Here is a 67,742-nt window from a genome sequence, read left to right as displayed (position 1 = left end):
AGGAGAAGATGAGATTGACACATACAGTACTAGGATATATGTAGAAGTAGAGTGGGAGACTTTCTACTATTATTGACATTTCTGAAAGATTAATATAGAAAGGTAACTTCTAGGTCTGCTTTGTCAACTCAGATTGCTATAACAAAATACCATAGACTGGTTGGCTTAAACAACACAAATCAATTTCTTACACTTCTGGAAACTGAGAAGTCCAAGATCAAGATACAGGCAGATCTAGTTCTTGGTGAAGTCCCTCTTCCTGACTTGCAGACGGTTATCTTTTTGATGTATCCTCACATGGTAGAGAGGAAGCTCTGGTCTCTTTCTCTTCTTATAAGGATACTAATCCCACCTTGGAGGGCCCATCTCATGTCTTCATCTAAATAGAATTACATCCCGAAGGCCCTAAACACCATCACAGTGGAGGTTAGAGCTTCAACACATGAATTTTAGAAAGACACAAACATTCAGTTCATACCCAGGTCTCTGAGATATCTCAGAATTTGGGTCAGGAAAGATACTTGACATACTGTATTAGCATCCTACTGCTGCTGTGACAAATTGTTATAATCTTAGTGACTTAAAAAAAAACAGAATTTTTTTAGCTTATAGATCTAGAAATCAGAAGTCCATATACCAAAGTGTCAGCAGAGTTGCTTTCCTTCTAGAAGTTCCAAGAGGTAATCTATTTCCTTTCCTTTTGCAGCATCCAGAGGTCCTCTGCCTTCCTTGGCTCATGGCCTCTTCCTGGCATCATTGTGACCTCAGCTTCCATCATCACACCTGCTTCTCTCACTTTGTCACTCCTGACTCTCCCTTATAAGAACTGTTGTAATTAAATTGGGCCCACTCAGAATCAGGATAATCTTTGCATATCAATGTCCTTGACTTAATCACATATGCAAAGTACCTTTTGCTTTGTAAGGTGACATAGTCACAGGCTCTGAAGATTAGGATACGGGCATCTTGTCAGGGCAGGGATGTGGGGGTGGGAATTATTCTATCTACCACAGCATACCTAATGGTTACATAGGTAAGAAAATCCACATAAACCTCAGGACTCCCTAACTCAGTTTATTCCACCATTCTACTTTTTTTTTTTTTAATGTGTAAAATCTCCTGGCTTCACTAAAATCAGCTTTACCTAGGATCAGACTGAAGAAACCACAGATTTCCATTACAGGCCAAAAAAAGTAGGTCTAAATCGCCTTAGAAATTATGAGCAACTTCTTTATTTGTCTCTTGGCAGGAATGAAAATAAAAGTAACAGATTGCAAAGAAGAAATAAGAGCAGTTCAATAAACAGAATGCACATTATTTTGGTAGACAGAATATGAAAACATACCTCAGGGCTGATTTTCATTCACTTCAGATAATAGAACAGAACACATCTGGGGCTGCTTTGTTCTGCTGACTTTGGTTCCTGTCTGTGGGACCGGAGTAATAAAAGAGGATGGGATCAGAAAACCATGGCTTAAATTCTCTATAATGCCAGGATGGGATTTAAGCAAAGTTATTTTATCGCAAACACAGCATATGTGAAAATAGATTATTTACATTTTTATAAACAGGATGCTTAAATGAATGATAAAAGTCACATTTACGGTATATATTCGTCCGTTTTTACACTGCTGATAAAGACATACTCAAGACTGGGTAATTTCTAAAGAGAGAGAAGGCTTAATGAACTCACAGTTCCCCATGGCTGGGGGAGCCTCACAATCGTGGCAAAAGGCAAAAGGCATATCTGACATGGCAGCAGACAAAAGAAAGAATGAGAACCAAGCCAAAGGGGTTTCCCCTTATAAAACCATCCGATCTTGTGAAAATTACTCACTACCATGAGAATAGTATGGGGGAAACTGCCCCCGTGATTCAATTTTCTGCCACAGGATCCCTCCCACAATACGTGGGAATTATGGGAGCTACAATTCAAGATGAGATTTAGGTGGAGACACAGCCAAACCATATCACCATGTATCAATCACTGTAATATGTCCTTTATAGATATCATCACATTTAATCTCTGTAATTGCTTTATTTTCAGGAGAGAAAACTAAGGTTTAGAGAGGTTCAGCAATTTGTCCACAACAGGGCCAAAGGCTAGAATACCATTATGAATACCACTCACGCTCTTATCTCCTTTGTGGTATTTTCTCATATTAAGAATGTTTAAAATTCATATAATTCAAATAGAGAACCTTATAATAAAAATTAAATGTGCTTATATATTACTATATATAAAATGTTTTCATATGTGTTAATTCCTTTGATCTTTACCAAAAACCCTACAAAACCCTATATAAGTTGCTATTTGTATTACCTCATTTTCACAGACAAGAAAAGTAAAGTTTAGGGAAATGATGTGAATTCTCCCAATTTACATATCTATAATGTTGCAGATATTTCTCTTCTAATTTCTTTCCACTCTACTAGGTGTTATAACAAAAAACACCAACAGGTGATTCTCCTGACATGTAAAGGAAAAAAAAAAATGATATCTTCAGGAAAGAGTTACGGGTTTGGGTTAGGTGATCTGCAATGGGTCAATGAGGCAAGTGAAGACCCCGATTAATCTGTGAGCCCCTCACTGCTCTGGGCTGCAGGTCCTCATGTGCAAAAACAGAAAAACACTATCTACCTGATAGAAAACCATAGGGGATAACTCCTGCGAATATGCTTTGTAACCTGCAAACGTTATTTAGAGGTAAGGTCTCCTGTTTTTTTATTTTTGTTTTAACTACAGAGCATTAGAATCATTCCACTGGAACAAATATTGCTTTACTTTCCAATTTTTTCAATAGCGTATTGATGCTTCTCAAGTGAAGCATCATTAATAGTTCCTTAAATGTGGCCAACCCAGTTTAAGTCTTCTTGTTTCTGCATTTCAGGTTGATATTTTGATGTTCTTTGTCACATGGGGGAACTATCATGTGGAGACACCGTAAGTCATAAAGATCCTTCAAAATATATTCTAAATGGCATTTTATTACAGATGTATGTTTTATAAGCATACCAGTAAATACACTCAATGCAATTATTTTTCTTCAAATGTCAATAAAACTCAGTAAGATTTTAATACATTGGCACAAACTAATTTTAACTTTTTATGTTGCTGATGAAGCACCCATTCAGAAAAAAAAAAAGTTCATGCTTTATATAAACATATTAATGGACAATTTACCTCCTTTTCATTAGTTTTACTCATGCTATATTTGTTAGAAAACTGATAATATACTTGTATGTTATGAATCTAGTTAGATTTGTATTTTATTTTCAACAAAAACAACAACAAAACCAGTAATCTGAACATGAAAAGTCGATGTAGGCAAGAGATTTTCTTGCAGATTGTCAGTTGTCCCTCCATGTTTCATACGTGACTTATTGTTACTAACTCCAAATGATCAGTAACAGAGTTATGTAGTCCTTTAAATTTTATAAGAAGCTTTCAAAGATGTCTCATTTGATCCTCTTAGTACCTTAGTTGAGCAAGGTGGGCCAGGCAATGCTATCACCATTATAAAATGGAAAGTTCCATTGTCTGAGCCTGGGAAGTTCCAGGCTCAGACAGGTTGACTTGCCAAGCAAGTAACTGACAAGGGTGATCTAGATCTTTTAATTTGACATGTTTCAGCTCTTTTCACTATGCATTCACTGTCAGTGGACATATTACATTTATATAAGATGGACAAAAGGGGTTTAGTTTCATTAATCATTGACTTCAACACAGCAATAACAACCACCACCTCAAAAACAATATTAACTAACAGTCTGTGAGGAATGTTAAGTCCTTTGCCAATCATTGCTTTAAGCATCAAACTTGCAAACCTGTGGGGCAGGTAATATTTTTAACCTTCTCAGCACTGGAGTATATTGACCTGTTATTTTTCCTATTTTACAAGTGAGGAAACTGTAGTTCAAATACATTAAGTAACTTGTCCAATGGTGAAAAACAGGCAGTCTGACTAAAGAATCTGTACAATTAACTCCTACACTAAGCTGTCCCCATAGCTAATTTTTGTTTTTAAAATCAAATAAAATTGCAAAAAGAAGCAACCAAATACTTGAATTAGTGGCTCTTATTCCATGCTATTTTCTATTTTTATTTATAATAAGTAGTTTGAGCATAGACTAGAGAAGAACAATATTTTAATATAGTATCTAGAGGCTTTTGAGAGTTATGGACAGCTTTTGAAATCTAGATTCCAACTTCCACTGGGTAAGACTATGGGAAAGAAAATATATTTAGCTCTAGTTCAATGGGCATCTTAATATCCTCCAAACTTTCTGAGGACATCAATTCATTACTAATTATACTTCTTGGCTAAGATTTTAAGTTTTCACTGTTCCCCAACAAGTTCATAACGAGTTTCCAGATATAGGAAAATAAAGTTTGACTAAATGACCTCCAAAATACCTTTCAATACTCAAAGTTGATCAATCTTTGACATAATCATGGTAGATCTATCCTTACTAAACTAAAAAAAAAAAAGGTTAAGATAATCTCTCCCAGCCATGTACAAGCTTAGGCTATAAACAAGGTAAGAACAAGTTAGTTTTTATTTTAATCAAGTTGACTTCAGAAGCATAACTTTAGAGCTCAATCTGGTATTCAAAAGCTTTTCTCGAAAATAAAACATTTTTATTTAATTTCATATACTCCCAGTATGATATAGTGATGTGTTTATTTAACTTAATTCTTTTAATTACTATAACATCGATACTAAGCATCATCTTTAATTCTCTTTTAATTTCTTTTAATTTTCACACATAATTACTTAAACCCTATAAAGAAACGGATATACATACATACATATATATATATATATGTATGTATGCATGACTAATGTTTTTTGTTTATAAGTTCTGATGGCAAGGTAAATATTAAAAGAATTTGATGTAGAAAAAAGTAATTTTGAAAAGTACTTCTTTTAATATTCAATACTACCTTTTTCATATGACAAAACTTACAGTTCATTGGCAAGTGAACAATAAATCTGAGTGTCACTTCTTTAGGAATCTGAGTTCTTAGATCTCTCTTTGTTCTATTGGTCTAGAATCACATCACAGAATGTGTCATTTAGAATGTGCTTTTCTCTTTGCTTCTAAGTATTCTGAATTCCTTGCTTGAAGTATTGAGTGACTATATTAGCAAAAATCAGGACAACAGATGTGATTATTGTGTGACTAAGCAAGATCAGCAGCAGAAGCTTCACAAAAAATCAATATCGGACTCTTACCCACCGAGATTAAAGAGGCACATGAACATAAAGCAAATTATTGTATAAGAAATAGTTGAAATTAAATAACATACTGCTCCATAAAATGATCCAAAAATGGAAGCCATGGTTCCATGATAGAAAAAACTGTCAAAACACCAAAGCTTTGAGAAACACACGCACAGACCTGGGAACACCCCCAAATATGTGCTTCCTTTGTCCTTAATCAAAGGTTTCTAATTTTCACATTAACTGGCAAAGCCTTGAAAACAATGATTACAATACTTAACTTACCAAAGTAATTTATTTTTATTAGCTGAAAATGTGAGTCACTTCAGCTGACATTTCTGAAAACCACATATTGCCTTTTTACTTATTGTTCTTTCATTAGACTGATCTTCATGTTGATTTTAGAGCTGGCTAAGCCATTCCCTAAGCTCTTCCTTTTCATCTTTAACTGCTTCTCCTCAGCTTGGTGCATACATACAAGAATGCAATGCATTGTTCAGAGAATACAGCATAATTTACTACCTGATATGATTCCTATGCTACTTGGCCAGCAGTGGTGACAATAGGTAGGGAGCTTTTATAGAAGCATAGTGACCCCCTTTTGAGATCCTCTATAGCTGGCAGGCATCCTTCTGTCCCTGAACATCACAGCGTGTGTAATATCTTGTGGGCCAAGCAAAAGTCAGCAAATGTTTAGTATCTAGAACTTCTTTTAGATTCAGAATGAATGTAAGACAATTGGAAATAAAACAGTATAAACATTTACAAATGCAAAAATGTGTTGGACAAAAACGACAATAAGTGCAAAAAGTCATTGGACAAAAGGAAAAGTGAGGGTAGAAGAACAGCAAGAGAGAGAAAGGAACATCAGCAGAAATGCTAATTATTCATTTCCTCTCATATCTTTCTCTAAGTGAGCTTTCCTCATTTTTCATTCCCAGAGAACAATTCAATCTCCTTATATTTTGCCTACGTAAAGTTTAAGGTGGAGGACACCACAACATACCCTAAACGAGGGAGCATGGGTTCATTGTTTGTTGCTCAAAGATGAACAGATAAGAGACATAGTTTTTTTTTTTCTTAATTTTTTTAACAAGTTAAAAATGATTTTATCTATATTATTAAAAAGTCAAATAACAACAGATTCTGGCAAGGTTATAGAGAAAAGGGAACTCTTACATAGTGCTAGTGAGAATGTAAATTAGTTCAGCCATTGTGGAAAGCAGTTTGGTGATTTCACAAAGAACTTAAAACAGAAATACCATTTGACCCCGCAATCTCATTACTGAGCATATACCCAAAGGAGTATAAATCATTCTACCATAAAGGCACATTCATGCATATACATTCATTGCAGCACTAGTCACATGGAATGAAATAAACAATTCACAAAGTGAATAGTTGTGAATATATGTGAATTCATATGTGAATTCACTATACACAAAGACATGGACTCAACCTAGATGCCCATCAATGGTAGACTGGATAAATGTGGTACGTATACACCATGGAATACTATGCAGACATTCAAAAGAGTGAGATCATGTCCTTTGCAGCAACATGGATGGAGCTGCAGACCATTATCCTATGTGAACTAACAGAAACAGAAAACCAACTACCACATGTTCTCACTTGCAAGTGGGAGCAAAACATGGAGTACACATGAACACAAAGAAGGGAACAACAACCACTGGGGCCTACTTGAGGATGGAAGGTGGGAAGAGGGTGAGGATCAAAAAACTATTTATTGGGTACCATGCTTAGTGCTTGGATGACAAAGTAATCTGCACACCAAACCGCCAAGACATGTAATTTACCTATGTAACAAACCTGCATATGTACCCCTAAAACTAAAATAAAAGTTAAAAAAAAATTCAGTTATGTAACACTAAACAAAATTAATCTATGTAGAAAAACAATCAAAAGATACTGAAAGTTATAAAAAGTAAGAGTCATGGCCATTCCAGTCACTGGTTCTAATTACAGACAGTAGCCATATCAACACTTCCTGTGTTTCCTCCCAGACAATTATTCTTACAGCAACATGTATGTGCCTGTGTTATTACACACATAGCACGTTACTGTGCACTACCTCTAAAGAATGGAAAATTATTACATTCATGTGTTTTTTTGTAAACCTGACAATACTTCTCTGCATCATCATGTTCTAGTCACCCTCCTGCTTTTTCATGGTTGTTTAATGTGCCATTTTAATGGTTCAAAATTAGTGGTTAATGGTTGTTAAACAATGGTTAATATTTTAATAGTTGTTTAAAACAAGGTGTTAGATTGTACAAAAGGCTGTAATCTATTTACTCATTCCACCATTGATGGAAATTTTAAAAGTAATTTGTTGTTTTGCTTGTTTGCTATATACCGCTATTTCTTCATCAGTTTCCTTCATCATAGCTCTCCGGGTTCTGATGTCAGCACAATCTTATTGTTCTGACATTTTTCTCTAACCATATTGAGACTGTTCTCACAACAAACTATTCTCATCTTAGAATACATCTGGCTTCTCAGGTCCAGTTTAGACTGATGACCTCACTTCTGACCTTGCCCTAAAAGTCAACTGGAATCTATATACCTCACGTACAAATAGCTTTAATAAGCTGCCACTTCCTGTTCCTCTAATCTTCTCTCTATGGCAGGACTCAGAGCGTTAACTAACCTAAGGGCCTGGTAGAACGTAAGCTGCAGGTAGAGTAGGTAAAGTCTGTGCATTTTGTACTGGTCCCTTTCCAGAGTATTACAAACTCCCGCTCTAGAGTATTACAAACTCCCCGGAATTATGGCTCCCGGACATGGTGTAGGGAAAGGTGTGCCATTGGGATCAAGCCTAGAACATCGCTGGATCTTGTACAGTTTAGTAAAGGGCAGGACTAGATTTAACATGATGCCCACCAAACTACACTACTGAAAATTTTTGGTGGTTCACTCAACTAGTCTCACTGACTAGAAGTAAAAATGTGTTTTTCTCAATATTACTAGCTTTAAATTTGCTATAAACTGTTGTGGGACCAAGTCACAGAGGAAATGTTTATCCGCAAGACAAAGATAAGCATGAGGATATCAACAACGGAGGATATTCCTTTTAAGGTCTGTCCATTGCAAAGTACACGCATACACGCTCACACAATAAACACGCCCGGCCCCTTTTGCTTGTGTTAACCACTGAGGGCAGATCTCTGAATAATAATACATTTAGTAGGTCCACAAGAGCTGCATTTCCTGCGCTCCAGAATTCATGCAAGGAGCACTGCTGGGGCTTCTCCACTGTCATTGTTACGGCCTCAAATGAAGGCCTTGTCACCAGGCGGGGGCGGGAAGGCACTGTAGCGCAGCAGCATTGAGAGCATCCGAATTCCCTCCTCTGTCCCTTATTGGTTGAAGAACGGGGGGGCACCGACCAGCCCCCTGCGGCTCGACTCGCCATTGGCCGGGGAGAGGTGGCAATCAGGGCGGGACGACGCGGCTGTGCTTGCTCCAGCTCGATGCTGCCTCCCCGGCCCGGTTGCGCTGTAGCCGCTGCCGCCGCTGCCTGGGTCCCTTCGGCAGTGCCTCTGCTTGGGGGCTGCCTCCCCAGCTCCCGGTGCAGACACCATGGTAAGTGCTCTCAGCCGGGTGCGGCCGGAACCTCACCCCTCCTCGTCCGGCCTGGCAGCTAGGGAACTGACCGCGCAGCCGGAGCTTGGCTCGGGGGCCCTGGGAGCTCACCGCTGGCAGCGGGAGCAGCCTCACTCCTTGCCCGCACCCAGGCAGGGGAGGTGGGAACGCCGCGAGTCGTGGCGGGGGCGATCGGTGCCTTTGCTTCCCAGGCGGGTTCGCCGCTCCACACCGCAGCTTCCTGAGCTCGGGAAGGGGAGGTGCGACGGAGGCGTGGGGTCTTCCCGGCTCTCGCCGGCCCCACCACTGTGGGAGGCTGAGCGCAGGCGGCAGGGAAGGCTCCGGGTTCGCGTCCCCGCGCTGCCCCCGATGCCCAGCCTCTCCCGGAGCGGTGACAGGTGAGGAGGGTGGGAAGATAGCGTGGGGGTGGGGCGGATGGTGACGGGGAGAATCCACCAGGGATTGCGGGGTTGCGCCCCCACAATCCAACCCCTTCGGTACATAGTACCCCTAAGGGAGAGGAGTCAGGGGCGGGGTGAAAGGTTAAGCCAACGCCTTGGGAGCAGAGGCAGCAGCCTCGCCCCCAAGCCGCTTCTCAGCTACATTGGGTCCCTGACGCTCAAGTCTCTCCCTGTCCCCGCAGTACGGATTTGTGAATCACGCCCTGGAGCTGCTGGTGATCCGCAATTACGGCCCCGAGGTGTGGGAAGACATCAAGTAAGTGGCCGGTTCCCCTGGCTGTGGCCCAGGTCGGCGCCCAGTGTGGGAGGCCCCCCGCCCTTCGCCTGGTCCTCAGCCGGCTGGCCGGGTCGCGGGCGCGCATCCTTGGAGGTGCCTCCCCGCGTCGCTCCCCGCTGCAGCTGCGCTCCCACGCTCTGGGACTGGAACCAGGAGGGGAGGGGCGGCTGGGGCGGGGCTGCGAGGGCGAGAACCGCGGAAAGGAGCCCCTAGGGGTCACCACGGCTTCCCAACCCGGCCTGAGCGTGGGAACGCGCTGCCGGCGCTCCCAGACTCAGCGGGCCCGGCAGCTCCCACGCGGACAGAGCCCCGGGGGAGCACACGGGCCTCCGAGAGGTTCCTGCGCCCGGAGGCCTTAGAAACAAATGGAAGACTTCGGCTTCTTTATGATTTACACACCTGGCATAAATTAGGCCTTTTTGGTATGCTAAAACACGCAGGAGATTATTTCTTGGGCAACAGTGAATTAAGCGCAGTTATTCATTTTTAAATTAAGTGAAAATTGGAAGTTTTTCATTTTCCCCAAATCCCACTGCCCGCCCCCTCCCCCCCCCCCGCCCCCCTTTTTTTTTCTACTGTGTTGAAGACTTACAGTTCTAGGAGGCATTCTAATTTTAGTCCTGGAGCTTTGAGCCCAGTACTGGGGGTATGAATGGAAATACCACACCCACCTGAGGGTTTAAACCTGTTGGAATGACTCACGGGTCAGCATGTCTGCAGGCAGGTTGACTATTTCACTCTAATAAAGTTCTCTCTCCTTTTCCTTCTCACTCTCATAAAATTTGCATGTAACTTACGGAATAGCCGACCACCACCAACTAGCTACTCCAAAACCATATTTATGGGTTTTCATATTAGCACAACAGTCAGACTATCTTTGCAACAAAGTTAGAAGGAAGGGTTACCTGGGTGGGTAGATGGGAATACACTGTTATTATTGACTCTGATTTCCTGTACTTACTGATTTCATTTTGTTGTCTCAGGTAGGTGAGGCTTCCATGCTCTTTTTCCCTAAGCATATTACAATTATTAGCAATCAATTCTAATAGGCCTTATTATGCAGTTACATGATGGTGATTTCTCATAACTACCTGTTTCCATAGAAATGACCAGGGTTATATATTAAGCACTAAAATTTAACTTTTCTTTCCCCAGGATCTGTATCACTGAGCATTTCTTTCATGTTTCAGAAACCATTTGTGTTATCCACAGGACATATTATCTACATATTATAAACAGAAGCAGAGATTTGGCAATTATGTGGTCGAATCCAATGAGAACATAGGCACCAAGAGTTACTTTGGGATTTGAATTTTCTGGCCATCTTAATACCATTATAATTTTTATTTTGTTTAGTAGACAGATATTGAGAAGGCAGACATCAAAAAAAGATTGTTAACAGTATAACTTAACTACCGAATTATTTTTAAGCCACTTCCTTTGTACATTTATAAATGCTATATATATATATATCCTCCATATGATGCTTTTGCATCTGTAAGATAGAAATTCCCAAATGTGCTGGTAGATATGCTATGACAATGAATATGCTTAGAATTTTTAGAGCAGAATAAAAGATGGCTATTATGATTAAACAGTCATTATGTAATTTAACCAGATTTAGATTGTATATCCTAGCCATTATCAGTTTAGATCACTGTTAAATACAGAGATGAAAAATAATACTTTATAGGGAAATGTATCAGACATTTTAAAAAGTTAAAATTATCAAGAGATTTGTTTATATTGCTCATATTTTCCCAGAGAAAGTCCAAATATGTAAAGATTCAATTGCTGATAATTTAGCTCTGCAAAATCAAGCTGAGAATATTGTTCCATTCTACTTAAAAAAATTATTTATTAACTTACTAATTTATCTTTAAGTAGCTTCCAACAGTATTCATAATTTGTCTAAATAATAAAAATTCCAATCATCCACAACATAATTTTTCTGGTAAAAATGAAACAAGTTATATGGGTCTCTTCTTATAAAATTGCCTCAAGGTTATGCCCCTGCAAGGGAAAAACTGTTAGTCACACTGGAGTTGGTAATCCAGGTGTTAGTGTTGATTCTTTATTTGTCTAAGCATCTTTGGGTGGACCCCAGCTGGTCTTGGATGTGGTTTAGTGTCTGGGCTAGAGAACATGGTTGAACTCTCTGCACTGAGGGGATTAAAGCTGCCCCTTGGTTTCCAATCCAATACCCCTGAGTAATTACTAAATGCTTCCTGGAAGAGCATTTGCTTTCCACAGAAAAGAATCTTGCTGCCTGGGGAGAGGGGAGGAGAACCTGGAGGAGTGTAATTGAAGAATTCTCCTTGGGTGATTCTGGTTCCCCCTCCCCCCCCACCCTCTGCTTCAGGGACTATTACAGCAGTCATTGGTCCAAGATGCTTTCAGTTTTAACTTTTTATAAGCAATTGAATATAGGAGGAAAAAAAAAAATGTTTTTGTCTCAGTAAGTACCAAACTCTTATTTTTTCTTTTGGTCTTTGAGAAGCTATCTAAAATGATGTTTATACAAATTTACATAATACTTTTTTGCTTCACTAGGAAATGGCCATCCATCCTTCATGAGAAAGGATGGAAAAAGATGCCAAACATTTAATGACAAATAAAACCCCAAGTAACAGATTCCAGACAGCAGACAGAAAATTCTAAGTGGATAAGGGCCAAAAATGCTTCATTGTAAACTCAGTATCCACTTACACTCTTACCAACAATATAACCATTTCACAAAAGTTTTAAATTCCTCTTAAGAAGAAGAAAAATTGTCTAGACCAAGGGCCAGCAAACTTTCTCTTAAAGGGCCAGATAGTAAATGTTTTAAGTGTTGCAGGCCAAGGTAAAATTGAGGGTATTATGTAGGAATCAATATAACTATTAAAATGTAACCACTTAAAAATATTAAAACCATTGTGAGCTCTTGGAGCAGGAGGAAAACGCAAACAACCAACCAAACCAGACAAAGTGGGCTACATGTGATCCATGGGCTATAGTTTGCAGACCTCTGATTTAGACCATAAGAAATGTGAAAAAGCAAGAGACCTCTGAATCTATTTCAAAGTTTGTTTTGTTGATTTCCTTTCAATATTCAGACAGTCCTTTTAAGAGGCTATGGTTTCTAAGTAATGACAAAAATAAATTATCAGGGTAGAAAATAAATAAAGTTAGGAGTGATATACCCTAGAAAAACACCTGAATACTTGATTTCCCATCTCTGTTATCCTTCCATCAGCTCTGACTAAACTCATCATTGCGTCAAATTACTGGGTTTAATTTTAGATTTTGTTTCTTCTTTCTTTCCTTCTTTTTTTCTGGGTGGCAGCAGAGAAGAGCAGTAAGAGACAGGTCTTGCTATGTGCCCAAGCTGGTCTCAAACTCCTGTCATCAAGTGATCCTCTGGACTTGGTCTCCTAAAGTATTGGATTATATGCATCACCTCGCCCAGCCCAATTTTAGATTTTCTAACCTCACTGAAACATACAAATTATGAAGATAGATCCAAAACAGTGAAAAATCCCAAATGATTAAAAGTCTGTAAAAAAAAAGTATGCTGTCCTGGCTTAATCAGATTCAATGTTTATCTTTAATGAGCATAGTCAGCGTTTTAGGCACTGAGGATAGAAAAGCAATGATGTAATCCCTACCTTCAAAAAAAATTCTAGAGATTTCATGATATTTTAGTCTTATTATTTGTTTTTATTTTCCTGCCTGTAACTCAAATATAGGAACCTTTTGTCTGTTGGATAGCATATGCTTCCAGTTTTGAAATTAATGTGTCTTTTTAAATTTGCTAATCACAAATTAATCATTATGGTTCAAATAAGGAAACGCTTTGCTATAAACTAGTTATGGGACTTTCCAAGTTGCCTAAACTTTCCAAGCCTCCACTGCATAAAGGAAAAAAAAATACTTTTTAGAGTTGATGTAATGTATTGAATAATGTCTGCAAAATGCTTAACATAGTTCTTGACAATATCTTAATAAATGATGATTATTTTTTATTTTACTCTAGAATCAGAGTTTTTAAACTTTCCACTTCCCCAATTTACTTGAAAGATATTAAGCCCTCCTTTAAAAAATATTATTGCAGTCTATATTCTATCAGTCTAAATTTTTTTTAGCACTCTCGGATAAGTAATCGTTATCATCATCATCATTTTTCATTATTTTGTTTTGAAATTCAACATATGCTCTTAATATCCATTGTATCAAAGCAAATTAAAACAAACAAAAGAGCACATCACCATGTTTTGCCATGTTTATTCAGATTTTCTTATTTATGAAGGTGTGATTTAAACTTATATACCTTTCTGTAGACCTGCTTAAGTAGGAATAAGCCTATGTATGTTTTAAAGTAGTAAGTGTACTTTATATTATAAAGCAATTTCGAATTTCCAAAGTTTTGTTCTCTTTATAATTTTGATTGACTGCTACAACATCCATTTGAAAGAGGAAAGGACTTTATGGCTCAATTTTTTTTAAATAACAAAGTTGATTTTCCAAGAGGTTAATTCCCATATGTAATTACTTCCTGTCCCAGAGAATTATATATGGGAAGCTGAAAAGTCAGAACTTCAGCCCTTGTTGTTCTGGTGCCAGGTTTAATGCTTCTTTTAAGATACAATTGTGAAATAGGAACTAATGTAGTATACATACAAAAATGAAACCACATTTATTTTCTTACCCAGAAACTTCCTCAGTACAAATAAACACATTAATATACAGACTAAGGAAATCAGTAAACCAGATCATTGTTAGGATCAGGATCCTTTTCTGTAGAAGGATCTGCCAGTTAACCTGAAATACAGAGGAAAGCATTGCATTGTATTGTATGTTGGCTGACAAGCTCAGTAATGTTTGAAGTTATCTTTTGTGACTGGAACTGGATGCCCATGTGTATACTCCATCACATACCTGCTAGTGAGCTCTTTGCACAGGACTCTTCCAGAACCTGGACCATGTCTGGGAGCAGCATGGCAGGCACCTAGGTGATAAGGCGGGTCATCACTTGATCTCAGGGGGTTTGTGGGTGTTTCTTTTGAGTTTTATTTTGGTTCTGATGATCTGAGGTATTCCCCAGAAGTCAAACTGGGTCTTGGAGTCTTTATTTTCCTTGCATTCTGCAATTTTAGAGAATTAAAAAAAATCAGAGGAGCACATCATTTAATGTAGTGTGTCAGAAGGATCTTTGCACATTACAGTGAACATCAGAAATCAGAAAATCTGTATTCTCACTCTTAATATACCCAGATGTAGTTTTGGCAAACATTTACTAAGCATTGTTATGATTTGCAAGAACAATGTCCTTTCTACTTTCTTGCCTTTCTCCAGAATAAGGGCCTCTAGCAAATGTTTCTCTTTAATGTGTTGGAAAACTATAGTTATGGGTTGATGCTGTGCAGACATCAACAGGAAAACACACTTAAGGAAATGAATGCTATAAAGAAATCTAACTGGCTAGATCCAAGGGTAACAGCTCAGCAGACGTGAGTACTTGCAGGTTTTTTATTCTCTCCTTTGCCTCCTTGTTCGTTAAAGAGGAAATGATGGGAGGAAAAAAAAATCTTTATTGTTTGTGTCTAGCAAAATGAAGCATCTTTTTCTGTGTCAAACTATATCAAAAAATAGTGAAGTTAAAGTTGTTTTTATTCCAGCTAAAAGTAGACATTCTGAAGTATTTATTGGACCTCCTTGTTACCGTGGCTTTGGTTCTGTTGCTTATTCTGGTCTACTTCCCCTTCATTGTTGAATCATGAATTATGAAATTGTTAACTTTATTGAAATTCTTTGTGGTCAATCTTCAGATAACCCAAACATGGAAACCTTTCACTCAACTTGTCCTACATACCCTTAGCATTCCGGCCCCATTGGCCTGTTTTTACTTTCTCAGCCACACTGAGCCTTAAATGTGTCCGTTTAACACCTGTGCTTGGTATGGTCTCCTTTTCTTCACCCTCCCCAACCCTCCTGTAAATGTAAACACCTCTCAGCTTTGAGATGTCAAAACAAATGTCACTTCTTAAGGGAACCTTCTCTCACATCCAAACTTTTCCTTTTCCGTCACAGTGATATAATCCAAGAGTTTGTACTTAAGTATTTGTACTGCTGATTAATGTCTATCCTCCATGACTCTAGCCTCCATAACTCTTTCTAGAGTGCTCTCTCTCTCCCTCTCTCTGTATATTCAATAAAATATCAGGCTCTCTTTCTGTAATAAAAATATGGATGTTTATATGTGAATGATGTATCTTTCACATTTTTCATTTCCAAAGAATAGAGCACATACATATTTTTATCAAAGATTTTTTTCTGCAACCAGAATTTATGTCAGCATGGTGACATCTTCAACTACTATTTAAATAAAAGCTGTTTTCAAATAGACATTTCTTTTTCTCCTAGATTTATTGAGATATAATTGACAAATAAAAGTTGTATATATTTAAGGTGCACTTCATGTTTTGATGTACATATACATTGTGAAATAATCACTGTAATCAAGCAAATTGCCATATTCATCACCTCACATAGGTACCCTCTTTTTTTGTAGTGAGAGCACTTAAGGCCTACCCTCTTAACACATTTCAAGTATTCATTATAATATTGCTAACTGTAATTGTTCATTGTAATTGTTAATAGTGACATTGCTGTGCAAAATAAACATTTCTTATATCAGCAAAGGCAGAAGGTGCAGAAATGTAGCAATACATAACAGCACTTCCTTTTGGAACGGTCAGAGTTCCTTTATGTTTTCTCATGTCATATGTGGATATATTGGAAGGACTAAGAACTTTATTGTTAGAATGACGATTTCATACGTCAAAAGACAATTGCTAGATTGAATTCAGGACATGACTAAATCCTTTAGCAAGTGCCTAAAAGGCAGGGATGTGTGGTGCTGTTTAAAGTCAGTGTCATAGACCATAGCTCAATGTTTAGAATAATGAAATTAAATTTGAAAACCAGATGGGCTCTCACCACGTCATGCTATTTTGAATGTAATATGTCACGTATATTAAACACATACCATATGGTTCTGCAGTCACAGTCCTACATGCTTGATACTCATTATCTCAGTTAATCCTCATTACCATCACAGAAAATAGATTCCTTCATTATCCTCATTTTGCAAATAAGAGAATAGAGGCTTAAAAAAAGCTTGCCTCAAACACTCAGATATTAATTATTAGAGCTGGGATTTGAACACAGATAAAGTCATAATTATCATGTTATATGTTTTCTTCCAAAGAGAAAGACCTATAGACAACCAATTTAGCAAGGACATGGGCAATGTTTCTGTGTATTAGTGCTACCTGCTGATTTTTCTTTTTTCTTGGAATGTTCAAGCATGCGTACAGGAGATTTTTGACAATAATATTTTTAAAGGTGAATTGACATAAAGCATACACACAAGTGTCTAAGTAAATTCATTTGTCTGTTAAAGCTGCTGACAATGGCTCAGCAGCTCAAACGAAGGTTTGTAAGTTTTGTGGATATGTTTTCAAAATTGGAGAAATTACCATTAAGGGTCTCTTGTGTCAGGCTGGTCACAGAAAGAAACTTGCAATTATGTATCAAGACTGTTGTTGCTTCCCCTAAAACTAAGGTATGGGTGTTACTCATGAGAGCATTTATTGTTACTGTTTACAGTGTTTGGATGAGTGAACACATTGACATGAAAGGACTGACCTTTACCAACTAAAAGGGGGTTCAGGCATGAAGCCGTTACTGGATTTAAAGGGCCTGTCTCTCCACTTGAAAGCTCCCTCAAACTAGAGTCTCTCCTTTGGGGTTCAGGCTTACTGAGAATCATTAGATTAGGCTATCGAAAACTCAGAGGCTATTCATGCTTCACAGCCACTTATAAAAAAAGAATATAAAGTTTTACTTTTTTAGATGTTATATATAGTTCCTATCCACAGTTTATAGTGGGGGATTTTAGTTTTAATAATGGTTGGGGACAATGCAACATTATGGTACCATTTCAGCTCACATCAATGGACCGTTCTAGGATTTATTATCAAGACAACATCTACATACTGCTTTTTGATACAGCATGTGTTCTGATAGTGTTGTTTACGGGATCAATAGTGTCTTGGAGCTGTCATTGGTCAGTTTGATCGTTTGATCCTGATTGACCTTTTCTGCCCAAGAGCAGACCTTATGTTGAGATTATGTTTTCAACATGCCTGTGTTCAGGCTCTCCCATTTCAAAATACTCCACGGAAAACTTCTTTAACTGAAATATAGCAGTCTTATCATATTCTTAACTTACTCTAAAAATGTACAGTAGCAGAAGCTCAAGGCCAGAATATGAATTCAGTTTCTCTGTGTTCACATATTGTAGTTAAGGAATATCGCCTTGTATGTGAAATTATAAGTAACATTTTGGACAAATTGTATACCTAGTTTTAAAAAATAAATTAAAAAAGATTCTTAATTTTGAAAGCAAATGATGGACTTTTGTCAATAATGTTTGATTGCTTGTTTTTTTTGTTTTGTTTTGTTTTGTTTTTTTGTAGAGAGCTTAGAAACATATGGGGAAATCGATTTAATTCATTCATTCACTAATTTTTAAACATGTATACCTGTATTAAGCACATGCGCAGTTCCAGGCACCTGGGTTAGGCACCAGTAATTACATTAAAAAAAAAAAAATCCCAACTTACCAAACACCCCCACTATAAAAATACCAACTACCTTTTTGTGGAAAGGTAATTAGTATAAATAAAGGATCTGCTTAAATTCCAGCAAATAAGAGTAAGTGGGAAGTTGACTGCTATTGGGAAACTATTTCACTTATACGCATTCAACTTCTAAACAGTTATTGTGGCTACAAATACCAAGAATGTGATTATTTCTGATTTTGCTCCCAGGTGAGAATTTGATCTTTATTTTTAAAGCTCTTAGGGGAGACAAAGCTTGTTTTATCTTGGCTATTTTAGTTAGTAAATTCTATCAGCGAATCTGCACACTAAGTGCACATATTTAGTTTAATCGTTTGATTCTGAATAAAAATGACTAAGATTTTGTTGTCATTCCTCCCTTCTCTTCTTCCACTTGCCATTTCCTCTTTCTCCTTTTTCCCTTTCTTCATCTTCTCCAACATACCAGTTAGAGGAAGTATCAGGCATTAAGTGTGCGAGAAGTACTATCCTGAGGTTTTTGCATGGATTAATTCTGCTAACCAACACAATGACCGGAGGTAACTGCTGCTGTTAGCCTGTTTTACAGATGAGGAAATGAAACACCAAGAGGTGAATCTGCCCAAACTGCACATGGGATTGGCTTAGTTGTTTATTTTCCATACTGTGTGAGGAAAGACTATGACTTATGACATAGATGAAATCAAGGGAGTTTCTCTTTATCTAGGTTTGCTAATGTTAGCCAATGAAAGTGTTTTTAAACTTCAACCTCTCTAAATATTTATTATTGTCTGCTGATCTCTTTCATTGAGTAATCCACTGAATAGAAAATTTTAATGCTTAAACCAAGCAGAGTCATTGGGTATGTAAATACGGCAAGTCATAGTATTTGAAAATAGTGAAAGACTGTTCACTTGGGATTCGGTAGGGCTTTTAAAAATAAAAATAATAATAGTAAGCAACAACAGAATGTAACACAAACTAGGACGCATGAGGATTGTAGTGCTGTTGGTTATTATTTGATAGATGAGCACTCTTGAACACAGTTTAATCCAATTTACTTATAGTTTATATGATATTTTTTGTCATCTAAGAAGCATTGAAAAAAATGACAGTGTGTCCAAAATTTTCAGGAAAATCTTAAACTGTGGTTCTCAGGGAAACCTGTGGGTTTTCTCACATGTAAAATAAGTATAATTTAAATAATAAGGAAATCGCATAATTGACCTGTGATGTAATTATATAATTACACAATAATAATGTAACAATGTATATATAATGCAACAATTTAAACAAAACTGGAGCTCAAAAAATAATTCTGAAAGAATGATTGAGTCTAGAAAATTTGGTTAATGTACTTGGCTGAATTTGGATAATTTAAGTCCATATAAATTCTACTTATCACAAAAATAAATTTTAAATTATTAGAAGTGTTATTCTTGCCTTTGCTTTTGAGGAAAGAACTTAAAAGTTATGGGATAGCAAAGTGGGGGATGGAGAATAATGAGGCAATATTACTTGAATTATGTAAATTGTTCATGTAATCTACATATTAGCTTACTTCCTGACTTTTCTTACTTTTACTGGTTGCCCTCTGTGACTTTAGGTAGCAGATGGAAAAACAGCTCTAAAGCTAAGGAGAGAAAGAAGTGTGCAATGTGGAAAGGGAAGCCATTAAACCTTTCCTCAAAGAACAGTGACAGCTATATTTTGCAGAGTTCTGGGAAATGGTTATTATCATATCTCAGTGCTTTCTGGAGGCGAAAACATTTGACAGCATGAAGTCTGTTTATATATAAATTTACCTAAAAGTTAAAAGAAAAGTTGTGTTGATAATTGAGAGACAACAGAGAAAGCTTTGTTGATTCAAAATTTCTACTAGCTTCCACGGCCATATTGTCTGAAATTAATTCTCTTAGTTATTATTCCTTTTCCACTAAGTTCTCCATCTCAGTTTAGTGTATTAAACTACTTCAAACTAAAGAGTTTGTGATACCTCCAATTAACTTTTGCAATATTTCCAATTAACTTTTCCCCTGAAAGGAAAGAAGATGAAGAATAGGCTAGAGAAGGAAAGGAAGTGGCCCCAGAAAGGTTAGGTGTAAGGTGGTAAGGACGGAGGTTTCCTGTTCAAGTCCTTGCTCAGATGTCGCTGTCCCCATGAAGCCTACCATGAGCATGTATGTATATTATCCTCATATGTATATTGCATCCAGCCCCTTCCACTTACATTTCCACTATCATGTCTTTATCCTGAGCTACCTCTTCCTATAGCATCTTATATCATATTATAAGATATTTGATATAAGATAATATGATATTCCTATAACATATTATATCATTTTGTTATACATCATGTTTATTGCTTATTACTTGTATCTGCCAGCTAAAATATAAGCTTTATAAGGGCAGGGATGTTTATCTCTTTTGTTGTTGATATATTAAAAGTGCTTAGAAAAGTGCTGGGAGATAATAGGCATCCAAATATTTGTGGTAAAGCTCTTCCACTAGAAAAATAGGAAAAGAAAAAGGGTAGCCCCACATTCCCAAAGATGTAAATAGAGTCCTAAGTACTTTGAATAATTCAAAGGAATTCAGAGTTAAATTTTTAAAAGAAGATTATTATTTCCTTCCGTGTACTACTGTTTAATTTCTATTTCAGTCCCTACCAGGGAGCATTGACACTGGTCATTTCAGGAAGTAAAACTTCGACAATAAGGGAGCTTATTTTAATAAAGAGAGAGAAAGGAAAGGAGGAATGCATTGACCCATGGTTAGGGGATTTCTGAGGAAATGGCTGTTCCCCTATTTTACACAGAGGGACTGTGGATTCTGCTTGTACCTTGTTTATTTATGTTACTAGAGATTGGTGAGTTTTTCAAATAAACTGCATTTATTACAGAAATATAGGTGATTTGACTTATTCCAATTGGAAGAAACAGAATGGTGAAAACATGAATAAATTTCTACTTTATTGTATCTTTGATTAGAATGTTCTGTCAGAGTCTCCAAAATTTTAATCTATAGATCAGTGTTGTTTCATAATAAAATGTTAATAGCAAAATGACAAAACATAGGGTATCCATATCCTTTAAACCATTAGTCCCATTCCTAGGAATTTGTTCTATTTGTACGTAGAAGTATAATAAGCTACAAAGATACTCGTCACTTTTTTTATACTTGTGGAAAAAATAAAAGTATCTAACTACCTACCAAGACTTCAATATGTCTACAATGCAATTTTATGCAGCCATGGTATAGAAGTATAATTATGATATGAAAAGACATCCATCAAATATGCACTCAAATGAGGAGGTTTTAAAGCAGTATGTTCTATATATAAGTATATTAAAGCATGAACAACTTGAAAATTATACTAGCAGTGATTATCTCAGGATAGTGGAGGCTTATTTTCTTTTTTAGTTTTTCCTTTCCTGTACTTTATATATATTTTTACAATTAGAAATTAGAATGCAGAAAATATACAGTAGCGTTTATCAGAGGATAAGAAAATGTTTGTTTATTACGTTTTCATATTTTTTGATATCTCACTGACTTTTGGTATTAAAAAGACTTGAGGTCTTTGAAGAGTTGTGTCACTCTTGTTTAACAGCTGTTTATGTTTGGAAAAAGGGAGAAGAATTTCATATTTTATGTACAGTGCTATAGACATGGGGAGCACTATACTCACTGGGAATATGTATAGTGCTTTAACTGCTTAGAATATATTTTTGTACACTTTATCTCTTTACTGTTGTGAAAGGCGAATTATCTGTTGCTCCCACTTCAGAAAAGAGAGGTTTTGTTTGTTTGTTTGTTTCCTGAGTCAGGATCTGGCTCTGTTGTCCAGGCTGAAATGCAGTGGCAAGATCATGCCTCAATGAGGCCTCAACTCCCAAGGCTAAAGCAAGATTCTCCCACATCAACCTCCCAAGTAACTGGGACTACAGACTTGCACCACCATGCCTGCCTAATTTTTTTTTTTATTTCTAGAAGAGAAGAGGTCTCGGTATGTCAGCCAGGCTGTTCTCAAATTCCTGAGCTCAACGGATCCTCCACCTGGGCTTCCCAAAGTGCTGGGATAATAGGCGTGAGCCAATCTGCCCGGCCAGAAAAGAGAGATTTTAATGCTTATGTGCTTCATGTGATTTGCTCAGGTTCATTTAGCTGGTAAATCCTGGGCTCTGAAATGCAGATCTATGTGCTTACTGAAAACATGTTTAAAAAAATATGAATAAATGCAGGCAAATAAATTATGTGCTCTGAAGAACAGAGGATGTTTTTAAGACTATCTGCATACTAAGGTATGGATATAAGACATACCACCATTTGGAATTTTCCCCTTGAGCATACACAGATATAGTCATGAGTGGCAGCTGTGATAGCACAGCTTCTGAAGGAGAGAAAGCGACTAACGACTTCCTTGACAATATTTAAATAGTTATTTGAGCTGTTGTGTTGCAAGCTCGCCTAATTAGAGTGGCTAGTTTCCTTTGTATTCTCCTGGCAACGTACAAGGATTCCGATGAATTAGATTGAGAGTAAGAGGTTCACATCCAAGCTCCATGTATTTTTGTGAAGTTAACATTGGCAATGATATCTGGAACTTAGTTCTTTTCTACAGTTGACCATGTGGGTTTTTAAATTTACATACATTTAGGAGGTACATGTGCAATTTTGTTACATGCATAGTAGGCAGCAATGTTTTGAACAATGGATTTCACCTCTTCTTTGAATGCTTATTTGAGAAAAGTAATTCAAATCCTACCTAAATAAATACATTTATATAATCATGACAACTATTAAAAACAATTATAATTTTCTTTCACTAGTACTGTGTATGTTTTGAGCTACTGTGTTTAATAAGCTAAGGATGTATTTGAAGATTTTATCAGTTCACTTGGCATCTCAAACTTAGTATGTTGAAAACGTAGCTCTTGACCTTGACCCCCTATCTGCCTCCAATAAGTCTTTCCCAGTTCTGCCACTGGTGACAACACACTTTTAGTTGCTTAGACCAAAAACCTCAGTGTCCTCCTTGAGTCCTCTCCTTTCACACCCTGCGTCCAATCCATAGCAAATCATGCTGGGTTTACCTTTAGAATATATATGAGTTTGAGGCACTTCTTACCGGCTCCACGGGTTCATGTCTTTCTCCTGTCTCAGCCTCCCGAGTAGCTGGGACTACAGGCGCCCGCCACCATGCCTGGCTAATGTTTTGTAGTTTTAGTAAAGATGGGGTTTCACCACGTTAGTCAGGATGGTCTCGATCTCCTGACCTAGTGATCCGCCTGCCTTGGCCTCCCAAAGTGCTGGGATTGCAGGCGAGAGCCACCGCGCCCAGCCCACCAACACTTCTTACCTGAATGTTGGCAGCAGCCTCCTAAATGGTCTCCCTCCTCTGTCTTGTACCCCCTTAGTCTATTCTCAATGCAGCAGCCAGGTGAACCCCTTTAACCTAGATCAGCTTATATCACCACTCATGTCATAAGCACTCAAGCCCTTCACCTCTTTGAGGGAAATGACAATTATCCCAATGTCCAACCAGGCCAAGCACTGTAGCCTCATGTTACCTCTCCCACCCATTCCCTGATAGCTACTTTTCCCCCTCCTCTGTTCCAGCCACATTGGCCTCTGCTGTCCTACGACACCCCAGACACGCTCCTGCCTCGCCCTTTGCACTTGTTTTTCCCTCTGCCCAGAACACAAGCTCTCTAAATTGCCCGTGGCTCACTCTCGGAGCTCCTTCAGACTTTACTCAAACGCCGACTTCTCAGTGAGGCATTCCTGGCTGTTGTACGTGAGCTCTCCACTGCTCTGCTCTGCTTTATTTTTCTCCAAAGTATAATACTTACCATTATATGTTAGTTATTAATTTTATGTTGTGTCTGTCTTCCCTTAATATATGTATTGCAAGAAGTCAGAGATTTTTGTCTGTTTTACTAAATATTGTACCCCTAGTACCCAGGACAATGTCTGGCACATAATAGGGACTCAACAAAAACTTGCTAAACATTTATTAACCCAAAAGTTATTTAATTGATTATATTTAATGGCAGGTATTGTATTGAGCAGTAGAGTACTATGTATTGTTAATCTTGCTAAAATATACTTAAATATATCATTTTAATTTAGGGAGGGGGATATGACATCATTTCTGCTCTCTCACTAGAATTTTAGGTACATGATGCTGTTTAAACAAATTTGCTCAAAAAAAATTCTATTTCAGAGATAAAACCATTGTTTATACAATTATTATACCTATAGTAGCTTTTTTTTTTTTAACTTCAACTTTTCTGTCTCTCTCTCTCTCTCTCTCTTGTTTTTGTTTTCCAGAAAAGAGGCACAGTTAGATGAAGAAGGACAGTTTCTTGTCAGAATAATATATGATGACTCCAAAACTTATGATTTGGTTGCTGCTGCAAGCAAAGTCCTCAGTAAGTTGAATGCAACTCTCCTTCTTTGGCTAAGTTACACATAGAAGCTCAAAGAATGCGTGGTTCAAGATCACAACGCAGGGTTATGTGAGTGGTGCAGAGCATTTGTACAACCTGCACAGTTGTGTGGTGGAAATCCACATATCATGTTAGGCTCAGGCTATGCCAAGTCTTATTTTTCCTTTTACAAGTTCTTTAGAGAATAGAAAAGAGTAAATGTGTTCTTCTTCTCGTTTTTTTGAGACAGGGTCTGGGTCTGTCACCCAAGCTGCACTGCAGTAGTGGCCTAACTCCTGCTCACTGCATCTTCTGCCTGCCAGGCTCAAGTGATCCTCCCATCTCAGCCTCCCGAGTAACTGGGACTACAGGCATGCACCACCATGCCCAGCTAATGTTTTGTATCTTTGGTAAAGACAAGGTTTCATCATGTTGCCCAGGCTGATCTTGAACTCAGCTCAAGTTATCTACCTGGCTCTGCTTCCCAAAGTGCTGGAATTGCAGGTGTGAGCCACCATGCCAGGCCCAGTTCTTTGTCTCCTGCAAAAGAAAGCCATGTATTCAGGAAGGAAAGAAAATTATTGGTACTTAATGTAACATCGTCAGTTGTGGTGTCAACAATATGGCAGTTATTCAAGTATAGTATGTGTTTTCTCCAAATCTCTTTTGCAGTCACAAGTTAAATTAGCTATTGGTAAAAGAAACGTGAAATTGAGATCTACCACAGACAAATACCTTCCTGAAGAAGGCAAAGTTTTAAAAATTTCATGGAGAAAAAGTTGTTCTCAAAGTGGTATCTATTATTCCCATAGTGCTTAATTTTTAACTGGGCTATAGTTTGGATACAGTAGAATGAGGATTTTAGTTTTGCTACATATAACTAGGAAACTAAATGCTATCTATAGTAGAGTAAAAAAAATTTTAAAAGATTGGTAAATATTTAATATTAACAAGAAAAATATCTAGCCTCTAGCAATCAAAATGGAAACAAACATGAAATAACTTTTTTCTTACCAATTTGGCAGTCTCAAAAATGGAAATATCTAGTGTAATGATGGAGTAGAGTTAATGGGAAATCATACATATTTTTAATGTGATGATAATTACGACAACTTTTTTGGAGAATAATTTTGCATCATGAAAGCCTTTTAAAAATATTAAAACTCTTCAGGAATTTTTCCTAAAGAAATTATTAGATCTGTTTTCATTAAGATGCATGTATGTGTTTTCATATCGGAGATCTATATATTGTCAAAAACTGAAAAAAGCCTACATTTTCAATAAGAAGGGATTGGTTAAATAAATTGTTGCATTCATATGTTGAATAAGATAGCAATTAAAATTGATACACAGCACTTTGGGAGGCCGAAGTGAGTGGATCACTTGAGGCCAAGAGTTCAAGATCATCCTGGTCAATGTGGTGAAAGCCCCTCTCTATTAAAAATACAAAAATCACCCAGGTGTGGTGGCGGGTGCCTGTAGTCCCAGCTACTCGGGAGGCTGAGGCAGGAGTATGGCCTGAGCCCGGGAGGTGGAGTTTGCAGCGAGCCGAGATTGTACCAGTGCACTACAGCCTGGACGACAAAGTGAGACTCTGTCTCAAAAAAAAAAAAAAAAAAAATTAATATGGAAAATTTAAGTTTTAGGAAATATTAATGATTGTTTATTAAGAAAAAAGCAGAACACCAGGGTACATATTATATGTAATCAAGTTATTAAATACACATATCTATATAAAGACTATTTTGTATCAAAATATTGTCATGTGCATTTTTGATGATTTTAAAAATTTGTGTTTTTTGGAAAAAAGAAGTAGTATATCAAATATATGCTTTAAAAAGGTCAAAATTAAGTACAGGGTGAGTATCGCTTGTCTACAACTCTTGGGACCAGAAACGTTTAGGCTTTCAGATTTTTTTTTTTTTTTTTTGGATTTTAGAATATTTGCATATCCATAAGAAGATATCTTGGGGATGGGATTCAAGTCAAAACATAAATGTTTCATGTACACCTTATAGACGTAGGCTGAAGGCAATTTTGTACAATTTTTTAAATGATTTTCCGCAAGAAACAACGTTTTGACTGCAGTCCATCACGAGTTCAGGTGTAGAATTTTCCACGTGTAGTGTCATGTTGGTGACCAAAAAATTTCAGATTCTTGAGCATTTCGAATTTCAGATTTTCAGATTAGGTATGCTCCACTTGTAATTTGTAATAGAAGCTGAAAAACTGGTTGCTTTGCTTGTAAATGCAAATGTACACCATTAACATATTTATACATTGTCTTCTCTGATTTCATTGTATTGTCCTGAAGGGATTTTTTTCATATGATCTATGTTTGCCATGCACAAAAATTGAAGACATTTTAAATTATTTTAATAAACACTTACCTTCATTCTTTCTATTAAGAATATTTCACCTATTATATGCTTTTTTTCCGCTCTTGAACTTGTAAAATAGATCTCAATGCTGGAGAAATCCTCCAAATGTTTGGGAAGATGTTTTTCGTCTTTTGCCAAGAATCTGGTTATGATACAATCTTGCGCGTCCTGGGCTCTAATGTCAGAGAATTTCTACAGGTAAGCAATTTGAGGTCCTATAGTTAAAAGTTCTGTGTTTGTAACTCTCAAATATAGACTCTAGAATCCTTTTGTTCACTCAGCTGGACGAGAGTGTCTTGTTTCTGAAATGGAATCATCGTGACCTTTTTCTAGTTCACATAAAATCATAGTTATTGGAGGGTCTTGAATCCATTTTAGCATTATATTTTTTCTTTAACTTCTGGTTGCTGATACTGAATATGCAAGTTGTAAATTAATGTTCCCTGAAAAGCTCCAGATGGTCTTTTGTGATCTGTTCAACTGCCCTTTTTTGGGGGTAATGGCTATATATCCTAGTGATTGTGGTTTTAGACATTTAATATGGCCTTATTTTCTATTTACAAAACATTCCTAGTTTGTAGATATAATCAAGCAATGTATCAGTGTTTATGAAGTTCTACCTGGAGCTCAATGTTTAGGAAAAAGTAGCAGGGTTTTCAGGTGTTCTGTCTCCAAAACATACTTAAGACACATTATCATGAGTTATATATTAATTAATCTACTGTACAAGGGAAAATAGGAAACAGTTAAAAGTCAGTTTCAGGTGGAAAAGATAAATAATGCAATCAAAGGCCTTTGTCTTATATTCTTGTTAAAATTACCTTAAAAGATTTTACTAGTAAATTACACATTAGATGAGAGACTATTTCTGGATTGACTATACTATTTTAAGCATTGGCATTTGTGAGACCCTCTTCTTGAAATGTGTTAACATTGAAAATTATGTGGTTGTTTGCAAAGGATATTTCTAAACTGGCTGCTGAAAGCTGCCAGATCTTGCTGGAAAATGATGTCAGTGCAATACTAGCTGAATCGAAGCCCAGTTTTGAGGGAATGTAAACACTTTCAATCCAGCTGCATTATTGATTTAACAGCCAAAATAAGAACTTTCGTGTTTAATCAAAATGTCTGTTGTTTACATAGTGACATTTTTCTTATAAACTTAAAACAGCATTAAATCAAGTTGGAAACTGGTTTGCAATCTCCTGCCATGGATTTACTAAACTACTGGTGTCAAAAAAAGCTGCCACTTCCAAATGAAGTAGCTGCCAAGAGATATTTAAATAAAATTGAACAGGCAGCATTTAATGGGATTATTTTAAATGGATTAAAGTTTTGGGAGATATGGGGTTTTTGAATACATATTTCACTTTTTAGTACTTTTGTTGACCACTATCAACTTATCAGCAAAGTTTCAACTTTCAGTTGTTCTGGCTTTTAACTCTGTCTCTCTCAATGGCCATGTTTACATAACAAAACAAAGATTCAAATGGTTTTATTAATTCCTTTTTTTTTTCAACCTGTGCTCATGGTGACCATCTGCTAAGCTTGTTACAGCACAGTAAGAGAACAAGCAGCCTTTTAGGTGTGTTTCTCTGTGTTCCAGAACTGCTTTATCCAATGGGACAGTCACTGGTTGCATGAGGCTGCTCAGCATTTAAAATGAGATGTGCAAGCTGGGGAGTGGCTCACGCCTGTAGTCCCAGTTACTCGGAGGCTGAGGCAGGAGGATCACTTGAGCCTGGGAGATGGAGACTGCAGTGAGTGAGCTATGATCACACTGCTGTGCTCCAGCCTGGGTGACAAAGTGAGACCTTATCTTTACATACATGCATACATACAACAAAGCGCAATGTGCTGCAAGTGTAAAATATACACCAGATGTCAAAGACAGTAGAAAAAGAATAGAAGATGGCTCATTCACAATTTTATATTGATTTCATGTTAAAATGATAATATTTTGGATATATTTGGTTGTATAAAATTTAGTTAACATAGCTTTAAATTATACACAATTTTATTTTATTTCTCTTTCAATGTGAGAGTGAAAAATGAAGAAACTAGAAAGTTAGAATACTGTAAAGTTTTCATCAGTATTTTACATTATGATTCAGTTCTTTTATTTTCTCCTGGTTTTGAAATTATGCATTTTAAGGGCAAGTTGAATGTGTTAAAGTACTGCTTTTCTAAAAAGTAGATATTTATGTTATCATTAGGCTGATTACACAGAAAGTAAGTGGACTTTTTCTGTGTGACTATAAAACAAAATCATTAACTTTCATACATTGTTTTAACATACCAGCACACATATAAAGATTGATATTTTTATTACATAAATTAATAAAATATTCTTTATGGTGACTTCAACTCTTCGCTAAAAATTTAAAGACTTTCTTTCTGTTTCAGCCCTGGTTTTAATCAGTCACCACATCTTTAGATTCTATTTCCCAAATACTGAGCTTTGGGAATTCTGCCACTTTTCTCTATTTCCCCCACACTTGTTTGGGAGAGTCTGCCGTTATCTAGAGGTTGGATGGGTTCCCTGCTTCTCTTCATGACTCCTCCAATCTCTTCTCCATCCTATAACTCTGGTGCTTTTTCTGTAATGCAAATGTATCTCAACGTATTGTTTTCTTGCTTAAACTATGGAGTAATTTTTTATTACTCATTGGAAACTGTCAAAATATTTAAAACAATAGAAACCTTCATTCTTTCTCCATCTTCCCTCTCCCTCTCCCCCAGTCCAGCCAAACTTAACCGCTTTCAGAAACTTGTATTTATCTTGTTCCCGCTATCCTCTCATATTTTCTACTGCTCTTCTGTTTGCCTGGAATATGGTTCCAGCATTTTCCCCATAGATAAATGCTATTAATCCTGCAGGTAAAATTACTTTTCTGGGAAGGCGCCACTCCTCTCTCCAAACTCTGTCTTATCCTAGTCATGGTAACTAACCTCTCTCTTATTTTCATAGGACACTGCATTTCCCAAGCCACAGTAGTTTTCATACTGCATTATCATTCCCATTTGATGGACTGGAATGTAAACTTCAGGAAGCCAGAGATCATGTATAATCTCTTAATGTTTGTACCTTCACAGGTGCAATCTGTATATCTGAGAATAAATGAATATATCTTTTTTAAAAAAATGAATTTTTTTTTTTGTGCAAAAGCAGAAAACACACAATAGGAAGCAAACACACCAATAGATCAAGCTGAATTATTTGACTCAGGGTAACCCATTTTGAGGGAGAGCCTGTAATTTTATTTACAGATGAATCATAGATTGAAATATAAAAGAAGAGACATATACTAGATCAATTTCCTTTTCAGGTGAACATACTAAATTACTGTCTATTATTTAATTTACAGGGTACATTGCATGTGTCTGTTGACACTTTTAAAATAGGCATTCTAATATTTCCATTTTAAGCTTTTAGGGAGCACTAAAATAGCTACTGAAATCATAACAGGGGAGACTATTTGATTATGCGTTAGCTGAGCAACTCTGACTCACTCATCATAGCAAGCACAATTTCCTTGGAAGTAGTCTGTCCACAGCCTCTCAGTTGAATACATTATTAAGAATAGGTCTGTCTTATATATGTATATACATACCATACCATTGTTTTTCCTTTTTTTGAAACAGTTTAAAAACAAATTTCTAAGTACTAGACACAGCATTTAATAGGCAATTAATGAAACAGTCTTTGAATAATAGAATTAATTAATTCTGAAGTATATGTGTCTTTGTAATTATTTAGTCCAGCCTGTTTTATCAGGATAATACCTCTTTTGCTTAAATTTTGTACTCAAGGACATGCTGTAGAGATAATATCTGTAGCTTAGCTCCAGAAACATATTTCTTTTTTCACACGGACGTTATCATATCCATTCATAGTTGACTTAACGAATACTAACGTATCTACCCCCTTGAAAGGCTTTGGTGCCAATATCCAATTCATGACCCTGCTTATGCAGTCTCTCCTGTGCTTCCAAATTCAAGTTTAAAAAATTTGCATTATGCTTATTTTAAGCCACCCTGAAACTTTAACCAAAAATAGCTGGAAAGCATTTCACAGTTTAGAATTGATTTTTTCTTAAATCGCCAGTGAAACCATCAATTTGTGGACTGATGAAAAAAGTAATAATCTTTGGCATTTATTCTTTGGTTGATTTAATAATTGAAAATATAATTTATCAAAAAGAGAAAAAGAAATAAGACATTTTTTAAATTTGATTTTTGGATCTTAAGAATTTTCTCAGGCCGGGCGCGGTGGCTCAAGCCTGTAATCCCAGCACTTTGGGAGGCCGAGATGGGCGGATCATGAGGTCAGGAGATCGAGACCATGCTGGCTAACACGGTGAAACCCCGTCTCTACTAAAAAATACAAAAAACTAGCCGGGCGATGGCGGGCGCCTATAGTCCCGGGAGGCGGAGCTTACAGTGAGCTGAGATCCGGCCACTGCACTCCAGCCTGGGCGACAGAGCGAGACTCCATCTCAAAAAAAAAAAAAAAAAAAAAAAAAGAATTTTCTCTAGTTTTTCCACTTTTTTATTTGTAAACTCAGAATAAAATATGTGGTTCCGTGCTATTGCTGTAGTCTTTTTTTTTTTTTTTTTTTTTTTTTTGCGTTTCTTTAATGTTTTTGTATTATTATTATTATTATTATTATTATTATTATTTGGAGACGGAGTCTTGCTCTGTCGCTCAGGCTGGAGTGCAGAGGTGCGATCTCAGCTCACTGCAAGCTCCGCCTCTCGGGTTCATGCCATTCCCCTGCCTCAGCCTCCCTACTAGCTGGGAGTACAGGTGCCCGCCACCATGCTCAGCTAATTTTTTTTTTTTATTTAGCCAGATTGGTCTCGATCTCCTGACCTCATGATCCGCCCGCCTCGGCCTCCCAAAGTGCTGGGATTACAGGCGCGAGCCACCGCGCCCAGCCGCTATAGTCAATTTCTAACGGAAGTTTCTAGTGTACTGATGAAAAGACTGCAAAGAATACATGGGATTTGCAAGCTTCATAAGAAAATAGCTGATAAAGAATGTTCAATTGAATGTTATTTCCACCTTAATCCATGCTCACCTCTACACTCTAATGTCCTATTGCATTATGGCAGATTATATTTTCCCTAAATCACTGCAACAGTCTCTCCCATCTCACATGCATTTCTGTGGTATGATTTTGCCTCTTCTTTGCGAGACATAAAATTCTTTTTTCCTTGAATCTGGGTTGGCTTTAGTGACTATTTAACCAATCAAATGGGGCAGAAGTGAGATATTTAAATTTCCTAGGCTAAAGTACAAGAAGTCTTGGTTTCCTCCTGGGTGTCTTGGAACAGTTGCTGTTGGGATGGTACCTCTAGAAACCCAGACACGTGAAATGAGAAGCACAAGCCACATGGAGAGGCTGAGTGTAGATTGGCAGATAGCAGTTCTAGCTGGGCTCCCAGCAAAGAGCTAGAAATAACTACCAACCATTTGATTGATCCATCTTGGAAAACCAGCCTACTCTGGCATTCTGATAATTTCAGCCCAGTTTCCATCTGATTCCATCCCAAGGGTAGAACTTTCTAATTTAGCCAGACAAATTACAGAACCATGAAAGATAGCAAATAAATTATTAAAGTTGTTTGACATACAGCTATGGATAACTAGACCACTACTCTGTGCATTATTTTTCTCTTTATATTTTATGTCTGTGTTAGTATGTGTGTATATGCTTGTACAATGAGTCAAGAGCTTTGAGAAAGCTGTGTTTGATAAGATAATCTATTATCCCTGGGAACAGGAGCCACATCAGTCCCAAACAGGGCTACCAATTCAATTTCAACGGTATTACATTATTATTACATTATATTGTCTTTACCTCCCCATTACAGAGTTAAAATACAATTAAAATGAGCAGCAAAGGCTGCCAGGTTGACTATGAAAATATACATGGGCAAATGCAATTTTAGAGAACAGTTAGGATTTAAATTATGACCTAAGTATGCATATAGAACTCAGGTGATGGTTAGATCAACGTTCTTTCATTATTTGCTGGAGACACTGGCTTCTTCAACTAACCTTGATATGGTGACAGTTTCAGTCGTTCGCTCAACTCAGATATATTTGAGTTTATCAACCTGCGCCTCTGTTCAGCCTGCAGTGGGATTTTCTTCAATTCCTGTTGGCTCCAGGTTTTGGCTTATTAAATACAACATTGTGATTTGGCCACCAGGAACCATCTGAGATTGATGACTGATCTAATTCTTAAATGTTTGTGCAAAGAGTTATTTTAGGAAATATGAGGATTTTTCCTGAACAGCTGTAAAATTCTAATACTTCCCTAAATTATTTATATTTCTTAAGAAAAAAGTGCACCATTCACTTTATTTTTAACTTTGGAATTTCAAAAAGAACTGTTTTCTCAGCATCCACAACGCCAATTTCTATAATCCACAACTTAAAAATCGACAAGTAGGGATGTAGTTTTATTTTTAAAAAACTTGTGAAGGAAGATAAGAAATATTCTAGAATTATAAGGCTTTTCAGTTTGAATAACTGGTATATATTTTCATAATTTTTCAAAATATTGATTGTTACATGTAGTATTATATAGGTTGGATCTTTTTTAACATGAGTTTAAAAGCAAGCAGTAGAATAAGTGAAATACTTTAACTGTTTTTCTTTAATTAAAATATTTCCCTGGAGAGGATGGAAATGATAAATTGATATAGCTTTAAAGCTATATCCATTTAAATAATTTTAGTGACTCTAGTACAGTTTCTTTTTAAGTAGAGATTTTCAGTATTTCTTTTAGAAAATAATCTCTATATCTTTTCAGTTGGAAAGCTATTTAATTCTCAAGGAGCAGCTCCAAGAAGAAAAGGCAGGAAAAGTATTATGAAAGCATTCACTTCATACTCACTCCGATCTCATGCTATTTACTTTGGTGTTTCTCATTATCTAGGGTTTGGTGTTCCATTTTACTTAGGTCTAGTTTGTTTAAATGTTTTATCTTCAAATTCCAAAATGACTTTTTTCTTATAAAACTTAAAAAAAATGTTTTTTAAATTACATGATTCTCATTAAAGAATGTTGGTGTTGGTCCTATTTTTCAGAGGTGTGAGGGATGGAAAGGAAATCCTGTACCTCATCCTCCTTCATTGAAAAACAAAAAGAGATTTGCAATGACTGATTTTAAAGATTTCTTGCAGATCTAAACTGCAGTAATATTCTCAAAACAGACAACTCCCTTCTCCCCATTCACCAAAACAAGGATTCTTGGAGACTGAAAAATGCTTTTCTTTAAAACGTTCAAGGCAAGGTCTTACCCATTTCTGTGGATCCTTTAAAATTTTTAATTAGATGTCCTTGAAACAGGAAAATCAGGTAGTTGACTTCTGGGGACTTGGCCTCTGTAATTATGTAAGAACTTATTTTTGGCATGCATATTACAAAAAGAAAATATGCATTTATTTTGAAACATTCCAAGGTCTTTAAAAATGTGACACTTTAAAGTATTACTCAAAGAAATGATAAATTGTCTTTTGTTTTCTAAATCTGTGAAGTGTACTATGTCTGAAACTCCAGTACAATACCCCAGAATACCATAACTAATTTCTCTTCTAGAAATGATAAATGCCAGATGATAAAATAAACCAGACTGACAGGGAGCAGAATTCCTGAGTAGAAAAACCACATTCATTTGCTTGTAGAAAAACAATACAATGATATTAGAACATTAAAAAATGAAATTATGAAATTGAAACCTTTAGGTATCTCAAGATATCAAAATAGATGAATGGTCCTGCTCTCTATATTTTTCCTGTTTTTTGATTTTATGAAGACTAGAAGAATGAATCAAAGCATATTTGAGGTTTACATCATTGTTTCCTGGGAATCTACTTGTGCTGCAATATAAGAGTTTACATTTTTTCAGTGTCTTTTTTACTTTCATACATATAGACATACTTATTTGCATGGACCACACAGCTCTCTACTTTCTGTAAGTGCTTCTGTGGGTATATTTAGAAATAACACAGAATATCAGTTTTGATATGAAACTCTTATTCTCCAGAATACATTGTTAGAGCAATGTGGATGAACTGTCATCTTTGTTTAGATAGCATTATCAAATGTAGAAAGGGTTTTTTGTTGGCTATTTTAAGAATCTTATTGTAGCAATAAAAACTGTAACCTGTATGTGAGGATGACACATTTATTAGCAATATAAGTGTACTTAAATGAAAATAACTTAACTTTTAATCATTAATCCCATTTCTTGTAATAGTCTGGCTGTGGTAATTACTTTAAATTTTGAAAGAATAAAGCCAAGTAAGGAAGGTTGTAACTCAAGCAATCCCAAGAGTATTTTTTATATTAGATACTATCTAAAGAAAATCATTATTACATTAAGTGGTGTTCAATCTTTTATGATTCAGGAAAGCACTTTACTTGTTCAATTAATTAATAGTAAATTCAATAACACAGTAAATCTCTGGAGAGTTGGTTATCGCAAAAAGACTGAAAAGGTGAACATTCTCATTTGGTGTTTTTGGTATCCTACGGTGAGCGTGCAGTGCCTATCTTTAGTGACTCAGGAAGTACTGACTTGGACGATTGTGTCCACTCTCTGACTTACCTTAGCATAAGTGGTGCCAGTAACATAAGTGGTGCAAGTCGTTATTGCCTTATGCCATCTGCTTGAGTGAATGTAGAAATGTTTTAATAATAAAAAAAAGAGTATGAAAATGATATAAGCACATTGATACACTGATTTATGAAATATGTAAGCATTCTGTATAGAAAAAATATTAAAATGCCTATTTCAAGTTATTGTTTGGTTCAATTTTTTTTTTTTTTTGGGGGGGAGGGGTACAGAATCTCGCTGTGTCTCCCAGGCTGGAGTGCAGTGGTGAGATCTCGATTCACTGCAATCTCCACCTCCTGGGTTCAAGCGATTCTCATGCTTCAGCCTCCCAAGTAGCTGGGACCACAGGCGTACCCCACCACGCCTGGCTAATTTTTGTATTTTCTTTTTTTTTTTTTGAGATGGAGTCTTGCTCTGTTGCCCAGGCTGGAGTGCAGTGGTGAGATCTTGGCTCACTGCAAGCTCAGCCTCCCCAGTTCATGCCATTCCCTTGCCTAAGCCTCCCGAGTAGCTGGGACAACAGGTGCCTGCCACCACACCTGGCTAATTTTTTTTTTATTTTTATTTTTAGTAGAGACAGGGTTTCACCATGTTAGCCAGGGTGGTCTTGATCTCCTGACCTCATGATCTGCTCTCCTCGGCCTCCCAGAGTGCTGGGATTACAGACGTGAGCCACCACACCAGGCCAATTTTTGTATTTTCAGTACAGATGAGGTTTCACCATGGTGACCAGGCTGGTCTTGATCTCCTGACCTCATGATCCACCCGCCTTGGCCTCCCAAAGTGCTGGGATTACAGGCGTGATTCAGTAGAGATGTTGACCATGTTGACCAGGCTGGTCTCAAACTCCTGACCTCAAGTGATCCACCTGCCTTGTCCTCCCAAAGTGCTGGGATTACAGGTGTGAGACAGCGTGCCCGACCTCAATTTCTTTTTTAAGTGAGCTACAACACAGTACCTGGGCCTGACTCTATTAGAAACGTTTTCTAAATGCAGCCACAAGCTTAATTTTGACTTTGTGAGAAATGCAGATAAAAATAAAACTCTCTTGGTGATTTTTTTTTCTCACCCGATTTTCTTTCACAAAATGTTTCACCACATAAGTACAAGTATAAGGGGTCTCGGAGGGCTATGAAGCAGTTCTCAGGTCGTCCCTTCTAAGGGAAGAGTTCTAATGAGAATGATTCATCATTGGAAGAACCTCTCATACTACCAAGTAAAACAGTTTTAGGACTCAGGGGTTTGTAGGTTATATACAACTCTTCAATACTTAGTGTCTGCCATATTGGATTACTTTTACATGACAATAGCAGCCTCTAGAGGTAATCCGGATGAATTGATGTTTTTACTAAGAATTATTTTGACTTGGACAGGTATAATTGTGGGGAAGGAAACAGTAGATGCAAAAAGTCACCAGATTTATCGAGTTGAGGAGATCATTGAATCATTTATCTGGATTAGAGTGTCAAAATTCATGACCTAGCTCAAATCTCATCTTCATTTTGAAGGATTTTAACTCCATTCTTTCAGTCTGCGTTGTTGGCTTCCTCATTTGCTCATCAAAATCCTCTTTACACATCCATTTGTGATATAAACCATGAGCTGCTTAATCCACATCATGCGGATCCGCATCCAGACATCTACCCTGCCCCCCCAGCCCACATGGCACAGTGTTTGATATATAATGCACACACAATAACTTTATAGAGTGGGTGCATGATTGAGTGGATGTGTGGAAGGGACAGAAAATTAATGCTGTAGGTGCCCTGGTAGAGTATTGCTCAAATGTGGACACCCGTGGAATCATCTCATCCTCACTCTAGTTTTTTCCCAGTAATCTCACTGGATTTTTCTGTTTTTCTAAATTGACCTCTTTGAGACATTTGGAATAAGAGCCATAGTTTAATTTTGGCGTACCTCCAGTACTTTTATTTTAGATATGTTCTTTTATGCCCATGACATTTTGAAACTGTTTTATTGTTGCTTTTTTTCTTCTCTTTAAAAATAATCACCAGTTGTGAATAGATTCCTACTTGCTTGGTGTATTTGTTTTTTATTGCTACCATAACAAATGACCACAAACTTAAGTGCTTAACACAACACAAATTTATTACCCTGTGGTTTTGTAAGTTTGAAGTCCATTGCGGGTCTTACTGGACTATATTCAGCATGCTGTGCTGGCGGGACTGTGTTTCTTTATGTTGGCCTTTGAGGATAATCGTTTTTTTCCTCATCCAAGTATTGACAGAATTCAGTTCCATGCAGTTATAGGGCTGAGGACCCAGTTTCCTTGACGGTCAGCAGGCAGCTGCCCTAAAGTCCTGGAGACCTCTCTCCAGTCCTTCAACAGTCTCCTACGTCTCAGAATCGCTAGCATGGTGTTGAATCCTTCTTATACTCCCATCTCTTCGACCTTCTGTCATTGCACCTCTCTCTCTCACGATGTAGCAGGGAAAGCTTCTTGACTTTTAAGTGCACAGTCACTCATGTGACTAGGTTGGGCTCACCTGGATAATCCAGGATAATCTTCCCAACTAAGGTCCATAACCCTCATCACATCTGCAAAATCCCTTTCACCGTGCGATACAACACATTCGCAGGGATTAAGGCAAGGGAATCTTTCAGAGACAGTTGTTTTGCCAACTCATCTGAAATGTGCTAAGTGCTTTATATACATTTTTAAAGTTATCTCCATTTTGCCAGAAGAAATAAAGTCTCAGAAAAATTGGGTGAATTGGCTACCTTCCTACGAAGTGACAGTCATTATTTAAACCCATGTCTAAGTTTAATTGATCCTAAGTCATATTGCTTTTAATTCCTACACCATGCTGTGCTGTGTGTATATCCTACTATATATGTGCAGCACATACACACACACACACCCCAACATGTTATGAACTGAGTGTTACTTGAAAAATCATCTTGAGCCAAATAAAATGTATAGCTTACACCGTATCTTCTAGTACTCTTTACACCAATTAGTTTTGTATATTAGTAATCTGAGACTCAGGGAAATGTGGCATCTTCCAAATTAATGGCAAGGCTACAAGACAGACAATATTTATCGGCCAATTTATTAGTTTTCCAAGACTTCCATTTCAAAATGTAGTTATTTCACAGATTAGCTATGAAACTCCACCTTGATGATAGCGTATTAAAGAACATGAAGAAATTACCTTGCTTTAGTTTCTGAAATAGATTTTTAATTTCTAACATATTAGAATAGTTAAATAGAAATCACAAAAGAATATGCCTATGTTTTATATGCTTATAATTTGGGCATAGTTTGGTTCTTTTGAGTTGAAAATTAAGTTTTAGAACTGCAGTATAAACAGAAGGGAAACGTGTGAGTCCTTTGGGCATTTCCTGTTGTTGATCACAACACCTCTAAACAACTGCCCCAAGCTCTTGTAAATATGAGTATCTTTGCCTTAGCCATTAACTATGTTTTTTCTGTTTCGGCCATTTTTTTTAATCCCATTTGTTTATCTTTTCTTAAAATGTACTAACCATTCATAGCACAGATATTTTTCTTAATTCTACTATGTTAGTTTCATTTTCTCTGTGGCACTTGCTTTACTGATATCTCGGTGGAGTGAAGGATGTGCTGCTACATGTGCTGCTTTACTGATCTGCCCACTAGACTTCGATTTGACTCATTTTCATAACTTGCTTTCCCAGAGTCTGCTGTCATTGCGGAAGCATTGTTTATTGGTCTCCCTTTCTTCTTTGCTGCAGAACCTTGATGCTCTGCACGACCACCTTGCTACTATCTACCCAGGAATGCGTGCACCTTCCTTTAGGTGCACTGATGCAGAAAAGGGCAAAGGACTCATTCTGCACTACTACTCAGAGAGAGAAGGACTTCAGGATATTGTCATTGGAATCATCAAAACAGTGGCTCAACAAATCCATGGCACTGAAATAGACATGAAGGTAACAAACAGCAGTGGAGACTTCTGAACACAGATGACATGTAAAAGTATTTTAAATGACACTCTTTAAATTTACCTGCAGTTATCACTGTTAGTGCTCTTCCCTGGAAGTATATAGAAGCCAAAACAGTGGAAAGACCAGCGGTCTTCTATATTTGGCCTGGGAGCGCATTATACAGGATATTTTTTCCTTCTGGCAGCAGATTTTTCTTTCTAATTATGTATTCCAAGGCTACAAGAAATTTACTTTGCATTCCCTGTGAACACACACCAGCTGGGAAGCAGAAGGATATGTGACTGACTGAGCTGTGGGTTTCAGCATGTAAAATATCCATAATATGGATAGTCAAATTCTAAGGCAATCTAAAATTAAGTATTATTTTATAGGACATTATCTCCTTGTTGATTTTTGTCTGCCCTGAAATATAGTTGGAATGTCTGATTTTGTGAATGAAAGTGTTTGTTTTTGTTTTTGTTTTTAATCAGGTTACTTAGTGAAAAAAGCCAGGTCTGGTACTTTAAAAATTGTGCTGTTATTGATAATACACACTCTTAGCTTTAAGTGCTAATTTCAAGATACTGATAGGGCAACCGTATCACAAAGAGAATCACTGTTTCTCTTTATCTCTGGCCCTTATATCTCTCCTAGTCAGGCTGCTTTTTATGTGTTCAGCATATTCATTCCCAAGAATCAATTCTCAGGAGCCTTAAACTTGAGACCAAAGTGGGGAGATAGATACCTTTTCCAACCTTTCTTTATTCATAGAAAACCTAATAGACAATTCTTTCTTATAGATCATAGATATGTTGTAACACACTTGGGAAGTCTAAAACCCTTAAGTGGAGTACTATGCAAAATTAAAATAGTAACATTTAATTAAATTAGAAATGTATTCCACATATTTAATCTAGTAAGGTTATGTTAGAGTTCATGGTTTTCTTTCTTTCAGAAGTTGGTGTTAGTTCTTACATGGCACTGGTTGGTGATTCCCAAGTGCATCAATAATTTTTCTACAACCATTAGTAATGGTAAAAACCACAATTACTTTTGCAGCAACCTAATAGAAAGTAGGACTGCATATAACATGGCATTATCAAATGCAGACATTTAAAAATTAAAACCTTGGGTAAAGTATCACAATTCATCCATGATTGGGAATCTCACTGGTATTCAATCAAAAAAGTATATACCTCACATTTCTAATCTTTTGTTCTTGACATTAAACTAACACAGTATCGCCCGGGTGCAGTGGCTCATGCCTATAATCCCAGCACTTTAGGAGGCCAAGGCAGGGGGATCACGAGGTCAGGAGATTGAGACCATCCTGTCTAACATGGTGAAACCCTGTCTCTACTAAAAATAAAAAAAAAAAAATAGCCAGGCATGGTGGTGAGCACCTGTAATCCCAGCTACTTGGAGGCCAAGGCAGAAGAATCGCTTGAACCCGGGAGATGGAAGTTGCAGTGAGCCGAGATCCCGCTACTGCACTCCAGCCTGGGTGACAGAGCAAGACTCCATTCTCAAAATAATACAAACAAAACAAAACAAAACAAAAAAAACACAGCATCTATACTGAGTGAACCTATATGCATATTGTATGCACTGTTGGTTTTGTTTTTACTTAACCAGACTGAGAAAGAGGTTGGTTCATAGAAACTTCAGAGATAAACACAAATTAGGACCACTTGGAAACTACTACTACTGTGGTATTAGAATCTTTGGCATGGGAGATTGATGGCTTTAGCAAACTGTATGAAACTCAAGTGTTTACTTAATTATATGGTTCACTTTATAAAATATTTAAATTCTCTTCTGACCATTTATTCAAGTGCTTCAATATGAACTTCTGAAATATTTGCATTTTATAAGTATATTTTGTGTATTTAATTTTTTCAAAGGCACTATTTTGACTTCTTGAGGCATTCCCACATTAAGTTTATCAGGTCCAGAGATACCAGACAATTTGAACCACATAATTAATACTAGATCATATCATAAAGTGATATACCAATGAGAAGTTAAAAATATGATTAGAAAAGCTATTCGTTTTGCCAGTTTGATCAAAGCAAAAAATTAGAATTGAATAATTAATTCATAAGTTTAGGATACATAAAATTCAGTTTCTCTAGTTAAATAGAAACAGAGTAGAACATCAAAATTAGGCCTGACATTTAAGGTTGACTCTCTTGCTTTGTCTCTGAGTTAGGGAAATCAACCTTAATGTGGTAAAATTTTCAAATTATAAATAGGGATACTAATATTTAACCAATATAGTAAGTTATTCTGACAGTGAGAGTAGTAACATCCTAGTTTTGCTATAAAATATATCTGAAAGAATATATACAATAGCATCTATAGTTATTGTGATTTGTTTTCTAAAATCTCAGAGAATGCCACAGTGTACTCCTGAAAACAAAACAAAACAAAAAAGAAAAATGAGCAACATTTTGTTTTTATTTACCTGTAACTGAAGAAATGTTGTCCCCAATTTTTTCCCTTTTGGGTGTGGTCGCTGTTGAGATGGAGTTTTCCCTTTGTAAGAGGACTCATTGCTTGCAATTTCTTAACCTACAAAGAAAAGGAAAATTCTATACTTTAACAAGTATACATATGTAACAAACCTGCACGTTATCCACATGTACCCTAGAACTTAAAATATAATTTAAAAAAAAAGAAAGGAAATGAAAGAATATCTTCTGAATACTTCCATTTGAATTAATAAAGATAATTTGGAAAGAAAAAAAAATAATGTATTTGCCTGTGAATAATACTTTAGAAATGTAGGATTTTTTTTACATTATAGATATTAGTTCACAATTACGATTACTTCCTTAGAATGAATTTCTAGATTTGCAATTAAATCAAAGAATCCACAAAATTTTAAGGAATTTTTATGCCTATTGTCAACTTATCCTTCAGAAAGATTAATCAAAATACCTTCTCATCAGTGGTATTTGAGATGCCTCTTTTTCTGTACCTTATCTAATTTGGTATTGTAACTTTTTTTTTCTTTTTTTGAGATGGAGTCTCGCTCTATTGCCCAGGCTGGAGTGCAATGGCATGATCTCGGTTCACTACAATCTCAGCCTCCCAGGTTCAAGCAATTCTACTGCCTCAGCCTCCTGAGTAGCTGGGATTATAGGCGCCCACCACAGCACCTGGTTAATTTATGGGATTTCGCCATGTTGGCCAGGCTGGTTTCAATCTCCTGACCTCAGGTGACCTGCCCGCCTCACCCTCCCAAAGTGCTGGGATTACAGGCGTGAACCACTGCCCCTAGCCTGGTATTGTAACTTTATATATTTGCCAATTGATAGTTAAATGACGTTGCATTTATTTTTGAATATGAATCTCTATCATTTTATTTCCCATTGTTTTAAAACAGCATTGTAATCTTTTTTGATAGTGCCAGCTTCTACGGCTTTCAGGTTGTTCACTATACAAGTGTGCTTGGCTGAGAAGGCAGAGTCCACCAGTGCTTTTTTCCCCCTAATTCTACCAAAGAGACCATATAGGATACTGGGGAACTGATACCAGATTTGTAATTTTACAATGATTATTCAATCTTCAAATTTTATAGATCAAAGTCCAGAAATATTTTCCTAGTTTAGACATATGTAGTATTTGCATACATGTATTGAATTTTTGTAATTAATCTTCTAACTGCAGTATTCATAACTCATTTTTTATATTTAGGTATTTTAATTGAACTGAAATGAAGACAATTCATGCCGTTTCCCCCTTTGATATCCAGGTTATTCAGCAAAGAAATGAAGAATGTGATCATACTCAATTTTTAATTGAAGAAAAAGAGTCAAAAGAAGAGGATTTTTATGAAGATCTTGACAGATTTGAAGAAAATGGTACCCAGGAATCACGCATCAGCCCATATACATTCTGCAAAGCTTTTCCTTTTCATATAATATTTGACCGGGACCTAGTGGTCACTCAGTGTGGCAATGCTATATACAGAGTTCTCCCCCAGGTAAAATAACAGCACGCTTTCTTGGGGTCTGAGACTAAAGCCCATAGAAATACTGTTGTTACAGGCAGTCATCCATTCATTTAACCCTCTGACTATGTATTAGGTAATACGCAGTTTATTGTAAGTTACACAAATTGTTTAATTGTGAACTAAGTGTATTTGAGCATACCACAACTTTCTCTAGAACAATTATTTTTTTATAATAATCACATACAGAAACAGTAGGAATGTTATATAAGAACAGTATACTTGTTTCAATGAAAAAAATGGGTAACTTTTTAGTAACAGTCACCTTTCATATGTTTGTTTATTCACTGAATAAATATTCATTGGATATCTACCATCTGTAAATAGCTTTAAAAATCAACTATTGATGGTGTTAAGGGAAAAGGGGGGATTTTAAAAGGCACTAAAACACAAAATGATAGAGATGATCATGGATTGAGTAGAAAAAGTATCAAAGGAAGCAATTGGGATGATGATGAGAACCTACTGTTAACTTCTATGACAGATCCACTGGTAAAATCTTTATGCTTACTCTTTCTTTCTTATATACTAACTTTTGGAGTTGTATATGGCATGTGTTTCGAGATACTTTTTGCTTGTAATTAAAGAGACTTGAAAATTCAGGATTAGCCCAATTGGATCAGGTGAAATGGAAGCAGAGTAGTGTGCTGCCCTGGCTCTAGTATTGACTCCGCCTGTCCCTCAGTGTATGACCTTGAACTTGGCATTTCACCTCTCTCAGCCTGTTTCTCTTTGTTCTGGTATGAGGATAGAAAGCATATGAAAAACACTTCGTTTATTGCAAGCAATCAATCAGTGTTACCTATTGTTTTCGCTTTTAGTCCTCTAGATAAATATTAAGAGAGTGTTTGCTCGTGTTTTTGGTATTTTAATTTCATTTCAAACCATACACATTTAACATATCACTGTACATTTTAAAAGATAGATTTTCATGTTTTCTTCTTCTGAAAATGCATTGTAAATTTGTGCTAGCTTACATTTGAATCTTAGTCATCTGAATCCATATCAGATTTCATGTTCTTGCAACTATTTAATGTCCATTTAATCACCGAGTTGTAGAGATTGAGATTTGAGTTCATAGTTCAGCTAAGTTTCCCGTGAATTATAATAATTATAATTTTCTATTTTTAAATATAACTGAGCTGATTTAATCAAGTGACTAATATCAAAGTATAAAAACTATTTTAACTGATTAGATACTCTTTGCTGTCTATCTACATTTTAGCTCCAGCCTGGGAATTGCAGCCTTCTCTCTGTCTTCTCACTGGTTCGTCCTCATATTGATATTAGTTTCCATGGGATCCTTTCGCACATCAATACGGTTTTTGTATTGAGAAGCAAGGTAATCAAGATATTATTTCATTAAATGTGAGAAAGGTATGTTACAAATTAGAAGTATTCGGGGGGGAAATTATTACATTCTCTGAGAACATATAGAGAGATAAAATGCAGACCTCAAAGGAAGTTCTATTTAAAAGGCAATGCTATTGGTTTTTGGTTTGCCTGAGAAGCTGTGGAAGTCTATCGGCTGATTAAAATTAACAGAAGTAAATTTTAGAAACTGTCTTTCTGAGATGGCCTTGTTTCACATCATAAAACCAACATATTTTACTCCCTGTACAGGTACAATGCCTTAGTTCAGAAATTAGAACTAAAAAGATTTTGTTTTTTTTTTTTTTTTTGGGAACTTCACTCAAAACCACTTATTTATTCTTTCTTAAATTGTCTATTGTTCTTAGTAGCATTTTTGTGGGTGAATAAAAGTGACAAAATATTCTCACAGTTGGTAATTTAGATAGTGCTGGGATCTCATAGTTTGTGTTCTTGGGATAGAAACAGCAAAAGTCAGTTTCCTAGAGTACTCATTTAATCCTTTCTGTATTCAGAACTGACTGTTTCCAGCTGCTTTATGAATACAGGGTGGGGGAATGGGGAGGCTTGGCTTATTGTTTGGTAGTGTCTGGTAATGTGTGCTGTAACCATACCGGAAAATCAGGGGGATAAAAAAGATTCACAAAAGCTTGAAATAATTATGCGAAGAGTAGCACAGTTACTATCCTGAATTCAAAGGAGACAGTCACTTTTCTGCAGTGTTGCAAGGTAGCCACTAGGCTTATTACAGGCAGAACTCTGACGAAAGACCCTCTTCTGTTCTAATGACGTACATATTCTGCTTTGTGGTTTGGTGGGAAATGAGATATGTGTGTCCTTATTGCTGAATTCTTAGGTAGGGAGAAACGCATTCGTTAATGGTTATATCTTGCTTTTTCAAGGAAGGATTGTTGGATGTGGAGAAATTAGAATGTGAGGATGAACTGACTGGGACTGAGATCAGCTGCTTACGTCTCAAGGGTCAAATGATCTACTTACCTGAAGCAGATAGCATACTTTTTCTGTGTTCACCAAGGTAATAATTTTTAGATTAATTATAATGACTATCCGTACCTATCTTTAGCTAACAAAGGAATGCCACGATATTTTATTCCATGACATTTACATATCCTCTGAGGTGTAATTGGATTTTACAACCCTTGTTATGTATTACTTTGTAACAATGATAATCTTATTTAATATTTGCTAATAAACACAGAAGAAATCACATACTCTTATGTTTTTTGCCACGTCTTAATACATTTGTGGAGTGTTTATGCCCTTACACCATGGAACAAATAATCTGCAGTAAGCTCATTCTATACTTTTGGACCTTCAAAATAGGCATTATGTACAAAAGCAAATTTTTAAAGCAGCTAATAGGATGGCGTAATAAATACATTGGTATATTTGACACCAAAAAATTATCTTTTCTATAGTATGTTAGCAAAAAATCTAAAGGGTCTCTTTCTGGATTTGAACTATTTTTAATTAAAAATATTTACCTACTCTAATCCAAATACACTGTTCCAAGTATATTCAATTAAAATGTATGTAAAATGTGATTTTAAATAAACATCAGAGAAAAATAAAACTATAGATTGTTGTTTTCCAATTTGGGAAAGCATTTTCCTGGGAGATACATGGGAATTCAGAATATAAAAATTATGTCTAAATTTGCTTCAGAACAATAGAAAAGATAATTGTGGGGATTATCATAAGATGATATTCTGTGCATTCATAATTTTGTATAAACAAAGTGTATGTGCATTATGTAATAACACAGTCAAGAAGGCATGTTTTGGTGAGCTATTGGTTAAAAATGAAATTTGAATTCCACCATGATCACTTTTCACTTAAAAATGTGGTCTTAAGTTTTCTGAAAAATATAATGAACTTTGTAACAACCTCCTTTTATATTATTACTATTGTATTGCACATTACATAACAATAATATATAAGGCCAAATAAGAATAATATATCGTTGGCACAGTGGCTCATGCCTGTAATACCAGCACTTTGGGAGGCCGAGGCGGGTGGATCACAAGGTCAGGAGTTTGAGATCAGCCTGGCAAACACAGTGAAATCCCATCTCTACTAAAAATACAAAAATTAGCCAGGTGTGGTGGTGGGCGCCTGTAATTCTAGCTACTAGGGAGACTGAGGCAGGAGAGTCGCTTGAACCCAGGAGGCAGAGGTTGCAGTGAGCCGAGATCATGCCACTGCACTCCTGGGAAACAGAGCAAGACTCTGTCTCAGAAAAAGAAAAGAAAAGAAAAAAGAATATTATATAGTTAATTGACAAATATATTTAAGGTTAATTAAATATTGTTTAACTATAACATATAAGAATAATGTATCCAATAATATAAGGATATGGATGTCTTTCCCTGAGAAATAAATATCGCGCAAATAAAAGAAACAAAACTAAGAAACATAAACCCTTTTTTAAAAAAAATAATAAGCTACATTGATCTAAAGATGTCCCATCTGCTATCAGTAAGTGTTTTCTTCTTCTGCCTCTTTGCAGGTTGAGCTTAGGAAAATGTCAGCTTCTCATTAGGGGTAATTTCTATTTATGGAAAGACAGGTTTCCTCAGAAATAAAAGCAGAAAATTTGGAGTTTATTTGTTAATTCCCATATGCAGACATCACCCAGTGAGAAAACTGCAGATTGTCCTATGAGATATGCTCAGGTGTGTAGGAAGATTTGTACTCACACTACATAAACGAAAGATCAATTAAAAGTAGTTTTACCTGTAAAATAATTCTAAGATGATTCGTTTAAATTTAGAAAAATCTTAATGGTTCATTAACTTAATGATACAGGACATTTTGAGAACCATGAGACCTTTATGATGTAAGTTTTGTATCTCAGTATGAGCATTCTTAACCATTCACTTTTGAACTTACAGTCATGTTTTTTCTCTGCTCCTAGGCAGGTCTGGTATATCTTTGGCCGATGATCTGGCTTCTTTCTAGATGTGTCTTTTTCTGCAAGTGGACTTACGTATCCGTTTTAACAAAATTAAAAGATATCGTGTATTTCATTAGTAAAATCTTTGATTCTTTTATTTTCTTTATAGCTATGCTAGTTTTTGCTTTGCTTTTTAAACATTGCTGCTGAGAATGTATTGCATTAATCCAAAATTCTGCAAAGTCATCCCTTTTGAAGAATTTTGGATAGGATTAATTCAAAATTCTTCAAATTATTAATCCCAGATTCTCCAAAGTCATAACTAAATTTTTTCATTTTAGAGTAATTATTATTCTCAGTGGCCAGAAGTAATGTCATTGCATTAAAAAACTTCAAGCCAAAGATATAACCTTATGCCATTTTAACCAATTAGTTTTGTTGTTGTTGTTGTTGCTGCTGTTGTTGTTGTTGTTTTTTGAGATGGAGTCTCGCTCTGTCGCCTAGGCTAGAATGCAGTGGTGTGATCTCGGCTCACTGTAGCCTCCTGCTCCTGGGTTCAAGCAATTCTCCTGCCTCAGCCTCCCGAGTGGCTGGGACTACAGGCACGAGCCACCACAGTCAGCTCATTTTTATACTTTTGGTAGAGACGTGTTTCATCATGTTAGCCAGGCTGATCTTGAACTCCTGGCCTCAAGTGATCTGCCCAACTCAACCTCCCAAAGTCCTGGGATTACAGATGTGAGCCACTGTGCCCAGCCTCAAAGAGTACATTTTTAAAAAGCAGTTAACTTTTTACTTGTCAGATCATCACTGAAATAGTAAACATTATTATATTGTTGGAAAAATGACACAAGTTACAATGATGATGCATAAAATTCAGCAAGATTGAATAATATTTCAAATAAATGAGAAAAATTTGTCAAAGGAAAAGAAGACATGAGAGCCAGAAGTAAGAACGACACATAGTCTTAGGTACCTAAATTACATGCTGAGGATAGGTCATAAACGTGGTTGGGAATTTTTACTCATTGTTTCCAGAAGGAAAAAATAACCAGTTACAAGATTCATAGAATACAGAAAGCAAAATGAAATACTTAATCAAAAGAAGCACTATTATTCTTGAGAAAGTGAATAAGGATAGATTTTTTTCCTCTCCTTATAATGAGAAAAAAATTGAGAATAATTAATTACACACTGTATTAAATACCTCAACATTTATCATAGAGATGTTTTCTCCAGGATCGTTTCAATTTAGACTGATGGCACCAAAAAGTGCAACCTGGCAAAAATGCATCTCAAGTTCACTGCTTTTTGGTAGATGTTTAAATATCTAAGAGAATACACTCACGATCTTCGTTCGATTCTCTATAATTTGATTGTCTTCAGCCTGATGTTTTGAATGGTAGGAGGTGGCAGGATCAGATTCCTTGACAGAAATCAGGGTTGCATTGTCGTGTGTATATGTTGAGAATGATCTTGCCTCATTTCTTCCTATGACAGTGTCATGAACCTGGACGATTTGACAAGGAGAGGCCTGTATCTAAGTGACATCCCTCTGCATGATGCCACGCGCGATCTCGTTCTTTTGGGAGAACAATTTAGAGAGGAATACAAACTCACCCAAGAACTGGAAATCCTCACTGACAGGCTACAGCTCACATTAAGAGCCCTGGAAGATGAAAAAAAAAAGACAGACACGTAAGAATGTAACGCTTAGGGCACTACTGTTATTCATAACATATTGTGACTCTACTATATTTAAGATTGGGAAACAGATTAAAAAGCCATGTGACCTGTAATAGCTCTGGTGTAGTGAATAAAATCTTTCACATTGCTTTTAAAAAGAAATTATGCTTAAGGAAATAAACCAGTCTTAATGGTAGTGGAAATATGTCTTCTATTTTTAGAAGCCAAGTTGGAATAATATATGCCAAAATATCTTTTGGAAAATGATGAGAATAACTCAAATTCAAATTTAGTTCAAAAATTAAAGTTTATCATTTATTCACGCATTCTTTCATACAAGAGTTATATATTGACCATCTTCAGTATGCTGGGGACTGCCGCATGCAGAGAGCTGCTCTGCACAATGAACTTATCATTGGCCATGTTAATTTTTTAAAATTAACTTTAAAATTAATTTTAAAATGTTTAAAATTTTAAATTTTTAAAAATTTCTTTTCTGGGACCTTGAATTTAGGGTTAGAAATAAATGAATCTGACAAATTGTAATATCATATGTAATGACAATAATTACATCTATAGTGACACACATTCACAAAAATATCAAAATATAAAACATTTCTATGAGTGGTGGATTGAATTATGAATTATTGGGCAAGGACATGAAAGATAATACTTCATTTTCAAGAAATGTATTTAAGTAAGTACATAGCATGCATACTACTTGGCCTTGCTTTCATACGCTAATTAAACTGACATTTATAAGCTATTTTACCCAGGTTCTTATGTGTTCATTTTTTAACGTTTATATAAACATTTTGTGGTGCTTCTAAGACCTTAGGACTAACGTTCAAAGTTTCATTGGTTTGTAGGTTTGAGTTACTCAGTATTCTCTTTTGGCTGTTTGTATTAGAAAATCATCTAGGTTTCATTTTTTTGTATTGTGACCCAATTTGTTAATATCTACATTCATGATAGATAATAACCAGCACTATAAAGATTATAAACATATATATAGATTATATATATAGATTATATATATAACTATGTATAAAGATTATAAAAGATATATATATAAATATATCTTTTAAATTATGACATATCCAAGATATTCTGTACTGAAAAAACTCTTAATTCACTTTTTTTCCTAAATTGTCAGCTTAAGCAGAGTATTAGCTTCTCTTCCCAGACCAGAAGTCGAAACCTGGGAGTTGCTGGGAGTTAAACAGTGGCCTTGTCTTTAATAAGAGTAGCTGATAAGTACTTATCACAGAATTACTTCTTTGTTTGGATTCCCCAGGTAGGTTTCACATTCAGGAACTATTTGCACCATTTCGAGTTACTGTGCTTCAAAAATCCTTATATTATTTTTTAGATTATTAGATTTAGAATTTGGTTTTTGTAGATACTTGGGTTTCAAGGTGATGTCGTTAGAAACCATTTACTATTAATTTTCTTTAAAGCTAAGTAGTTCTACTGTTCTTACTTACTATTCAAATATAGCTTTAATATTTTATAAAACATTCAATGTTTAAAAGTTGACAATGAAAGACTGGAGAAATTTTACTATGACTAGGAAAAATATTGAGAGCTCAGCTCTATTTTGCATATTTAAACTTCCCACATATGCCCTTTTGCTCTAGAGCAAAAGGTAGGAAGAAAAAGGCAGGAAGGCCTCATTTGTTCCTCTCGAGTCTTCCAATCCAGAGCCCATAGGTCTAGTTTCTGCTTCTTTGCCTCTAAATTCATCAGCTGTCATCCTCCTCCTGTGTGCTCACATTTGTCCCTTAGCATAGTAGTAGTAGTATACTGTGCTACCATACTAGTCTCAGTTGTGCCTAAAGAAATAAAATATTTTATATTCTAGACCAACTTCCCCTGGTTTGATCAGTTTCTTCTCTGGAGGAGTGAGGCATGAATGAGACTGGAGAGAAATTCTGCTTCTTTTAATATTACTTACCAAAAATAGAGATATATTTCTTATTCTGAGAGGCAATCCTGTTTCTATTACTGTGCTATTCATACCATGTTTTAGGTGCGGGTAATGACAGTCTTCATACTGTGACTATCACAATAGCAGGGTCAGAATACAGGACTACAAATGAAAACTTTGATTTTCTCTTACCAGTCTTTTTGTTTTGTCTGTTTGCTTGGCTTATTTTGATTTGGTTTGAACTAGTTTGGGCTTGCAGATGTTTTATGTGATTAGAATGAACAAATAATTTATATTTTCTGTAAGTCCTTGCTTATAAATATGGCTAATATTTGATGCTAATTTTAGAGGATGTCCTGCTAGAATCCAGGCCTTTAAAGTACAAATGACATTGGTGCTATGTGAAAGGGACAGCAGAAGCACTAAGGGCTTTCCCAGCATTTCTTACAGTGGCTTTCTCCTGATTCCACTGCACAGATTGCTGTATTCTGTCCTTCCTCCGTCTGTTGCCAATGAGCTGCGGCACAAGCGTCCAGTGCCTGCCAAAAGATATGACAATGTGACCATCCTCTTCAGTGGCATTGTGGGCTTCAATGCTTTCTGTAGCAAACATGCATCTGGAGAAGGGGCCATGAAGATCGTAAACCTTCTCAACGACCTCTACACCAGATTTGACACACTGACTGATTCCCGGAAAAACCCATTTGTTTATAAGGCAAGTCTTCATTATCGCTGACGGCAGAGCTATCCGGAGGCTGGCATTCTGAGCCTCCCCTCCAGAGGCCATGCCATCACAGTTCTCTGACTCCAGCACTGCAGCCTTGAGTACAGTGAGCCTCCGTGTATTCACTCTTTACCATTTTCTTAAATAATTACCTTTTGTTATAAAACTGTCTCTTCCTTGTAACCACAATGAGTGTTTCATGGAGTGGGTGATTGCCTGGTTAAAATGAAATGTTCACCACCTGATTTGCACTTAGGCTAACAAATCTGGACAGGCTGTTTATCCCATTTAGTATAAACATAGCATTCAGTTTGGTGCTCTGCAAGAGACATTTTTACTGAGATATATAAGTCATGGAGCGTGAGAAGGACTTAGATTTGTGTTTAGATAACATCAACTTGAAGAAGATAAACATTTATAAGGTGTTTTTACCCTTTGTTTCATTTAGAAATAAATATAATATTGGAAAAAAGAAGTCAGTGGAATATTGCTGCATAAAGGCAAGAATGTTAAGTAAACCATCCCTAGGTATCTGGGGTAATATAACTACACAAAGACTATTTATTTTATAGTCATTTTCTGAGGTACACTGTAGCATGTGGTGAGCACATCATAAAAATAAATGATTAATGACCATGATAAATCACTGAACTTCAAATGGTGGCTCTCCATGCCATCAAGCCATTGCTGTTTTAGGGAGAAATGTAAAAAATTATTCTTCTGAATTATAAGGTGATCTGAGGTGAGAAATTAATTGCTTACTAAAGCAAAAATAATTCTATATCTGTACCTGCCCATCATCAAAGACCCCAAGTGTCTGTCATGTGTGTAAATTATAAGTAATTCAAGATTTCATTTTGCTGGAGTTGAATGTATTAGAAATTCTATGAGAGTTAAAGAGGGAGGGAAGCTTAAAGTTGTTGGTAGCCTTGAAAAAATATGGCTTTTATTAGGGTAACACATGAAATAGTCTTTTTTATGCTAACGAATGAACATCTAAATATATGTACTATTAGGTGGAGACTGTTGGTGACAAGTATATGACAGTGAGTGGTTTACCAGAGCCATGCATTCACCATGCACGATCCATCTGCCACCTGGCCTTGGACATGATGGAAATTGCTGGCCAGGTACAAGTAGATGGGGAATCTGTTCAGGTTAGTAAATGAAGTAGATATTGTAATAATGGTGTATAAACCTTTTCGGACAATTGATTCATATTGCTGACCAGAAAATCATTAATGTGTATAAAGAAGGGTGTCTTGACAACAAAAGCTATAGTATTTCATTCAGCCTACTGTACTACATTATTTCATAGACATAGAGATTTGTCTACCTGTTTGAAATTGTCTAGTCCGTTTCATGTACTGAAAGTCATGGGGATGAGAAAAAAACCTCTTGTACCTTCTAGTTTGTTTTTAAAAATCTCTCTCATGTCTCATGTAAGTTACTAGATTCGTATCTTTGAAATCTTCAGATTTCAAATGTTTCTCTTGAGACAGGATATTTCTCTGGGGAGACAGATTTCGTGGAGGGCTTTTGAAGTTGTCGGTAATATGCTTGAAATTCTTATAGAGATCTCTTGTGATGTTATATGATGACTCTACATTATTCTGTGATATAAAGTAAGCAAAACTTCATGTGTTACAGGAACAGAAAACCAAACACCGCATGTTCTCACTCATAAATTGGAGCTGAACAATGAGAACACATGGACACAGGGAGGGGAACATCACACACCGGGGCCTGTTGGGGGGTTGGGGGCAAGGCGAGGGAGAGCATTAGGACAAATACCTAATGCATGTGGGGCTTAAAACCTAGATAATGGGTTGATAGGCACAACAAACCACCATGGCACATATATACCTGTGTAACAAACCTGCATGTTCTGCACATGTATGCTAGAACTTAAAGTTAAAAAAAAAAATTCATGTGTTAGTGATGAAAGTGATTGAAGCAAAGCTTGCTTTTTTGCAGATAACAATAGGGATACACACTGGAGAGGTAGTTACAGGTGTCATAGGACAGCGGATGCCTCGATACTGTCTTTTTGGAAATACCGTCAACCTCACAAGCCGAACAGAAACCACAGGAGAAAAGGGAAAAATAAATGTGTCTGAATATACATACAGGTGAGAGAAAATGTCTTGGTATTTACTGATTTGCAAAGAAAATGTGTCTTTACATGTGGTTTAATTCTCTAAGAGATTTTATTGCTTTAACAGAGTTATCACCACCACTCTTCCCTACCACTTGTAGAATTGTTTATTTTTTATTTGAGAAGATTGTGCATTATTTCCATTTTATATGATTTCACATCATCTTAGGAAATCCTGATATGATCATTGTTTCTAAAACTTCGAGTTACCTTTCAGTACAACTTCAGCATTTGTTCTTGCCGTCTCAGTTTATAACATGGTACCTGTCACCTTCTCCATAAAACTTTTGTATGCTTCTCTCTCTACTCCCCTTCCCTTGTCTTTTAGATGTCTTATGTCTCCAGAAAATTCAGATCCACAATTCCATTTGGAGCACAGAGGCCCAGTGTCCATGAAGGGCAAAAAAGAACCAATGCAAGTTTGGTTTCTATCCAGAAAAAATACAGGAACAGAGGTATGAATAATCAAAGTATAATTTGTGTACTTAAGACACAGTATAAGTATGGAAAACTAAAGCGTAATCACTGAAAATGTATTTCATTTGAAAATAATTCTTGCTAACAGAAATTAACTTTTAAGTAAAGCAGGGGACATAACTGAACATTAACGAGCTGGTTACAATGATAAGTACTTTTTAGGGGATACTTTAGTGACTTTTGTCCTCTAATGAAATTAACCCAATGGACTGGATTGAGAAGGCTGCTTTTTTTCTTGCTGTTGTGGTTGTTTTGCTCTTCCTCTGTAGTCTGGCTCAGAGGTAAGTGGGCTGTGAGGGGCTCCCCTGACCCTTCTTTTCCTCAGCTCTCTAAGTTGGCTCTGAGATCACCAGCGTCATTAAATAAGGGCCGTAGTTCATGGGAGGTTTCCTAACCATGAAGCTTAAGATCCTTTTAAGGGCCAGGCTATCTTTCTATGGAGTGATTGGGGAATTTTGGAAATCTTAGTCCCTCATGTGTGTTTCTCCTAGATGGATGAGTGATTTTTAACTTGCTAGAATCCGGTTACTTCCTTATGGAAGATTTAAGTTCTTTCTAGTACTGTGGTTATACTCCAGGCAGAGCCCATGTGCTGGAATGGACTTCAGAACAGTGGCACATCCAAAGTGGAATCACACCTCTCATAGAGGCCTTGCACACACTAAGATCATGGCTAGCCTCTTCCTAGCCTTTTGTAAAGTGTGGCATCAGAAGGAGGTTTGATACTTTGTTACCCTGTTGATGTGTTGTTTCTTCATGGGGGATAAGACTACATGCTCATATTTCTCTTTTGGTATGTATACATTCTCTAAAAATGCTTTTAGAGCATAGCAACTTCTAAAGGGAATAGAATGCCAGGGTTGGAAATATTTATCTTCTTTCACCTGGTTTAACATTAAATCATTTTCCTATGAGGTGGAAATGCTTATTGATGTTCTTCTGATAACCTAAACCGTAACTACCTCAAACATTGGTCATCTTAGTCGTGTGGTCCTGTTTTCCCCAGAATTATGGTGGGAATGATTTACAGAAACTGTAGATGTGAACGTGGATCACACTCTCATAAAGAGAAAAATGTATTTAATTGATTTTATAAACTTCATTTTCACTGTAAATCAATCCCTCTTTTCTTCTGCCTTTTTAAGGAAACAAAGCAGGATGATGACTGAATCTTGGATTATGGGGTGAAGAGGAGCGCAGACTAGGTTCCAGTTTTCTCCTAACACATGCCAAGCCCAGGAGCAGTTCTTCCCTACGGATACAGATTTTCTTTTGTCCTTGTCAATTACCCCAAGCCTTTCTTCTAGGTGTATCTCTCACTATCCATTATTCAACTTTAGCTCTGCTTTTTATTATTTTTTTAGGCTTTAATATATTATCTAAAGTTTGACTTTTGATGTGGCTGATGTGAGCTTCATGTGTCTTAAAATCTACTACAAGCATTACCTAGCATGGTGATCTGCAAGTAGTGGGCACCCAATGAATATTTGTTGAATTTAGTTAAATGAAACTGAACAGTATTTGACCATGTGTATATTTATATCACGGTTTACCAAATCTGTTTAGTGCTCCATATATATGTATATGTATATTTTAATGACTATAATATGTAATAAAGTTTATATCATGTTGATGTATATCATTATAGAAATCATTTTCTAAAGGAGTGAATTCTAAGTTTTAGGGGAAAAATGCAATTTATTTTCAGACTCCCAAAGTGAGAATTAATATATCATGCCAAGAAAATAGTGACTATTTTGAAGTATGCTACTTTCCTTTTGGAAATATAGAATACCCGTTTCTGTTATTAAAGTATTTGGTTACTAATTCAAATCATGTGGCAATTATAATTCTTCTAAAATGCTATCATTTGTAACTGTATCCCCTGTATTAAATCTCATTAACCATAGGCGGCTGTTACAGAAAGCTGCTTTGTTTCACATTGAGCTGTTACATTAGTTCAGGCTAAATGTTGGGAGCTCCAACCACATGCAAGAATAAATCTGGAAACATACTGCTGGGATACTGCTGTTAGAGCCCTTCTTGGTTTTGTATTCCCAGAAATGAGCTCCCTTTCTTTAGCTTAGAAGAATGTGATTATATCCAGGATATCATGTTCAGAAAATTTTAGTTTAATATCAGCATAGAATGCATTACTATTGGAATAATTGGCCTCTAGTTCTTAAATGTCTCTGATAACTTATTATCTTTATAAAATAGAGTGCAACTACTTTTGTGTAAAAATGTTTGCCTTTAAATTTAGTATTTCATATCAGCACCTCGATATATGTATAAATGTTCCATGTTAATGTGTAAAAGAATCTGCAATAAATTATTTTTTTCACTTGTCTCTATACACTTTTTATTTCAATAAAAATGATATTAACATTATTTTTCATTTTATTAATGCCACTATTTGGTAAATACATTTTACAATTTTGCCTATTTGCTACCATTATAAATTTTCACTGACTCCTCATAGACAGCATATTCTTAAATGCGATATTTCTTTTTAATACCAACAAAGTGACAGGAAATAAAGACTGGACATGGAAGGGGAAACAGTTAAATACTGAATGTCATCAGCTTACTTAAAGAGCTCTGAATCATTCAGGGATTATAGACATATATACAAGTAATGAAAATATGCGATGTTCATAATGAAGAAATATATTCAAATACAGAAATAATACTTAGAGAAAGAGTAACTTGAGAGAAAAGGGGTAAGTGGGGACAGTTATTATGCCTATTTTGGGGGGAGATTTAGGAATACTCAGAAACTACAATGACACTGACATCTTCCCAGAATCCTACATATATTTATTTAGCATCTACTTTTGGTCAGCACTGCTCAAGATGTTTGAGATGTGTCATTGAACAAAACATCTCTGCGTTTGCATACCTCATATTCCAGTTTTTACATCTTGCAATTTTTAAATCTCGACTTTATGCTGCCGACACTCTCCTAAGTCCAGACACTCATCATGTGTAACCTGAACAATTGCAAGATCTTCCCTATAAATCTGGCTACTTCCTATCTTTGCCACCTCTATTCCATACTCAAATTGCTGGCAGAGTGGTCTTTTACAAATCCAAATTGCTTTCCTGCCTACCATCACTTAAATGCTACTCATTGTCTGTACACCTTAGCAAAGCATGCAAACGTTGTCACCTTAACCAGCCTTATCTGCTAATTGTTACCTTTGTAATTCTATGCTTTGCTCTGTCTGAATACCCTCTACCCACACCCTGCTGCAAACTCATTTCTTGCTAAGACTCAGCTCAATATCCTCTTATTGGAAATGTCCCTTTTAGGCAAGTTTAGCTTCCCCTATTGTCCCAGGATCTTTACAATGGTTCACACATAATCTGTTTATGTATAAGATTCCTTATTAGGCTTTAAGTTTCTTATGGCTAAAATAGTTCCTCTTTCCCCAGATATTCCTTGAACCTTCCACAAAATAGTCACTTGACAAATATTTGTTGAACAAAGAAATGGAGCAGCCTCTTCGAGCAGTGGGGCTGGAAGCCAGATTTGAAGGGAGTGAGGAATAATAAATGAGACTGTAGAAAAGAGGAGGCACAAAAATGGCACTGCTAAATTTGTGCTTAAAGAAAATCATGCTGACGTTGGTGCAGGGGTTAATTTAGAGGGAAAAAGCCTGGTTTAAGGGTGGTATTAGGGGGCTACTGTACTTCATGCATAGGCTTGCTTTAAAGTGATGGCAGGACAGGAGACTAATTGAAGAGCAGTCAAGATTCACATTAAAAGTGCATAATAACGCACAGGCCAAAGGGGATGAGAAGAAGGTCAGGGCCAAGTAGAAAGCTTCTGGCTTGCTTAGTGGGTAGTTTTATGATTCCATTACATGTGGTGGAGGATATAGAAAGGTAACTGAGCTTAGAGGAAAGGCGTCTAATATTAGGCATGGCTTTGACGCTCTGACGAACACATTTTTAAAAAACAATTATTTTCAAGTAGCATTAATGTGTGGAGAGAATAGAACTTCGTTTTTTCAAGTTGGGCCGAACTGCTTTGAGTTTCCAAACAACCTGTTACTAGCTCCATGATATTGGTAAAGTCATTTAACCTTTGTGTAACCTGGTTAGGTCATTGTAAAAACAGAGATTATAATAACCACTCACTAGAGTTGTTGGCAGATCTAATCGAAATACAAAGAAATCAGAGGAGTTGGAAATTTGGCTTGCCATTTCAGGAAGACTAAAAGGTAATCTAAGAAATGCAAATTTACAAATCATTGATAATAGATATTGTTATAGTTGAATCGTGGACAGCACATGTCATGAAAAAACAGGAGGGTCAACAAGAAAAATCAATGAACACATTTATCTTTGCCAATTATTGAAACAAACCCAATGAAAACTATGAAAAAATTAGAACCAAATGTTGTGAAACGATAACAGTTTATCAGTCTGAACAGAATTGTTTTAAACTTTAACAATTAAATACCAATTTAAACATATATATTTTAATTATATAAGTTATATACTATATATTTATGTATTTATTATATAGTATATATTTATTATATTGTAGATTATATATATTATATGTATTTCAGTACTAATTCACTATTTCACTTGGTTTAAATCTGTATTTAATTCACCAAATGATATGTTCTATCTCCTTTGTCATTGAAGGGAAAAATAATTTGCTTACCTTCCTCATAGGTTTCTTTCTTTCCTTTTTTTTTTTTTTTTTTTTTTTTTTTTTTTTTTTTTTTTTTGGTACCACCCTCACTAATGGCTTATAGAACCTCTAGAGGGCAGCAGAGAATGCTGTTTGTAATTGAAATCTGAAAAAGAATTGAAAGGACACAGATTCTCTCACCGGAGAGAGTTCATCTTGTCTCCCAACAGTCACTTCCTGTGTGCAACCTTGAATTCACTCCTTCTACTCTTTCTCAAGTTCAAAGGAATATAAAAAAAGTAATTATTTCTACTCATTGTGACCATTCGTATAGCATGAAATCTATCCACACATATCTTGTTCTGAAATGTCATCCAAGTATTTCCTGCTAATTCTGCAGGAAGGTGAAACATTTGCTAAAACAAGCAATTTATAATAGGAATAATAGTTTTGTACAATATTTTTAGGAGCAAACTAAGTTGCTTGTAGCTCATGTTAAAAGTTATTAAATACAAATAGCATACTATTTACTTATAAGGATAAAATTGGAAAAAAAATTTATTTTACATTAATAAAAAATGCTTTTGTGATTCTTCCTTGCTACTTATACCATATCAGAGAGGAGAAATATAGTGCAAATTAATAAAACAAAATTTAACAAAAAACAAAACACTGTACAGAGAATCAAGAGCCTGAGTCCAATTCTGGTAAGGAAATATTGCGGCCTTTACAAGTCACTTAACTTTACAACTCAGTTACCTCATCTGAAAAAAAGGTGCTGGTTAAGGTGATATCCAAAGCATATTATTGCTCCAAAATTCCATCATTTTGTTGGTAAGAATTCCAGGGTTTTTGTGTCAGAAGCATTCTAACCAAAGGGACTCCATCTTTACACAGGGTAGGTAAAATGAGGCTGAGACCTGCTGGGCTGCATTCCCAGAACGTTGGGCATTCTTAGTCACAGAATGTCTACAGTGAAGGGAATAGGTTAATAATGTTTACCGAACAGACCCAGGACTTAACAGACCCAGGAAATATCCAGATGTCCCAATATCTTAGGAACAAATATATTCTTAATCTAAGAATATATTTTGCTTTAAAGATAATAATGCAGATTCTTGTAGAACAGTAGTTAAGCAAATACTCAGCTGATAAAACACCATGCAGTAAAGAAGCAGGCCAAAACCCACCAAAACCAAGATGGCAGTGAAAGCCACCTCTGGTCATCTTCATTGCTCATTATATGCCAATTATAATAAATTAGCAGCTTAAAAGATGCTCCCACTAGCCCCATGGCAGTTTACAAATGCCATGGCATCATCAGAAGTTACTCTATCTTGTCTGAAAGGGGGAGTAACTCTCAGTCCTTGGAATTCTCCACTCCTTTCCTGGAAAACTCATGACTATTCCACCCCTTGTTTAGCATTTAATCAAGAGATAACCGTAAGTTTACTCAGTCCAGCAGTCATGCCACTGCTATGGAGTAGCCATTCTTTTACTCTTTTACTTTCTTAATAAACTTGTTTTCAATGTACTCTGTGGACTCGCCTCAGATTCTTTCTTGGACAATATCCAAGAACTCTCTCTTATGGTCTGGATCAGTACCCTTTTCCAGTAACTCTTGTGCTAGGACTTTGGCCTGAACCTTTTGGGAATACAGTCTAAAGTTTTGACAATCTAGTAGTGTTGAGTAGATCGACTGAAAGACTGGAAAGCTAACTTCCAAGAAATAAACAAATCTGAGGTAAACACCTGCTGAGGACTTCTGAATCCAAGCTAAATTCAAAATGACTAAGGTCCTGATTAGTTTATGAGAGTATTAATGTATGTATTTCTACTAAAAGTGTGCCCTATAATATTTAATTACATTAGCTAAATTTAAGTGTTTAATACACAGTTACATTTTTGATGACCTGAAAACAAGGAGAGAATATATGTCTCTATTTCAATTCTATGTCTTCACACAATTGCTGTAATACAGTTTATCCCAAATAGGACTTAAAAATAGGAGCCGGGCATGGTGGTTCATGTCTGTAAACCAGCACTTTAGGAGGCCAAGGCAGGTGAATCAATTGAGGTCGGGAGTTTGAGACCAGCCTAGCCAACATGGTGAAAACCTGTCTTTACTGAAAATACAAAAATTAGCTGGGTGTTGTGGTGGGCACCTGTAATCCCCGATACTTGGGAGGCTGAGGCAGGACAATCAGTTGACCCTGGGAGGTGGAGCTGCAGTGAGCCGAGATCACCACTGCACCCCACCTGGGCGTCAGAGCAAGAATCTGTCTCCAGAAAAAATACAGATAGGAAGTGTCAGTGAGTATTACATACAGGTTGGGGTTTTTAAAATGTTATTGTTATGAAATATATTTCTCAATTATGTAAAGTAGTGACCACAGTTGCCTACCAAACAGTTTTAGATCATTAGGGGGAAAGAAACGAGTCACATAAAAATAAAGTATTAACTTGGAAAGCACTTTAAACTGTTGTAAATACTGCCCCTTTTGTGGTTTTCTGCATCACATGAATAAATTCCAATATATTAATAATTTTTATATACCCATGAATATAATACCATCATATCATTCTGGACAAAAACAGCACTTAATCTGACACTGTGACTACATATAGTTTTGGATGTACTAGTACAAATAACGAAATCAAAGACATTTTGTTATTTTTATGTAAAAATCATTACAGTCTAAGGCAGGCATGAGTAAAACCAGCCACTGGGTCCTCTGCTCCCAGGCAATGGGCTCTGAAGAGGAGGGGCCAGGGGAGTCTCTGAGAAGTCTGTGTTCTGGAATCCGAGACAAGGTGAGGGCAGGACCTAAAGAAAATACGAGTCTCAGGAAATATGTAGATTTCAAATTGATCTGACAAAAAACCCTAGTGGTCTATCCAAAGAAGCCAGTAGCCAGAAGAAGAATTACAGGAGGAAGCATTTTGAAGTTAATTGTGCCTAGCATTGAAAACTTTTTGCACAGTGCTAGTTCGTATGTGCAGTGATGCTTTTGGCACCTGTTTAATAATTGTATATCCTCAATTGTAAGTATTGGACAGGATATTGAATAATGCATAGCTGCAGTTCCTGAATATATTAGTATAACTATTTTTTCCTCTAAAGCACAGTCCTGATTAGTTTATGCTATTAATGTATGTATTTCTACTAAATTCTACTAAATTTTTCATTAAATTCAGGAAAAAAAGAGTATAGGCAGGTTTATACTTTTTCTTCTGATTTCTAAGATGTAGTTTTGAATAGATGTTTCTTTTGAACTTTAACATTCTATATAATACAACATAATATAAATGATGATAAAAAGAGTAATAAAGGAAAATGAGTTCTATATGAGGTATTTCTTGAATAACATTTACAGAAAAGAAAGTGTACTATTTTATAAGTTGTACTATTTTTAAGTTGCTAACATTAGCAACTTCACGATTTGAGATGATTTTTAAGTCTGTTTTTAAGTCTGTTTAGAAAACTGCCAGGTGTGGTGGCTCATGTCTGTAATCCCAGCACTTTGGGAGGCGAAGGCAGGCGGATCACAAGGTCAGGAGTTTGAGACCAGCCTGACCAACACAGTGAAACCCCGTCTATACTAAAAATACAAAAACTAGCCGAGCATGGTGGCACATGCCTGTAATCCAAGCTACTCAGGAGGCTAAGGCAGGAGAATCGCTTGAACCCCGGAGGTGGAGATTGCAGTGAGATGAGATCACGCCACTGCATTCCAGCCTGGGCGACAGAGCGAGACTCCATCTCAAAAATCAAAAACAAAAACAAAAACAAAAAAACTGCAAGGGTTGTGTCTAACAGCATGGTCTAATGGGAATACAATGTGAGACCCAAATATAAGTCACATATGACATGTGGATTTTTAAATTTAAAAATTTCTAGGATCCACGCTTCAAAAAGTAGAAAGAAACCAGTGAAATTGACTTTAATAATATGTTTTATTTAACCCAGTATAAGCAAAATATTGTCATTTCAACGTGTAATACATTTAAAATCATTAATTAATATTTAAAATCCATGTGTATTTTAAAATCAGTGTGTATTTATACACTTTAAAATCAGTGTGTATTTTAAAATCAGTGTGTATTTATACACTTTAAAATCAGTGCGTATTTTACATTTTGCAGATCAGACACATTTCAAGTGCCCAGTGGTCTCATGAAGCTAGTGGCAATCATATTGGACAGTGCAGGTCTAGATATGCAGGTTATTGATTGGATCTGTCATCCAAAACAATCATCTTAGATACTTGATTGTTTTGTTTCCTTCTTACCGAAAATTGGATCAACCTTGTTATTTATAAAAACAAAACAAATAGCGAAGGAGTTGAAGTGGTCATTAAATTCAGGAAAAAGAGTATAGGCAGGTTTATACTTTTTCTTCTGATTTCTAAGATGTAGTTTTGAATAGATGTTTCTTTTGAACTTTAACATTCTATATAATACAACATAATATAAATGATGATAAAAAGAGTAATAAAGGAAAATGAGTTCTATATGAGGTATTTCTTGAATAACATTTACAGAAAAGAAAGTGTACTATTTTATAAGTTGTACTATTTTATAAGTTGCTAACATTAGCAACTTCACGATTTGAGATGATTAAGGATCTAACATTTTCACCTGACAATTCTTTTGCAGTCTTTTAATAAGAAGCAATTATAAAGCACTAAGAAGTACCTATTATCTTTTGACAAAGTTAAGGCTCTTTATAAAGATCTAGTTCATCAGTCAGTTACCACCCACATCATATTTCTTTTTTTCATTTGTATTCCTGTTAAAGGTTGTTCTTTCCCTGTCAACCCAACTTACTCTTTTTGCACTTGACAGTAATGTTACCAAAGTATTAACTGAAAGAGAATTATGCAAAAGATGACTACCAAAAGATTTGTACCCTTGAATACACATGAACAATTTTTACTTGATTCGTGCTCAGTGAAGTGTATCGGAACGTTCAGGACCCTTCAGACCTCAGGAGGAACAAATGTTCCTGTCACACTGACCATATGTCCTTTTGTGAATTTACCAAAAGTTCTTCCTGATTCCTGAATGTTTGAAATTCAAAACTCATTGTATACAGCTTGTTGGATTTCTTGACATGTAAAGCACTTTCAAAAAGAGTTCTTTTAAAGATAGTGTTAATACTATAATAAAAGTTTTAAAATTTGTTTTTTAAAAGTATATTTCTTTAAATATTGTGCTGTATTACAACTGACCATCAAACAACAGACACGAGAGTTCAGTGATGAACAGATCCCTGCTGCCCCTCAGGCTCACAACTACCAGCATGGCAATCAGGGAGCAATCCCACAGTCACTACAATTCAATGGTGATTTGAACGTTTTACGTGTTTAATCCTTGTAGCAGTTTATTAAGTATATACTCTTATTATCGACTCCATTTCACTCATGAGGAAACTGGAGCACATAAAGTTTGGGGAACTGCCCAAATGTTAAACAGAGAGTGAGTGGGTAAAGCCAGTATCCATACCCAGACAAATGGATTCCAGAACCCAAGCTTCCAACCAGGATGCTCTGATGCATCTCACAACACAATAAGCTAGCAGCTGGCAAGTGGTGTACATCTGGTGGGAGTTTTAACACCAGGTGAGTGTGTGCCAGGTAACAAAGTTCTAGTCAGGCAAGCAGGCAAGGAGTGTGAAGAAGATATGGCAGGTGGTATTGGCCTTAAACTTTATGACTAACTCTGAAGAACAGGAGGTGGAAGGCTGGGGCACAAGCAGTGGGGACTGAAGCAGGAAGGGCGAACATGTTCCACTAAAGATGGATCACAAGACAGCAATGATAAAGGCTAGACCAGGAGAATCCATATGCTGTGCAGGAGGAAAGTCATCTTGATACTTATTTGCCCCTCTATGTATAAAAGGTTTACATTTTTCTGCCTGAAACCCAGATCGGTTCTAGAGTTTACAGATGTGGGGACTGATGAACTCCAACAGCAAACCCTGATGAACTGTAAAAGTAGGAAAAGAATGTCATTGACTGTATCCTTCCATTAGGGCATCTGCTAAGAGAGCAGGCTTGCTGGATGTGGAGGGAATCCTCCATGAAAGTAGACAGACTTAGTCTTCCTCACTCTGCCACCATGACTAGCACTTTAATCTTTTTTGTATGGGCTTCTGACAAGGGAAATTTGGGGCAGGGAGAGGGCTCTTTCTAAGCCTTGTAACAGGTTCTTCCAGAAACATAGAAGACATTTTTCAGCTTTCCCAATCTAAGTTAGGTCCGTGCTTCCATAGTATCTGAGTAGAAGACCATTGCTATTCTTCTCTCTTACAATTTTAATGATTTACTACCGTCTTCTTGTCAAATAGACTGTGGGAGAAATCAGGTCAGAGACTGCACATCCCCTCATGAGCCCCAGCAGCCAGTTCCGGAGCCTTGTCACACAGTAGAGATTCAGAATTGTCAGGAGTCCTTCCTCCAAATACTGGAGAACAGTTGGTGAGGAAGAATGGCATTTGTACAATTTGTAAAGTATCTGTGTTTTCCACTTGATGGTCTGTTTTTTACATTGGCTGTAGATTTATTTACTGGAATGGCCTTCCCATCACATACATGTGCACACCCATGGAAGATACCATGTTGTAGTTTTTAACAAAGCATTGTTGAACATTTGAAGGATAATATCAGAAGGGAATAGTTGCTCAGAATATAAAACACTCAAGATTAAAAATTCTTCTGCCTGTAATCCCAGTTCTTTGGGAGGCCGAGGTGGGCAAATCACAAGCTCAAGAAATGGAGGCCATCCTGGCCAACACAGTGAAACCCCATCTCTACTAAAAACACAAAAATTATCTGGGCATGGTGGCTGGTGCCTGCAGTCCCAGCTACTTGAGAGACTGAGGCAGGAGAATCACTTGAACCCGGGAGGCAGAGGTTGTAGTGAACTGAGATCGTGCCACTGCATTCCAGCCTGGGAACAGAGCACAGTCTCAAAAAAAAAAAAAAAAATTATTCTTCCTTCTCAAGTTTCTAAATTCCCCCGGCTATATTCAATCACATGACATCCCAGTGCCATCCAAAAGACGCCTCAGTGAGGAATCTTTTCTATCTTCACTCTTCACCAAGTCCCAGTGCCTCTAAATCTCTCTTGGCCTACCTAGAGGTTTGGTCAGTTTTCTTGCATTATTGATGTCTAGAACTTATCACAATTTATTATGAAGTTAAGGGAATAATTTTTAAATTGTTAGCAATTATCATTACTATCACATAATAAAACATTGTTGATATATGTGAAGACATCCCAGCATTCAAGCATTATGGATGCACTTTCTTCTAAATGGTGCCATAAGAAAGAAGGTGATTTGCAGATATTTGCCAAAAGCAACAACCACTCTAAGTGAAAAGAAAAAGTATCTTGCCCCTCTGGTTTTCATTTAGTAATTTAGAAATTACACATTATTTATATGGGATTGTATATGTTTATCCACATTTTAATGACTAGATTTAAATTGTTTTTAAATTACTATGAATATATTATGTTAATCATTAAAACATCATTACATCATTAAAAAATCATTTGGAAAGTTTTGCTCCTTTTAAAACTAAAGCATGAATTAAGCTGAATAACAACAAAAAAGTATCAATATTTTACCATCACTAACACCACTGAATAATACTGTTTTCATGACCAAAAATTACCATTTTTCCAAGCATAAGTTATTTATGCTGCCAAATTATACTAAAAACAAATATCAAATGTCACCAAAATATAAAATCTTCATCCATTTTTCTATATCAAATGGCGAGAGAAGAAAGAACCTGATTTGCTCAGTGATTCATATGAATCTGATTTGAGCAGTAAAATTAATAATGACAGTATTGGATTATAGCCCATATAGTTAAGAATACTTCCTGAACTCATAATTATGTAAGTAAATGATTGAAATAATAAATAAATGAGGGGAAAAGGTCAACTCTTCATTACAGAATGATTTCAATAAAAATAATTATGAATAGAGCAGTACTTGGGGTGAGGGAAGGACAGAATTTGGAGAGTTGGAGTAATGGATCTAACATGGAGTGAAATTAATCAACAGGTACCTAGAACGAAACTATTGTATATCTTTGTGAGATTCCCTTTACCATAAAAAGTGGTTTGTGTACTTAAAAATGGTTCTCTGTTACACCATCCTTAGTATAATAGAAAAGTTGTTTTTTTTTTTTCT

General features: G+C 36.3%; 1 protein-coding gene across 2 annotated transcripts; it reads left to right on the top strand.

The window, feature by feature from the left end:
* Positions 1-8,663: 8,663 nt before the first annotated feature.
* GUCY1B1 (guanylate cyclase 1 soluble subunit beta 1) lies at positions 8,664-57,230 on the top strand. 2 transcript variants are annotated; one of them, XM_050791273.1, is made up of 14 exons: positions 8,664-8,834; positions 9,478-9,551; positions 24,557-24,657; positions 27,115-27,233; positions 39,410-39,607; positions 43,362-43,592; positions 44,845-44,961; positions 45,893-46,026; positions 49,408-49,605; positions 52,001-52,238; positions 53,264-53,404; positions 54,225-54,379; positions 54,734-54,860; positions 56,028-57,230. In XM_050791273.1, exons 1-14 carry the CDS (start codon positions 8,832-8,834, stop codon positions 56,049-56,051), a joined length of 1,860 nt encoding a protein of 619 aa, XP_050647230.1. In that variant the 5' UTR covers positions 8,664-8,831; the 3' UTR covers positions 56,052-57,230. The 2 variants fall into 2 exon arrangements, with proteins under 2 accessions (XP_050647230.1, XP_050647231.1); XM_050791274.1 differs by lacking the exon at positions 8,664-8,834 and adding an exon at positions 8,876-9,232.
* The last annotated feature ends 10,512 nt before the right edge of the window (positions 57,231-67,742 follow it).

The sequence above is a fragment of the Macaca thibetana genome, chromosome 5 (assembly GCF_024542745.1).
Source record: "Macaca thibetana thibetana isolate TM-01 chromosome 5, ASM2454274v1, whole genome shotgun sequence".
Lineage (NCBI taxonomy): Eukaryota > Metazoa > Chordata > Mammalia > Primates > Cercopithecidae > Macaca > Macaca thibetana.
Note: the sequence above shows the minus strand (reverse complement) of the source record. Positions and strands in the feature narration are given on the sequence as shown.

Coding starts and splice junctions, on each gene's coding strand:
- GUCY1B1 (XM_050791273.1), top strand. Junction 43,593..44,844: donor TATACAGAGTTCTCCCCCAG/GTAAAATAACAG, acceptor TCTACATTTTAG/CTCCAGCCTGGGAATTGCAG. Junction 46,027..49,407: donor CTTTTTCTGTGTTCACCAAG/GTAATAATTTTT, acceptor TTCCTATGACAG/TGTCATGAACCTGGACGATT.